Genomic DNA, 72,089 nt, shown 5'->3' with positions numbered 1-72,089 from the left:
CTAGATGACCTAAACACTACTCTAACAAATTAAAGACCAGTGTTTTAATTAAAAAAACAAAGAGTACTACTATGGATGGTGCTCGTCGATCTCCGTCGCCGCCTCCGTGTCCAGCTCGCGCCCGACGGTCTCCTGGGGAAGGGGCTCCATGGCATCCATCGCACTATACTCGGCAAGCATCTCGCCATCCGCATCCGCCATTTCTTTGGAATAGGCCGCCACGAGCTGGCATGGGCGGCCGTGATCTAGGCTTTGGCGGGCAACGTCGTGGCAAGGTATGCCACGCTAGAACGGACGGCTGCTCGAACTCTCTCGGCGATTGCCAACTCTTCGCCCATGGGTTGCCGACCGTTCTCAGAGAAGTTTCGTTCGATTTGTGCAGTGACCGCCACGAGCTGGGCGTGGGAGGCCTCGACATGATCGTGGGTGGCCTCGACATGGTCATGGGCGACCTCCATCAGAGCTAAGGCCGTCACTTCAGAACGTACAACTGTTGTGCCGCTCTCGCCAGTTGCTATCCCCGAGGCAGATGTTGATGCCGCCGCTTGAGAAGCAACAACGGTCGTCTGGGTTGCCTTGGCCACCGGGACGCAGATTGCAGTCGCCCTCAGAAAGCTTGTTAGCACGCGCCTAGCGGCTGCGGCCGTGCTTTCGCCGGAGTGGGTCGCCGACGTTGCCCTCACGACGCGGGTCCATGTCCCCATCTTTCACTGATGATGATTGAACAGTGAAATGATATTTGGGGAGTGAGCTAGTGTGCTTGACATGCCGGCTGTGGACTGTAGCCGTCGCACCTTGATACGTCGTCGTCGTATCTATAATTTTTGATTGTTTCATGCCAATATTATACAACTTTTGCATACTTTCAGCAACATTTTATATGATTTATTGGACTAACCTATTGATCCAGTGCACAATGCTAGTTCCTGTTTTCTGCATGTTTTTTGCATCGCATTGTATCCATATCAAATAAAGTCCAAATGCAATAAAATTTTACGGAGAATTATTTTGGAATATATGTGATTATTGTGAGTTGGAATCACCGCAAACGGAGGCCCACACAGTCCACAAGACACCATGGCGTGCCAGAGGCCCCTGGCGCGTGGTGGTGGGTTGTGCCCTCTTCGAACGTCAGTTGGAGCTCTACTTTGGGTGCAAGGAAGCTTATATCCGAAAAAAATCGTGTTAAAATCTCAGCACAATCGGAGTTACGGATCTCCCGGAATATAAGAAACAGTTTTCGGCCAGATCTGGGGAACGTGAAACAGAAGAGAATAGAAAGGGATATCCAATCTCGGAGGGGCTCCCGCCCCTCCGCCGCCATAGGATACCATGGACTAGACGGGGAATTATCCTCCCCATCTAGGGGGGAGGCCAAGGAAGAAGAAGAAGTAGGGGGGGCTCTCTCCCCCTCGCTCCCGGTGGCGCCGGAGTGCCGTCGGGGCAACGACCGAGACAACGATCTACATCAACAATCTTGCTACTGTCAACACCAACTCTCTCCTCCTCTATGCAGCGGTGTAACACCCCTTCTCCCTGCTGTAATCTCTACTTAAACATGGTGCTCAACTCCATATATTATTTCCCAATGATCTATGGTTATCCTATGATGTTTGAGTAGATCCCTTTTGTCTTGTGGGTTAATCGTAATCTTGGTTGGTATGATTGTATTTTTTATTTATGGTGCTGTCCTAAGGTGCCCTCCGTTCTCGCGCAAACGTGAGGGGCCCCGTTGTAGGGTGTTGCAATATGTTCGTGGTTTGCTTATGGTGGGTTGCAAGAGTGGCAGAAGCTTAAACCCGAGTAGGTGGGCTATGGTGTATGGGGGTAAAGAGGACTTGATACTTAATGCTATGGTTGGGTTTCACGACCTTAATGATCTTTAGTAGTTGCGGATGCTTGATAGAGTTCCAATCATAAGTGCATATGATCCAAGTAGAGAAAGTATGTTAGCTCATGCCTATCCCTCATATAGAATTGCAAGAATGATTACTAGTACTTGTTATCGATTGCCTAGGGACAAATAACTTTCTTGTTGACAAAAACCCTTTTAATAAACACCTAACTTTTATTATCTTGCAAAGTACTTCTAGTATTATTCTTGCAAAGTAGTTCTAGCATCACACCTACAAAATAGTTTCATACTTGTTTTCGATAAAGCAAACGTCAAGTGTGCGTAGAGTTGTATCGGTGGTCGATAGAACTTGAGGGAATATTTGTTCTACCTTTAGCTCCTCGTTGGGTTCGACACTCTTATTTATCGAAGAAGGCTACAAATTATCAAGACCATTTTCTGGCGCCATTGCCGGGGAGTTATAGCGTGGGGTGAATATTCTCATGTGTGCTTGTTTGCTTTATCACCAAGTAGTTTTTATTTCTTGTTCTAAGTTGTTCTCTATCTTTAGTTATGGATATGGAACATGAAATACCAAAAAAATCAGTTGTACCTGTTACTCATGGAGATGGGGAACCTCCTAAAAGCTTCGATGATCATTATGTGAAAGATATTATGCACTACTTTGATAATCCTGAGAAAACCCCATTCAACTATATAATGGGAGTAACATTGGATCAACGTGAATACTTTAGGGATTATTGCTTGACTCATAAAGGGAAATTGTTATGGGATCAAATTCATATGTTGAAATGGTATGCTTGGAATCTATGCTTGAGATATGATTATACTTGTTGCTCTAGGATGAATGGTCCACACCTTCCCTTTTCATGCAAATTGAATGATAATGAAACCTTAGATTCTTATGCTAATGGTATATATGATTACTATGATGTGGAACGAATAGAATACTTTGTTGCTTTTAAGGGTGCTTATGAAATTGAATCTCTTTTTTTAAAGTATGAAGATGATGATGATGCTGGCTATAGACCTGAAAATCTTGCTATTCTTAAATATTTCTATTATAATAATAAATACAATTGCGATATTGATTCATTTATTGAGAATATCTCCGCTGTCCAAGAAGAGACTAACATTTTGCAGGAGTCTACGGAAGAAGAAAATGATGAAACTGTGAGCTCATTGGATGAAAAGAATGAGGAGGAAAGCAAAGAACAAAAGGAGGAAGAGCGGATTAGCTACCCGTGCCCACCTTCTAATGCGAGTAACTCTTCAACTCATACATTATTTAATGCCCCTTTGTTCTTACCGAAGGATGAATGTTATGATGATTGTTATGATCCCGTTGATTCATTTGAAATATCCGTTTTTGATGAACTTGATGCTTGTTATGCTTGTGGCCAAGATGCCAATATGAATTATGCTTATGGAGATGAACTTTCTATAGTTCCTTATGTTAAGAATGACAGTGTTGCTATTGCACCCACACATGATAGTCCTATTATCTTTTTGAATTCTCCCAACTACACTATATCAGAGAAGTTTGCTCTTGTTAAGGATTATATTGATGGGTTGCCTTTTACCGTTGCACATGATAATTTTGATGAATATAATATGCATGTGCTTCTTCTCCTACTTGCAATTATTATGAGAGAGGAACTACATCTCCGCCTCTCTATGTTTCCAACAGGAAAGAATTGCAAGAAACTTCTTATGCTATGTATTGGCCTTTACTTGATGTGCATGAATTGTTCTTGTATGACATGCCGATGCATAGGAAGAGAGTTAGACTTCATCATTGGATGATTTATGTTGCTTTGTGCTCAGTACTAAATTACAAATCATTGTTGATTCAAATTTGCTTTGATATACCTTGGGATTCAGGTGGATTCAGTAATTGAGCACTTTATGCCTAGCTTAATGGCTTTAAAGAAAGCGTTGCCAGGGAGACAACCCGGAAGTTTTATAGAGTCATTTATTTTGGTTGAGTGGTTTTATAAAGTTTAAAAACAAAAACATATAGAGGGGAACACAAAACTTTCCAAAAAGGAAAGTGAAAGTGAGAGAGACAAGCATTGTTGAAGTGGGGGAGCTCCTTGAACTTTGTTCATGCTCACAGAAACTTTGTGAATCTTAATTACAGAAACTTTTCAACAAAAATAATTATCCCTTTGTACAATTCCATTGTATTATAAAAATAATGTGCCAAGATTTGCCTTTAGGATGTTTAAATTGCTTGTTGGTCTGTGCGGTGCAAAACAGAAACTTTGGTTGTAGTGCGTGATTTTACATTTTTTACTGGAATGTCAAACGTTTATGAAACTTTTTGCACTGTCTTGCTATACAAAATGTTTATTTTTCCTAAATTTGTTAGAATTTTTTGAGTTACAGAAGTATGGTGGATGTTCAAATCTTTACAGACTGTCATGTTTTCACAGATTGCTGTTATAGCTTCATTATTTGCATATGTTTGAATTCTTGTTGAAGCCTCCTTGACTTGAGGCCATATAATTGTGATAGCATACAGTGGGTAATGTTTGTTTATAATTATAAAATAATGTTACAACAGTACATGATGGGATTTCATTTCCATATTCACTAACCCCGCCACTAAAAGTTCGGTTAAGTTTTGTGTGAATGAAGTGTTCGAAGATCGAGGAGGTCTCGATGTGAGGAGAAGGAGGAGAAGCAAGAGCTCAAGCTTGGGGATCCCAGGAACCCCAAGTAAATATTCAAGGAGACTCAAGCATCTAAGCTTGGGGATGCCCCGGAAGGCATCCCATCTTTCTTAAACAAGTCTCAGTATGTTTTCAGATTTGTTTTGTTCACATGATATGTGCAATCTTGGAGCGTCTTTTGCATTTAGTTTTCACTTTTCTTTCATGCACCATGATGGTATGAGATAGTCCATGGTTGATTTATAGAATGCTCATTGCACTTCACTTATATCTTTTGAGTATGGCTTTATAGAATGCTTCATGTGCTTCACTTATATCATTTGAAGTTTGGATTGCCTGTTTCTCTTCACATAGAAAACCATTATTTGAAGAATGCTCTTTTGCTTCACTTATATTTATTAGAGCATGGTACTTTGTAGAAAGATTAAACTCTCATGTTTCACTTAGATCTATTTAGAGAGTCAAAAGGAATTGGTCAATTGCATGATTAGTCATAAAATCCTACATAAAACTTATGGATCACTGAATATGATATGTTTGATTCCTTGCAATAGTTTTGCATAATAGAGATGGAATATATGGGAGGTACTAGTAAACGGTTGTGGTTAGTAAGAATATGGGTGTTAAGGTTTGTGATTCTCGAAGCAGGAACATATAGTCTCTCGTTATGCTATGAAGTTGGAGCATGATTTATTATTGATTGTCTTCCTTATGAGTGGCAGTCGGGGACGAGCGATGGTCTTTTCCTACCAATCTATCCCCCTAGGGGCATGCGTAGTAGTACTTTGCTTTGAGGGCTAATAAAATTTTGCAATAAGTATATGAGTTCTTTATGACTAATGTGAGTCCATGGATTATACACACTCTTACCTTTCCGCAATTTGCTAGCCTCTACGGTACCGTGTATTGCCCTTTCTCACATAGAGACGTGGTGCAAACTTCGCAGGTGCATCCAAACCCCGTGATATGATACACTCTATCACACATAAGCCTTATTATATCTTCCTCAAAATAGCCACCATACCTACCTATTATGGCTTTTCCATGGCCATTCCGAGATATATTGCCATGTAACTTCCACCACTTCCGTTTGATGACTTTAGCATTCATTGTCATATTGCTTTGCATGATCATATAGCTGACATAGTAGTTGTGGCTCAACCACCGTTCATCATTTTTCATACATGTTATGCTACATCATTGCACATCTTGGTACATTGCCAGAGGCATTCATATAGAGTCATATTTTGTCATAGGTATCGAGTTGTAATTTTTATTTCTTTTGAGTTATAAATAAATAGAAGTGTGATGATCATCATTAATCATTTTTAGAGCATTGCCCCAGTGAGGAAAGGATGATGGAGACTATGATTTCCCCACAACTCGGGATGAGACTCCGGATAATGAGAGAGAAAGAAAAAGAAAAAGAAAGAAAAAAAGAAAAAAGAAAGGAAAAAAGAGAAAGAAAAAAAGAGAAAGAACAAAACAAATAAACAAAGAGAGAAGGGGCATTATTAGTATCCTTTACCACACTTGTGCTTCAAAGTAGCACCGTGTTTTTCATATGGAGAGTCTCCTATGTTGTCACTGATAACCCACAAGTATAGGGGGTTGCAAAAGTTTTCGAGGGTAGAGTATTCAACCCAAATTTATTGATTCGACACAAGGGGAGCCAAAGAATATTCTCAAGTATTAGTTGCTGAGTTGTCAATTCAACCACACCTGGAAACTTAATATCTGCAGCAAAGTGTTTAGTAGCAAAGTAATATGATAGTAGTGGTAACGGTGGCAAAAGGTAACGGTAGCAAAAGTAATATTTTTGGGTTTTGTAGTGATTGTAATAGTAGCAGTGGAAAAGTAAATAAGCGAAGAACAATATATGAAAAGCTCGTAGGCAATGGATCGGTGATGGAGAATTATGCTGGATGCGATCGATCATGTAACAGTCATAACCTAGGGTGACACAGAACTAGCTCCAGTTCATCAATGTAATGTAGGCATGTATTTTGAATATAGAGATACGTGCTTATTAAAAAGAACTTGCATGACATCTTTTGTCCTACCCTCCCGTGGCAGCGGGGTCCTATTGGAAACTAAGGGATATTAAGGCCTCCTTTTAATAGTGTATCGACCAAAGCATTAGCACATAGTGAATACATGAACTCCTAAAACTACGGTCATCACCGGTAAGTATCTCGATTATTGTCACTTCGGGGTTAACGGATCATAACACATAATAGGTGACTATAGACTTGCAAGATAGGATCAAGAACTCTCATATATTGATGAAAACATAATAGGTTCAGATCTGAAATCATGGCACTCGGGCCCTAGTGACAAGCATTAAGCATAGCAAAGTCATAGCAACATCAATCTCAGAACATAGTGGATACTAGGGATCAAACCCTAACAAAAACTAACTCGATTACATGATAAATCTCATCCAACCCATCACCTTCCAGCAAGCCTACGATGGAATTACTCATGCACGGCGGTGAGCATCATGAAATTGGTGGAGGAAGGTTGATGATGACGATGGCGATGGATTCCCCTCTTCGGAGCCCCGAACGGACTCCAGATCAGCCCTCCCAAGAGAGTTTAGGGCTTGGCGGCGGCTCCGTATCATAACACGCGATGAATCCTTCTCTCTGATTTTTCTCTCCCCAAACGTGAATATATAGAGTTGGAGTTGCGGTCGGTGGAGCTCCAAGGGGCCCACGAGGCAGGAGGGCGTGCCCCCACCCTCGTGGACAGGGTGTGGGCCCCCTGACGTGGATCTTTCTTCCAGTATTTTTTATATATTCCAAAAATAATCTCTGTTGATTTTCAGGTCATTCCGAGAACTTTTATTTTTGCACAAAAATAACAACATGGCAATTCTGCTGAAAACAACGTCAGTCCGGGTTAGTTCCATTCAAATCATGCAAGTTAGAGTCCAAAACAAGGGGAAAAGTGTTTGGAAAAGTAGATACGTCGGAGACGTATCAGTCACTTTCATAAACTAGTGGGAATTTTTCATTGTAGGATTAGATGCTCACCCACTTAGTTTTCATATTGACCTTTCATACACTTATAGCTCTTAGTGCATTCGTTGCATGGCAATCCCTACTCCTCGCATTGATATCGATAGATGGGCATCTCCATAGCCCGTTGGTTAGCCGCATCGATGTGAGACTTTCTTACCTTTTGTCTTCTTTATATTTACCCCTATCATTATACTCTATTCCACCCGTAGTGCTATATTCAGGGCTTGTGCTCATGTATTGCGTGAGGGTTGAAAAACCCGAAGCGCGTTAAAAAGTATGAACCAATTGATCGGCTTGTCATCGGGGTTGTGCATGATAAATACTTTGTGTTAAGAAGACAGAGCATGACAAGACTATATGATTTTGTAGGGATAACTTTCTTTAGCGTTGATATTTTGAAAGACATGATTGTTTGTTGGGATGCCTAAGTATTGATGTCTTTATGTCAAATTATAGACTATTGCTTTGAATCACTTATGTCTTAATATTCATGCCATGATTAGATATATGACCAAGTTTATGCTAGGTAGCATTCCACATCAAAAAATATTTTTTTATCATTTACCTACTCGAGGACGAGCAGGCATTAATCTTGGGGATGCTGTTACATCTCCATCGTATCTATAATTTTTTGACTGTTTCATGCCAATATTATACAACTTTTACATACTTTTGGCAACTTTTTATATGATTTATTGGACTAACCTATTGATCCACTGCCTAGTGCCAGTCCATGTTTTCTGCATGTTTTTTGTATCGCAGAGTATCCATATCAAACGATGTCCAAATGCAATAAAATTTTACGGAGAATTATTTTGGAATATATGTGATTTTTGGGAGTTGGAATCACCGCAAACGGAGGCTCACACAACCCACAAGACACCAGGGTGTGCCAGAGGCCCTTAACGCATGGTGGTGGGTTGTGCCCTCCTAGAACATCGGTTGGAGATCTACTTCGGGCGCAAGGAAGCTATATCCGAAAAAAAATCATGTTAAAATCTCAGCGCAATCGGAGTTATGGATCTCCCGGAATATAAGAAATGGTTTTCGGCCAAATCTGGGGAACGTGAAACAGAAGAGAACAGAGAGGGAGATCCAATCTCAGGGGGGGGGATCCCGCCCCTCCGCCGCCATAGGAGACCATGGACTAGACGGGGAATTATCCTCCCCATCTTGGGGGTAGGCCAAGGAAGAAGAAGAAGTAGGGGGCTCCCCCCTCGCTCCCGGTGGCGCCGGAGTGCCGCCGAGGCAACGATTGAGACGACGATCTACATCAACAATCTTGCTACCGTCAACACCAACTCTCTCCCCCTTTATGCAGCGGTGTAACATCCCTTCTCCCCACTGTAATCTCTACTTAAACATGGTGCTCAACTCCATGTATTATTTCCCAATGATCTATGGTTATCCTATGATGTTTGAGTAGATCCGTTTTGTCCTGTGGGTTAATCATGATGTTGGTTGGTATGATTGTATATTTTATTTATGGTGCTGTCCTACGGTGCCCTCTGTTCTCGCACAAACGTGAGTGGCCCCCACTGTAGGGTGTTGCAATATGTTCATGGTTTTCTTATGGTGGGTTGCGAGAGTGACAAAAGCTTAAACCCGAGTAGGTGGGCTATGGCGTATGGGATAAAGAGGACTTGATACTTAATGCTATGGTTGGGTTTCATGACCTTAATGATCTTTAGTAGCTGCGGATGCTTGCTAGAGTTCCAATTATAAGCGCATATGATCCAAGTAGAGAAAGTATGTTAGCTCATGCCTCTCCCTCATATAGAATTGCAAGAATGATTAACGGTACTTGTGATGGATTGCCTAGGGACAAATAACTTTCTTGTTGACAAAAACCCTTTTACTGAACACCTAACTTTTATTATCTTGCAAAGTACTTCTAGTTTTATTCTTGTAAAGCAGTTCTAGCATCACACCTACAAAATAGTTTCATACTTGTTTTTGGTAAAGCAAACGCCAAGTGTGCATAGAGTTGTATCGGTGGTCGATAGAACTTGAGGGAATATTTGTTCTACCTTTAGCTCCTCGTTGGGTTTGACACTCTTATTTATCGAAGAAGGCAACAAACGATCCCCTATACTTGTGGGTTATCGCACCTTCTCGCATAAGCCGTATGCGTACTACAGTACGACAGTGCTCCAAGATATTTTGTGCTGCATCTCACACGGTTGGTGATAATAAACTGTGTGCAATCTACTTGATTTTTCGTCTTGATTTGAATTACATAATGGGGTCACAGCTGGAAACGATGGTGTTTGAATTGCTAGAACTTTTTTCTGCAGTGAACATGCAACGATAGATGTGTCGTCTAAAAAATTGGAATTATTCAGGATTCGTTTGGACGTTTTTATACATTAACTTGGTTTTGTAGGCATTTTAGGTGCATAATTCAAATTTGAACTACACGCACATGCTCCAGTGCATATAAACGGGTTGAAAAATCAAATCTGCGTCCTTGGTTGCATGCTTAGGTCCCATGCAAGAAATGAGATTGAATGTCAAACACCCTGCCATCGTCACTCGGCCGCAAACATTGAGATACCTGGTTTTTAAATTCTAGTAAATCCAAAAATCGTCTGAAATTCATGAAACTTGGCATGCTATCATGGAGTGGCATCATCATGTCGTGGTAAAAATTTTGTCCCATTTGGGGCGGGTTTGGGTATAAGATTCTCACACACCAGAGCTTCTCACAACAAGCGTGATGGTTTCAGTAGGGAACGTGCCACCTTTGGGGATGAAACGACGATATCCGTTGCCTCTTATTGCTTTCAAAAAATTCTAGTGTCAACATAGAACAACATGAGTGTTCTGTTAAATTTTGGAATTTTTGGGGGTTCGTTTGGACATTTTTATACATTAACTGGGTTTTCTAGGCATTTTATGTGCATAATTCAAATTTGAACTAAATGCACAAGCTCCAGTGCAAGCAAATTGGTTGAAAAATCAAATATGTGTCCTTGGTTGCATGCTTAGGTCCCATGCAAGAAATGGGAATGAATTTCAAACACCCTGCCACCGTCACTCGGCCGCAAACATTGAGATACCCGGTTTTTAAATTCTAGTAAATCCAAAATTCGTCTGAAATTCATGAAACTTGGCATGCTATCATGGAGAGGCATCAACATGCCGTGGTAAAAAAATTGTCCCATTTGGGGCAGGTTTGGGTATAAGCTTCTCACAAACCAGAGCTTCTCACAACAAGCATGATGGTTTCGGTAGGGAACACGCCCCTTTGGGGATGAAACAATATCCGTTGCCTCTTATTGCTTTCAAAATTTTTTTAGTGTAAACATAGAACAACATGAGTGTTGTGTTAAATTTTGGAATTTGTCGGGGTTCGTTTGGACATGGGTTTTCTAGGCATTTATGTGCATAATTCAAATTTGAACTACATGCACATGCTCTGGTGCATATAAATTGGTTGAAAAATCAAATTTGTGTCCTTGGTTGCATGCTTAGGTCCCATGCAAGAAATGGGAATGAATGTCAAACACACTGCCACCGTCACTTGGCCGCAAACATTGAGATACCTAGTTTTAAAATTCTAGTAATCCAAAACTTGTCTGAAATTCATGAAACTTGGCAAGCTATTATGGAGCGACATCAACATCCCGTGGTAAAATTTTGTCCCTATTGGGGCAGGTTTGGGTATAAGCTTCTCACAACAAGCGTGATGGTTTCGGTAGGGAACGTGCCACCTTTGGGGACGAAACAATATCCATTGCCTCTTATTGCTTTCAAAATTTTTCTAGTGTCAACAGAGAACAACCGGAGTGTTGTGATAAATTTTGGAATTTTTTGGGGTTCATTTGGACATTTTTATACATTAACTGGGTTTTCTAGTCCTTTTATGTGCATAATTCAAATTTGAACTACATGCACATGCTCCGGTGCATATAAATTGGTTGAAAAATCAAATATATGTCCTTGGGTGCATGCTTAGGTCCCATGCAGGAAATGAGAATGAATTCCAAACACCAGGGTACTTTGCCGGCAAAACGTTGAGATACTTTGTTTTTAAATTCTAGTAAATCCAAAACTCGTCTGAAATTCATGAAACTTGGCATGCTATCATGGAATGGCACCCGACATGCTATGGTATTTTTCGTGTCCATTTTTAGAGAAGGCAGACTCGAATAACAGCCAACAAAGGCATTTTGAAACAAATAGCTACCACTGTAACATCTCAAACGTTTTGTATAATTTAAATTGTGTGCATTTTGTTAACCATTCACGTGACACCACGCCTCACTCTTTTAATGGCTAGGAGGTGCCGTGCGGATAGGTGCTTCAGTGCTTGCCTAAACGGGAGGTGTGCGAGCTATACTCCAATGTGGAGGCTCACCGGGAAGTGTGCGAGTTGTACGCCGTGTTGGCTCATCGGGAAGCGAGCCCTTTGACTTCCATGGCCGCCCGCCTTGCTCGCATCCTATCCATTAATGGAGCCCAAGCCGCAGTTTAGTATGATTTTTAAATATAAAACACTCATCACAAATGCTTTAGTTAGAACACCCGTATGCAAACCGACAACTTCCCAGGAAGCCAAGGGAAAACGTGCCGAGCAGGATTTGTGCAGCTCTTGATCATAAAAGTTTTAGTTAGAACACCCATATGCAAACCGACAGCTTCCCCAGGAAGCCAAGAGAAAATGTGCCGAGCAGGATTTCCGCAGCTCTTGATTGCAAACGTTTTAGACAGAACATCGGTATGCAAAGTGAGAACTATGGTCTTCCCCCTTAAGTCGAGGGAAAATTCGCAGCGCAGGATTTGTGCATCCCTTCAACGCAAACGGTTGTTTTGGATGACCTGTGTGCAACCACGTACAAACTATTTGGTAATATTTGCATCTATCGTATTGGGTATGTTGCCATTTGTCAAACTGGAAAGATTGACATTTGTTGATCTAGTAACATTGCCATTTTTCAATCCTTGTAACACTACGGTTTGTCAAAATATGCAGCTAAAAATCACTAGCACTATCTAAATTTTGCAACTAAAATTCAGTAATTAAGCACAGATTTCATTCATAGATTAAGCAGTCATTCTTAATTTATACAAACAGTTCAACTTGACAGCTGAACCGACCAAACTTTTCCCCAATTGTTGCCAACCATGTATTGAAATAGCTAGTTCAACTATATATAGTAGCTAATTTTAAGTACATTGTACATTTCCACCACATCTATAGTCAGATGAATTGAACAAAATAGTCCCTAAATACTACTACTAGTATGGAGGGGCTTTGTGCTACTTCCGGCAGCCTCTCCTCTGCCGAGCGCACTCAGTAAGAGGCAGAGGACGAGGAGCAGCCTACCGATGAGCTGGACAACTGGAATACGGTGCCATCCACTGCTGCATGTTCAACTACGCTTGCCAGCTCGAACGCCCGTTGCCGCTCCAGACGACCCCTCTCAAAGCTGCCGGACTGCTCATAGATCTCCTGATTCCTCGGCTCTGCGTCAGCGTGTGCTGCGGCCACAGCTGCGGTAAGGCTCTTTGCATGCTCGACGAGGCACTCCTACTCCTCCTGCAGGAACTTGATGTAGCGCGCAAGGTCGCTGAAGCACGTGCGGGTCTCCACCTCCGCCTTCCTCCTTAGGGCGGCGGTGGTGGAGCGGGTGATGATCCCGACGGTCCACGGTGGGTTGGTGGCCACGACGGCCGATGATGGGTGGTGGTCATGAGGCCACCTCCTGCCTTTGGGCCGTGGTGGAGGAACGGGTAATGGCCGGTAGTGGGGTGGCGGCCACGATGGCCACCTCTCGCCTTCGTGCCGTGGTGGCAGAGCAGGTGATGGACGACAGTGGGGTGGCGGCCACGACGGCCACCTCCCGCCTTCGTGCGGCGGTGGCGGAGTGGGTGATGGCCGGCAGTGGGGTGGCGGCCACAACGGCCACCTCCCGCCTTCAGGCCGCGGTGGTGGAGCGGGCGATGGCCCTGGCTTTCGAGGTGGTGTGGCGGCAACGACAACCGACAACAGCTGCCGATGGGCAGCGGTGGCGGAGCTTGTGGTGGGTGTTCCACGCACACCAACAGGGATGTCACACGCACTACACTACGCCAGGGACTGCGCCGCTGCCGCGGTGTAGCCTCCCGGCTGGAGCTGTCCTCTGATGACGGTGGGGTGGTTGAGCGATGACGACGGACCGGTGCCATTGACGATTGTGGGAGAACAGACGAGATAAACTATAGGGAGGGAGGGACAAATGCGATGCATGACTCGCTGGCCCTGATGGTTTATATAGCAGGCCGGTAAGCGTTGGGATTTTGGGGGATTTCACCGAGTCAGGTGGGAACCTGCAAGGTTGCGGGGGAACGGGCTCACCGACGATTCATTGGCGTCACCGTTTGGCCAAAAGAACGCCCCCACGCGCTGCGCAAGCTTGAGTTGTAAGCCGTCTGCGGTAGTGGGGTGACAAGACGTGCGAGAGGAGGACGAAAGGACACATACACATACGATTAATAAAAAAATGTTTTTGATTTAATTACCTACTATACGCTCATCCTGGTTTATAAGTAGGGTTTAACTAATAAAATACGAATGCATGTCGCCAAAGATTATATCGTTGGATTCGTATTTGAATATAGTTTTCAGCTATAAAATTTTTGTAACATGCATTAACACTTTTTTGGTTAAATTTAAGGTTATATACCAGTAAGCATTTTCCCACAACACACACGGCTTATTCCATCACAAATAGCTCGGATGGATCAAATGTATGCCACGTATCGCACACGCAACTCTAATCTGATTCGTTCTTGATGTCTTCGACATCGCTCACACAGTTTGTCTTATTTTCCACGTATCACTGTGCCGGCCTCTGCTCGCGTCCCTCGGCAAGCTCTGCTCGCCGTTAGGCACCACAGCGCGTTGTTCTCGCTGTTAGGCGCCGCGGCGCGCTCTGCTCGCGTCCTTAGGCACGCTCTACTTGCGTCCATCGGTGCGCTCGGGTTGTGGGCAGCTTTTCCTTGCGTGTTCAACTACTATATGCACATATATATGGTTGCTCGCCATTGAGGCGACCGCGGAGCGCTCTGCTCGCGTCCCTCCGCGCGCGCACTGCCAGCAGATGGGCGTGCGCACGATCACATCGGGGGCCCATATTCCTGGCCGTCCGGCTTCCCCTTTAATTCCCTCGGCCATTATAACCTTAGTCTCTTCAACCTTTCGATCGCGCCTGTCGGATTTCGGGTTTCGGAAAAACCCTTGAGGTTCGAACACTGGGGTGCGCACGAAGATCTCCCCCCCTCTAGCTCGCACACATCATGATCTCACGGCCTAGCTCAACGGACCCAAAGAACAGGAGACACAAGAGTTTATACTGGTTCAGGCCACTGATGTGGTGTAATACCCTACTCCAGTGTGGTGTGGTGGATTGCCTCTTGGGCTGAGGATGAACAGTTACAAGGGAAGAACAGCCTCCCGAGGAGAGGTGTTCTTGTGCTTGGTGAACTTGTGTGGTTGAGGATGAACTAAATCCTCTCTCTCTCTCTCTCGATCCGTCCCCCTCCTACTATGGTGGCTAGTCCTATTTATAGAGGCCTTGGTCCTTCTCCCTAAATACTGAGTGGGAAGGGATCCCACAACGGCCAAATTCAAAGGGACACAACTAGTACAAGTTATCCTGACAAAAGGTGGTCTTCGCCTGCCAAAGGCTCTCGTGGTGACGCCGCCTTGGGCTCCACGGTGACCTCCGTCCTGTCGTCCTACTGGTCTTGGTCTTATTGCATCAATATGGAAACCTTTGCCTGATTCCTCGGGACTCCTCGCCTGTGCTTGCCTCTTTAGCACCAAAGAGGAAACAAGGACACTGCATGCTGGCGCCCTCCTAGCGCCCGCCTGGCTCCAATCGTCATGGCTTGCATCACAGAAACCTCGCGAGGTGTCCCTTGTCTTGATCACTACGCCCCTTGCGAGCCAGCCTGGTGAGACCGCCCCTGAGGAGGTCTTGCGTCATCTGCCTCGCAAGGGTCTTGAGTGTTTGCTGGTGAATATGGGCCATACAGGGCCGCTAGTGGAGCCACGCTGCGGGCCGCAGGCAGGCAAGTCTGGGGACCGCTGTTCCCAGAACGCCGACGGTAGCCCTCGGGCCCAAGGCGCGCTCGGACTTGGCTTCGAGGTGAAGCCAAAGGGCAAGTGCGGAGTGCCGCGGGCCCCAACAGTCTATGGCCCCGCTCGGCGTGTGGTGATCGATTGGACGTGGGCGCCCTCGCTTCCTCACGCAGCCTTGATATCCGCCTGGCTAGGCGGCCACGGCGTCCTACACAGTTATTTCCCCATTGCTGGCAATGCACGCCCAGACTCCCCGCTTCTTTGAACCACAGCTTCCTCTCCCAATCTGACCTGGGCTCAGTCCTCTCCATCACCATGGCGCCGAACCGGACGGAGAAAGGGAAGAAGCCCCTGTCCTCAGCCAGCCCGCCTTTGGCCGTTGAGCCCACCGTCGGCCGATCGTGGGTGCTCAATCAGGAGGCCATGGACAAGGTCTGCCTTGCGCTCGCCACCAGCTTCAATGAATGGGGAGGGACGGTGGCCTTGCCTGCGTCCCAAGCTTCTGTCGATAGAACAACCACCAAGGTTCAATTCTTCATCGGCGCCCTGTGGGCTGGCCTGGTCCCTCCCTTCTCCGCCTTCTTCAACGCCATGCTTTCCCATCACCAGATTCATATGCTGCACCTAGATCCCCAATATGTTGCTCTTCTTTCCATCTTTGCCTTTGTCTGCGAGGCCATGGTGGGCATCGCCCCCTCCATGGCCCTTCTGCACCATTTCTTCTCGCTGCACCTGACCGACCCCTGGCAATGCTCGAGGTGCCTAAGCTTCTAGGCCGTGGCGGCGACGGCCGGCTCGGGAATTGAATTTGAACTCCCGGCGTCTTCGAGCGGGTTCCGAACACGGTGGGTGTATGTGGATGTTGGAGTGCTCAACCCTTTGCTCTTGCGTCCGTCGGCACCCGCCATCCCCAGCTCCGGCTGGGCTCATGAGAAGCTTACGAGCCCCCGCCTCACCTTCGTCTGGCTCCGGTTGAAGAGCTTGAAGGATCTTGGCTTGATTACGCCCATGGTGATGAAGGAGTTCCTCCGACGCCGCGTCGCCCCACTCCAGTGCCATTCCCAGCCGATGTGGGCCCTGTCTGTCGGCCAGGATCGCATGAGGCTTCAAGAGTCGGGGCTTCCACTTGAGGCACGAAGGACGGTGCTTGAGGTCCTGGCGGGCAACCCCTCACCAACCGATATGCCACTTGAGGGATGTCTCTTGTACCGTTGCTCAAACAGGGTAGAGTTTGCGGGGCAGATGCCCCGCTTTGATGAATGGGGGCTGCATCCGGTCGGCCTTGAGGGGTCCCGCGAGAACCCCTTCACCATGGTTCCCCTCCTTGTCACCGGTGCCGAACTTGCCCCAAGAGTGGACACAGGGGGGAAGCACCACCGGAGGCCAGAGGCACGGGTGCCGAGGTGTCGACGCCGCCCGTGGCTCCGGAGGCACCATCTCCGGGAGCTCGTAACTCTCGCTCTGGGGTGGCAGTCGAGGGGGCGACACAATCCGCTTCTCTTGAGGTAGAAGCTCCCGAGGCCTCAGGAGGTCATCACAAGGCGGAACCCGATGGCTCAACCCAGCTTGGCGCTCCTAAGGTCGCCTCCTCGGGCACTTCACCAGTCACGCCCTACACTGGTCGCCACGTCCAACGCTTCGGCTGGCTCCATGTGGACTTCGATGCACTCTGCAAAAGGAAGGGGTCGCCAAGCTGCAGCAGTGGCGCCTTCCGGCCGTTGATACAGAGGAAGTACATCACCATAGATGAGTAAGTACCTTATCTTTGTAATTCCTCGAGTGTTGCTTCCCTTCCTGATGGTGGCTCTTTAGGTTCCCATCTGCTAAGGCCGTGAAGCCTCCCGGGAAGCAACCTCCTCCTGCCTCGAATCCCCCGCTCGCCTTGAGCGTCCCAAGCCAGCATGCTGCCCCCGGCGCGAGGTCGACCGGAGAGGCAGACACGCTAGCTTGGCGCCTTGAGCCCGCGCTCCTGCTGTCTCTTCTTCATGGCCTCACCGGGGGTGCGCCGAGCATGCCAAGGGCTCCTCCTCTGGTTGTAGGCGGTGGCTGGACAGCTTCGGTCTTGGTTTCTTCTTCGAGTAGCGAGCCTCAACCCAACCGGGATCCCGCAGAAGCCCAGTCAGTGACCGGGGGGGGGGGGGGGCGCCAGCCCTCAGCCCCTTGCAGAAACGGAGCAAGCCGCTTCGGATCCTGTCAGCGACCCCCGCTATGGAGGATGGAATCGGCCGCGCTCAATTTTGCGCACGAACGGAGTGTCGTCCGCCGTGAGCTCTTTCGGGAGGCGATGGGCACGATGTGCCGGCTTGGCGGAGAACTTGTGGATGTAGACGCGTGCCTCGAGGCTGAGGGTCTTCGGCTGATGGAGGAGCGGCATAAACTGAAGGTGGCCATCAACCTCGGGCGCCACCAGCATGAGCTTGATAATGCGAAGGCTGAGCTGTCTCTTGCGACCTCGCGCGAGGCCTGCGCCCGAGCCTTGGAAGAAGCCTGGGAAGCTGATCGTCGCCGCGAGATCGCAGAAAAATGCACGTGAGAGCTCCAAGCCTGGAGTGCCTCCCTAGAGCAGCAGGTGGAGGCGCGCAAGGCCGCCCTAGCATCGATGAAGGGGACGCCTGCCGGGGAGGAAGAGATCCTGAGGCGCGAGGAAGTGCTAGTGCTGGAAGCCACGGAGCGCAGCCTTGAGCTTGAGTGGTTGGAGACGAGGGAGCGCCAACCCGCCCAAGCAGAGGATGCTGACGGCGCGCACGAGGCCAAGGCCCAGGAGGAGGTCGATCGCCGGGTGGCCGAGGCTCACACGGATCTTTTGGGCAGGTATGACTTGAAGCTGAAGCTCGTGGAAGCCAAAGCAGTGGGCAGGACTACTGCCCTTAAGTCGGGGTTGGCTAAGGCGGGACAGCGCGAGGAAGCCGCCGCAGCCGCCCTCATCTCAGTGCAAGCAGAGCTGGCTTCCTCGCACGCTGAGATGCTTTCTCTTCAGCAGCGGGTCGCCAGCACCGAGTCCTCCGTGCATCAGAGCAGGCAGGAAGCGCTCCGACGGCGGACGCTGGAGGGCGAGCACACCCCCATGCTCCAAAGCCTCAGGATCAGAGCCAACGCGGCGCTGGGCACCATCTACAACGAAGATGCCCCTCATCCCCACTCGAACGATTATGCCAATCATCTCCTCTTCTTCACCAATGTGGTGACATGCCTGGAGAATCGATCCGAGAGGGCTCGCGAGCTTGTTGAAGAGAGGAGCCGCGACCTGCTCAGGCGCGCGTTCTCCCGCGTCTTCAGCCACCCCCAGAACACCTACCCCAACTTAGATTTTGACGCCACCATTGCCCCTGTGCCTGAGGCCATCCGGGGTGACCTAGCGCGCTGGGTAGAAGACAATGTGGATGCTCTAGTCAGGGCCTTCACCTCCGAGGACGACGCGGTGGTGGTCGCAATGGATGAAGGTGATGTGGTCGACGATGGTGTGGGCGACGCCGACAATGGTGACGGTGATGTCGGCGATGGTGATGGTGATGCCAGCAATGGTGACGGCGACGCCAGCGACGCGTTTGAGGGCGGCCCGGAGGACGCGGTGAGCGATATGCCCGATTAAGCCCGTGCTTCCTTGTCATTGACCCTGCATGTGAAAGCTCGGGCACGGCCCTAAAAGTTGTAAGACCATTTTGGGAGGGGGAGCCCCTCATGTAAACAGATTACTGCCTCTATTCCTTAGGCCAAGCTGGAGATGTGTTTTTATGAGCCTGCGAGTCCCGCCGCGAGCTTACTGTTGCAGTTTACCTTAGTCAGGTCCAGTTCCCGACCGGCTCGTGAGGTCGTGAGCTTCTGAGGGGCCTGCCGATCCGTCTGAGAGGGCCTCGCGAGAAGAAAGCGCCAGCCATGGAAGTACGTGCGCGCAGCGCGCGTGCACCGCGCTCAGCCCCCGCTCGTGAGGAGCTCGCGATGGGGTAGGCAGCAGGTGCGAACTCCGAATCAGGGCAAGGAACCAGATTGCAAGAAATCGCACGAACGAGAAAAGACACTCCCCTTGCATACCAATGAAAATTCAACTTCAAATTTAAATCGAAAGCAAGAAAACCGGGCTACAGAAAAGAGATTAAAAGCAAATGGCCACGTCCGGCGCCTAGTCTAGTCTTCTTGTCTTCTCACCAGCGTGGAGCTAAGTGCTGCCACTAGGACGTGGGAGGGAGCCCCCGAGGCCCGAGGGCGGCACTCCTGAGACTCTGGGGCATGTACAGTCCCACTCATTATTACGTGAGAGTGTCACGAGCGGAGATCTTCAGAGGCGCGACCTTACTTCATATCGCTAGACGAAGGCCCCGCCTTGTGCCATCCTCGACCAGCATTGGTGCGTTCGGAAACCAGGACGAAGCCTAGGGGCAAATGGGACACCAACGGCGCCCTCGGCGACCACGGGTCCTTTGCCGAGGGAAGGCTCACTAGCACCTCCCCGACAGAGGGCCTACCTCTGGGGGACGCCCTGCTCCGCGCGATGCGGGGAGGGACCTTGCTCCCAAATCCTCCCCTGCAGCCCCTAGTGCGCTCCTCCTAGCGGAAGGGAGGCCGTGGAGCTGGGGGCGCTGTCCACCGTTCTGACCTGTGAAGGAAATATGCCCTAGAGGCAATAATAAAGTCATTATTTATTTCCTTATTTCATGATAATGTTTATTATTCATGCTAGAATTGTATTAACTGGAAACGTAATACATGTGTAAATACATAGACAAACAGAGTGTCACTAGTATGCCTCTACTTGACTAGCTCGTTTATCAAAGATGGTTATGTTTCCTAACCATAGACATGAGTTTTCATTTGATTAACGGGATCACATCATTGGGAGAATGATGTGATTGACTTGACCCATTCCGTTAGCTTAGCATTTGATCGTTTAGTATGTTGCTATTGCTTTCTCCATGACTTATACATGTTCCTATGACTATGAATTATGCAACTCCCGTTTACCGGAGGAACACTTTGTGTGCTACCAAACATCACACCGTAATTGGGTGATTATAAAGGTGCTCTATAGGTGTCTCCGAAGGTACTTGTTGAGTTGGCATATTTCAAGATTAGGATTTGTCACTCCGATTATCGGAGAGGTATCTCTGGGGCCACTCGGTATGCACATTACTATAAGCCTTGCAAGCATTGTAACTAATGAGTTAGTTGCGGGATCATGTATTACGAAACGAGTAAAGAGACTTGCCGGTAACGAGATTGAACTAGGTATTGAGATACCGACGATCGAATCTCGGGCAAGTAACATACCGATGACAAAGGGAACAACATATGTCGTTATGCGGTTCGACCGATAAAGATCTTCATAGAATATGTAGGAGCCAATATGGACATCCAGGTTCCGCTATTGGTTATTGACCAGAGAAGTGTCTCGGTCATGTCTACATAGTTCTCGAACCCATAGGGTCCGCACGCTTAACATTCGTTGACGATATAGTATTTATGAGTTATGTATGTTGGTAACTGAATGTTGTTTGGAGTTCTGGATAAGATCACGGACATGACGGGGAACTCCAGAATGGTCCAGAGATAAAGTTTGATATATGGGATAATAGTGTTTGGTCTCCGGAAGGGTTCTGGAATTCACCGGAAGGGGTTCCGGATGTTTCCCGAAATGTTTGGGTACGAGAACACTTTATTTTGGCCAAAGGGGAAATCCCACAAGGTTTTTGGAAAGCGCAAAAGGAAGTTTTGCGGAGTCCAGGGGCTAGACGACAGGGTCCCTGGCGGCTGGGTCCAGACGCCGGGAACCCTGGCGTCTGGCCCTGGAGTCCGAGAAGGACTCTTGCCTTTCGGGTGAAACCGACTTTGTGGAGGCTTTTACTCCAAGTTTTGACCCCAAGGCTCAACATATTAATAGAGGGGTAGGGCTAGCACCCAAGACACATCAAGAAACACCAAGCCGTGTGTTGGAAACCCCGTCCCCTCTAGTTTATCCTCCGTCATAGTTTTCGTAGTGCTTAGGAGAAGCCCTGCGAAGATTGTTCTTCACCAACACCGTCACCATGCCGTCGTGCTGCCGGAACTCATCTACTACTTCGCCCCTCTTGCTGGATCAAGAAGGCAAGGACATCATCGAGCTGAACGTGTGCTAAACGTAGAGGTGTCGTACGTTGGGTACTTGACCGGGACGGGTCGTGAAGGTGTACGACTACATCAACCGCATTGATAAACGCTTCCGCTTTCGGTCTACGAGGGTAGGTAGACATACTCTCCCCTCTCGTTGCTATGCATCACGATGATCTCGCGTGTGTGTAGGCATTTTTTTGAAATTACTACGTTCCCCAATAGTGGCATCCGAGCCAGGTTTTATGCATAGATGTTATATGCACGGGTAGAACACAAGTGAGTTGTGGGCGATACAAGTCATACTGCTTACCGGCATGTCATACTTTGGTTCGGCGGTATTGTTGGATGAAGCGGCCCGGACCGACATTATGCGTACACTTACGCGAGACTGGTTCTACCAACGTGCTTTGCACACAGGTGGCTGGCAGGTGTCAGTTTCTCCAACTTTAGTTGAACCAAGTGTGGCTACACCCGGTCCTTGCGAAGGTTAAAACAACACTAACTTGATGAACTATCATTGTGGTTTTGATGCATAGGTAAGGACGGTTCTTGCTCAGCCCGTAGCAGCTACGTAAAACTTGCAACAACAAAGTAGAGGACGTCTAACTTGTTTTTGCAGGGCATGTTGTGATGTGATATGGTCAAGACGTAATGCTATATTTTGTTGTATGAGATGATCATGTTTTGTAACCGAGTTATCGGCAACTGGCAAGAGCCATATGGTTGTCGCTTTATTGTATGCAATGCAATCGCCCTGTAACTGCTTTACTTTATCACTAAGCGGTAGCGATAGTCGTAGAAACAATAGTTGGCGAGACGACAACGATGCTACGATGGAGATCAAGGTGTCGTGCCGGTGACGATGGTGATCATGACAGTGCTTCGGAGATGGAGATCACAAGCACAAGATGATGATGGCCATATCATATCACTTATACTGATTGCATGTGATGCTTATCCTTTATGCATCTTATTCTGCTTTGTTTGACGGTAGCATTATACGATGATCTCTCACTAAATTTCAAGGTAAAAGTGTTCTCCCTGAGTATGCACCGTTGCCAAAGTTTGTCGTGCCGAGACACCACGTGATGATCGGGTGTGATAAGCTCTACGTTCATCTACAACGGGTGCAAGCCAGTTTTGCACACGCAGAGTACTTAGGTTAAACTTGACGAGCCTAGCATATGCAGATATGGCCTCGGAACTTTGAGACCGAAAGTTCGAGCGTGAATCATATAGTAGATATGATCAACATAGTGATGTTCACCATTGAAAACTACACCATCTCACGTGATGATCGGACATGGTTTAGTTGATTTGGATCACGTGATCACTTAGATGATTAGAGGGATCTCTATCTAAGTGGGAGTTCTTAAGTAATATGATTAATTGAACTTTAATTTATCATGAACTTAGTTGTGGTAGTATTAGCATATCTATGTTGTAGATCAATTGCTCGCGTTTAGCTCCCCTGTTTTATTTTTGATATGTTCCTAGAGAAAAATAAGTTGAAAGATGTTAGTAGCAAAGATGCGGACTAGCTCCGTGATCTGAGGATTATCCTCATTGCTGCACAGAAGTATTATGTCCTTGATGCACCGCTAGGTGACAGAACTATTGTAGGAGCAGATCCAGATGTTTTGAACGTTTTGACAAAAGCTCGGTATGATAACTACTTGATAATTTAGTGCACCATGCTTTACGGCTTAGAACCGGGACTTCAAAAATGTTTTGAACACCATGGAGCATATAATATGTTCCAAGAGTTGAAATTGGTATTTCATACTCATGCCCGTGTCGAGAGGTATGAGACCTCTGACATTACTTTGCCTACAAGATGGAGGAGAATAGCTCAACCAGTAAGCATGTGCTCAGATTGTCTGAGTACTACAATCACTTGAATCAAGTGGGAGTTAATCTTCCAGATAAGATAGTGATTGACAGAGTTCTCTAGTCACTATCACCAAGTTGCTAGAACTTCGTGATGAACTATAATATGCAAGGGATAACGGAAACGATTCCCAAGCTCTTTGTGATGCTGAAATCGATGAAGGTAGAAATCAAGGAAAGCATCAAGTGTTGATGGTTAACACGACCACTAGTTTCAAGAAAAGGGCAAAGGGAAGAAGGGGAACTTCAAGAAGAATGGCAAGCAAGTTGCTGCTCAAGTGAAGAAGCCCAATTCTGGACCTAAGCCTGAGACTAAGTGCTTTTACTGCAAAGGGACTAGTCACTGGAAGCGGAACTACCCCAAGTATTTGGCGGATAAGAAGGATGGCAAAGTGAACAAAGGTATATTGGATATACATGTCATTGATGTGTACTTTACTAGTGTTTATAGCAACCCCTTGGTATTTGATACTAGTTCAGTTGCTAAGAGTAGTAACTTGAAACATGAGTTGCAGAATGAACAGAGACTAGTTAAGGGTGAAGTTATGATGTGTGTTGGAAGTAGTTCCAAGAATGATATGATCATCATCGCACACTCCCTATACTTTCGGGATTAGTGTTGAACCTAAATAAGTGTTATTTGGTGTTTGCGTTGAGCATGAATATGATTTGATCATGTTTATTGCAATACGGTTATTCATTTAAGTTAGAGAATAATTGTTATTATGTTTACATGAATAAAACCTTCTATGGTTATACACCCAATGAAAATGGTTTGTTGAATCTCGATAGTAGTGATACACATATTCATAATATTGAAGCCAAAAGATGCAAAGTTAATAATGATAGTGCAACTTATTTGTGGCACTACCGTTTAGGTCATATTGGTCTAAAGCGCATGAAGAAAAACCATGCTGATGGGCTTTTGGAATCACTTGATTATGAATCAGTTGATGCTTGCGAACCATGCCTCATGGGCAAAGATGACTAAGACTCCGTTCTCCAGAACAATGGAACGAGCAACTGACTTATTGGATATAATACATACTGATGTATGAGGTCCGATGAGTGTTGAGGCTCACGGCGGGTATCGTTATTTTTTGACCTTCACAGATGATTTGAGCAGATACGGGTATATCTACTTGAAGAAACATAAGTCTGAAACATTTGAAAAGTTCAAAGAATTTCAGAGTGAAGTGGAAAATCATCGTAACAAGAAAATAAAGTTTCTATGATCTGATCGCAGAGGCGAATATTTGAGTTACGAGTTTGGTCTTCAATTAAAACAATGTGGAATAATTTCACAAACTCATGCCACCTGGAACACCACAGCGTAATGGTGTGTCCGAACGTCATAACCGTACTTTATTAGATATGGTACAATCTATGATGTCTCTTACCGATTTACCACTATCGTTTTGGTGTTATGCATTAGAGATAGCTGCATTCACATTAAATAGGGCGCCATTTAAATCCGTTGAGATGATGCCATATGAACTATGATTTGGCAAGAAACCAAAGTTGTCGTTTCTTAAAGTTTGGGTTTGCGATGCTTATGTGAAAAAGTTTCATCCTGATAAGCTCAAACCCAAATCGGACAAATGTGCCTTCATAGGATACGCAAAGGAGACAGTTGGGTACACCTTCTATCACAGATCCGAAGGCAAGACATTCGTTGCTGAGAATGGATCCTTTCTAGAGAAGGAGTTTCTCTCGAAAGAAGTGAGTGGGAGGAAAGTAGAACTTGATGACATAATTGTACCTGCTCCCTTATTGGAAAGTAGTTCATCATGGAAATATGTTTCTGTGACTCCTACACCAATTAGTGAGGAAGCTAATGATGATGATCATGTAACTTCAGATCAAGTTACTACCGAACCTCGTAGGTCAACTAGAGTGAGATCCGCACTAGAGTGGTACGGTAATCCTGTTCTGGAGGTCATGTTAATTGACCATGATGACCTACGAATTATGAGGAAGCGATGATGAGCCCAGATTCCGCGAAATGGCTTGAGGCCATGAAATATGAGATGGGATCCATGTATGAGAACAAAGTGTGGACTTTGGTTGACTTGCCCGATGATCGGCAAGCCATATAAAATAAATGGATCTTCAAGAGGAAGACAGACGCTGATAGTAGTGTTACCATCTACAAATCTAGACTTGTCGAAAAAGGTTTTGACAAAGTTCAAGGTGTTGACTACGATGAGATTTTCTCACTCATAGCGATGCTTAAGTCTGTCCGAATCATGTTAGCAAATTGCCACATTTTATGAAATCTGACAAATGGATGTCAAAACTACATTCCTTAATGGATTTCTTAAAGAAGAGTTGTATATGATGCAACCAGAAGGTTTTGTCGATCCTAAAGGTGCTAAAAAAATGTGCAAGCTCCAGCGATCCATCTATGGACTGGTGCAAGCATCTCAGATTTGGAATATACGCTTTGATGAGTTGATCAAAGCATATAGTTTTATACAAACTTGTGGTGAAGCCTGTATTTACAAGAAAATGAGTCGAAGCACTACAATATTTTTGATCAATATATGTGAATGGCATATTATTGATCGGAAATAATGTAGAATTTTCTGGAAAGCATAAAGGAGTATTTGAAAGGAGGTTTTCAAATAAAGACCTCGGTGAAGCTACTTACATATTGAACATCAAGATCTATAGAGATAGATCATGACGCTTGATAATTTTTTTCAATGAATACATACCTTGACAAGATTTTGAAGTTGTTCAAAATGGAACACTCAAAGAAAGAGTTCTTACGTGTGTTACAAGGTGTGAAATTGAGTAAGACTCAAAGCCCGAGCACGGCAGAAGATAGAAAGAGAATGAAAGTCATTCCCTATGCCTCAGCCATAGTTTCTATAAAGTATGCCATGCTGTACCAGATCTGTTGTATACCCTACACTGAGTTTAGCAAGGGAGTACAATAGTGATCTAGGAGTAGATCACTGGACAGTGGTTAAAATTATCCTTAGTGGAATAAGGATATGTTTCTCGATTATGGAGGTGACAAAAGGTTCATCGTAAAGAGTTACGTCGATGCAAATTTTGACACTGATCCAAATGACTCTAAGTCTCAATCTGGATACATTTTGAAAGTGGGAGCAATTTGCTAGAGTAGCTCTGTGCAGAGCATTGTTGACATAGAAATTTGCAAAATACATACGGATCTGAATGTGGCATTCCCATAGACTAAACTTCTCTCACAAGAAAAACATGATCACACCTTAGTACTCTTTGGGTGTTAATCACATAGCGATGTGAACTAGATCATTGACTCTGGTAAACCCTTTGGGTGTTGGTCACATGACGATGTGAACTATGGGTGTTAATCACATGGTGATGTGAACTGTTGGTGTTAAATCACATGGAGGTGTGAACTAGATTATTGACTCTAGTGCAAGTGGGAGACTGAAGGAAATATGCCCTAGAGGGAATAATAAAGATATTATTTATTTCCTTATTTCATGATAAATGTTTAGTATTCATGCTAGAGTTGTATTAACTGGAAACATAATACATGTGTGAATACATAGACAAACAGAGTGTCATTAGTATGGCTCTACTTGACTAGATCGTTTATCAAAGATGGTTATGTTTCCTAACCATAGACATGAGTTGTCATTTGATTAACGGGATCACATCATTAGGAGAATGATGTGATTGACTTGACCCATTCCGTTAGCTTAGCATTTGATCGTTTAGTATGTTGCTATTGCTTTCTTCATGACTTATACATGTTCCTATGAATATGAGATTATGCAACTCCCGTTTACCGGAGGAACACTTTGTGTGCTACCAAACGTCACAACGTAACTGGGTGATTATAAAGGTGCTCTACAGGTGTCTCCGAAGGTACTTCTTGAGTTGGCATATTTCGAGATTAGGATTTGTCACTCCAATTGTCGGAGAGGTATCTCTGGGCCCACTCGGTAATGCACATCACTATAAGCCTTGCAAGCATTGTAACTAATGAGTCAGTTGCGGGATGATGTATTACGGAACGAGTAAAGAGACTAGCCGGTAATGAGATTGAACTAGGTATTGAGATACCGACGACCGAATCTCGGGCAAGTAACATACCGATGACAAAGGGAACAACGTATGTTGTTATGCGGTTCGACCGATAAAGATCTTCGTAGAATATGTAGGAGCCAATATGGGCATCCAGGTTCCGCTATTGGTTATTGACCAAAGAAGTGTCTCGGTTATGTCTGCATAGTTCTCGAACCCGTAGGGTCTGCACGCTTAACGTTCGTTGACGATATAGTATTTATGAGTTATGTATGTTGGTAACCGAATGTTGTTCGGAGTTCTGGATAAGATCACGGACATGATGAGGAACTCCGGAATGGTCCGGAGATAAAGTTTGATATATGGGGTAATAGTGTTTGGTCTCCGGAAGGGTTGCGGAATTCACCGGAAGGGGTTCCGGATGTTTCCCGAAATGTTTGGGTACGAGAACACTTTATTTGGGCCAAAGGGGAAAGCTCACAAGGTTTGGGTACGAGAACTCTTGCCTTTCGGGTGAAACCGACTTTGTTGAGGCTTTTACTCCAAGTTTCGACCCCAAGGCTCAACATATAAATAGAGGGGTAGGGCTAGACACCAAGACACATCAAGAAACACCAAGTCGTGTGTTGGCAACCCCGTCCCCTCTAGTTTATCCTCTGTCATAGTTTTTGTGGTGCTTAGGAGAAGCCTTGCGAAGATTGTTCTTCACCAACACCGTCACCACGCCGTCGTGCTGTCGGAACTCATCTACTACTTTGCCCCTCTTGCTGGATCAAGAAGGTGAGGACGTCATCGAGCTAAACGTGTGCTGAATGCGGAGGTGCCGTTCGTTCGGTACTTGATCGGGACGAATCGTGAAGGTGTATGACTACATCAACCGCGTTGATAAACGCTTCTGCTTTCGGTCTATGAGGGTACGTAGACATACTCTCCCCTCTTGTTGCTATGGATCACCATGATCTTGGGTGTGTGTAGGATTTTTTTTGAAATTACTACGTTCCCCAACAACCTGATCCTCCTGCGACCCATGGTTAGCGTAAGCTTGCTCCTGAGAGATTAGTGGTACCCTATAGCTGTTATCGCCGACATGGTTGGCGAGGCTCCCGGGGGCTCTTGGAAGGCCTCAGCTTCTAGTGCCTCCTCCTCCCAGCCTGGCTCGAGGAACAAGCCAGGGTCGTCTTCCAGCGCATACTCCTGGTCCATCATGCGGGGCACACATGCCTCCGAGGCCATCGCCCCGAAGACCTCGCCGAAGTGCCCCACGCTCCATGTTGCCAGGCCCAGCGCGCCGCCCTGAGGATGGTAGGGCGGCACTCTGCTGGGGCCACGGGCGGCAACGCTCGTGCCCGCGCTCATCGGAGGTGGCGCGATGCGATTGGGCGTCCGGTGCTGCTGGTCGCGCCGGTGTCGATGAAGCCTCCTGGCGCACCTGGGGGCACACGGGCGTGGCGAGGCCCGCCATGCGATCCGGCCACAGCCTGAGGTGTAAGCAGGGACCAGAACGGGGGTGCTCCCGGGGCCGCGGCGTCCAGTAGCTCGGCGACGCGCTCCAACACTTATAAGGACATGGTTGCATAACCAAATTAAACATCCACTTACATAGGTGGCTACTACAACCATGGCATTTGCACACACCAAAGTAAACTATTACATGCATAATTACATAGGTGGCTACTACACACATGACATTTCCACACACCAATAAAGTTAACTGTATATTACATGCATGATTAACTATCATAAACGATCATCTGATCATCATCTACTTCTTGTGACGCTTGCTCTGCTTGTGGCTCGATCCAGGCTTGTCGATTTGGGTAACGAGGCACTTAATTATGTCAACAATCCGCATGTGCATCTCATAGCATGTGTACATGCTCTTGGCCGCGAACCTGAGGTGAGGTTCAGCTTGTTGCCGCATCCAGGCCCCGTGCGAGGATACGAGACTTGTTCTCTGGGCATCCTGATTCATCTTTTCCTAGTAGGGGTCGATGATGGCCGAGGCGAGTTCAACTAGGGAGTCCTTCTTCGTGCTGCCCCAGGCCCTGCAGTGGTCACGAATTTCGACAAGGTTCTTGTAGGCCAAGCCCGTATCACAGAGCGCGTTTACATCGTTAGTGGTTTCCACCGTGGCGAACTTGTAGTCGGAGCTATTGACAAACCTGTTGAGACGGTCGCAAGGCTCTGTGGCCATTCAGTAGTGGTAGATGAGGACATGATGGAGCATGCACAACTGGGCGACGGCAACCTTCTGATCTATGTCGGGACGACCAGTGGTGTACTGGAGGTCGATGCCGACCACCTTGTACTTGTCGATGGTGTATACCACCGAGAGATCCGACTCCCTCACGTGGGTCTTCACTCTATGCTCGCCGAACTCCATTAGAGAACTTCTTGACATCCCCTCTCTATGTGTCGTCGTGGGTATGCTTGTTGTGTTGTGGGGCACGATCGAAAGGTTGAAGAGACTAAGGTTATCATGGCCGCGGGAATTAAAGGGGAAGCCGGGTGGCCAGGAATATCTTCAGGCCCGGATGGCAGTTCTAATTTGCAGTGCGTAACTCCATCGTGCCGCACATAACTGCATCGCGTGGCAATGCATGCGGTGCAACCGCATGCATATGGGGCCCCCGACGTGATCGTGCGCACGCCTAACCGCTAGCAGAGCGCGCGCGGAGGAACGCGAGCAGAGTGCTCCATGGTCGCCTCAATGGCGATCAACCATCTCTATATCTACTCTTATAAAAGACCGAGTTGGTGATGATGGTGTGCCTATCATCGTGTAATATAGACCATCTGACCTATATTTGACGGTTAGAAAGCAAACTATGACAATTTTGCAAAAAGATACCTGCACATCTCTGCACACTTGTAGATAAGGACTTCTCTCGTTCATCCTTTTCTCTCCCAAGATAAACCACTCATACAAATGTATCTTGATGTTCCATGCAACGCACAGGCATCTTGCTAGTATATATATGCATATAGCAGTTGAACACGCAAGGAAAAGTTGTTCACAAGCCGAGTCCGCCAATGGACGCGACAGAGTGCGCCGCGGCGCCTAACGGCGAGCACAACGCACCGTAGCGCCTAACGGCGAGCAGAGCTTGCCAAGGGACGCAAGCAGAGGATGACACAGTGATACGTGACAAATAAGACGAACTGTGTGAGCGATGTTAGAGACATCAAGCACGAATTAGATTAGAGTTGCCTGTGCAATATGTGGCATACAGTTGATGTATCCGAGCTGTTTGTGATGGAATAATCCGTGTGTGTTGCGGGCAAACGCTTGCTGGTATATAACCTTAAATTTAACCAAAATAGTGTTAATGCATGTTACAAAAATTGTATAGCTGGAAACTATGTTCAAATACGACTCCAACGATATAATCTTTGGCGACATGCATCCGTATTTTATTAGCTAAATCCTACTTATAAACCAGGATGGGGGGTATAGTAGGTAATTAAATCACAAACGTTTTTTATTAAATGTGTCCTCTCGCACGTCTTGCCACCCCGTTGCCGCAAACGGCTTACATCGCAAGCTTGCGCAGCGCGCGGGGGCGTTCTTTTGGCCAAACGGTGGCGCCAAGGAATCGTCGGTGAGCCCGTTCCCACACAATCTCGCAGGTTCCCGCACAAGCTTCCCGCCCGACTCGGTGAAATCCCCCTAAATCACAATACTTACCGCCCTACTATAAAAACCCTCACGGTCGGCGAGTCCTGCGTCGCATTTTCCCCTCAAGCCCTGTAGTTTATCTCGTCTGCTTCTCCCACAATCGCCAATGGCACAGGTCCGTCGTCGTTGCTCGGTCACTCCACCGTCATTAGAGGACAGCTCCAACTGGGAGGCTACACCGCGGCGGCGGCGCAGTCCCCGGCGTAATGTAGTGCGCGTGGCGTACCTGTTGGGTGTGCGCGGAACACCCACCACACGCTCCGCCGCCGCTGCCCGTCGGCAGCTGTTGTCGGCCGCCGTTGCTGCCACACCACCGTCAAAAGCCAGGGCCATCTCCTGCTCCGCCGCCGCGGCCTGAAGGCGGGAGGTGGCCGTCATGGCCGCCACCCTACTGCCGGCCACCGCGGCCCGAAGGCGGGAGGTGGTGGTCGTGGCCGCCACCCCATCGTCGGCCACCGCGGCTGCCAGCCCACCGTCGATCACCGGGATTATCACCCGCTCCGCCACCGTGGCCCGAAGGCAGGAGGCGGAGGTGGAGGCCCGCACGTGCGTCGGCGACCTTACGCGATAAATCGAGTTCCTGCGGGAGGAGGAGGAGCGCCTCGTCGAGCATGCAAAGAGCCTTACCGCAGCCGTGGCCGCAGCACACGCCGACACAAAGGCGAGGAATCAGGAGATCTACGAGCAGTCCGGCCGCTTCGAGAGGGATCGTCTAGAGCAACAGTGGGCGTTCAAGCTGGTGAGCATCGCTGAACGTGTTGCACCGGCAAGCACCTTATTGCATTTGTCCAGCTCGTCAGTAGGCTCCTCCTCCTCCTCTGCCTTTTACTGAGGGGGTGAGCGCGCTCGGCAGAGGAGAGGCTACCGGAAGTAGCACAAAGCCCCTCCGTGGTAGTAGTAGTGTTTAGGGGCTATTTTGTTCAGTTCATCTGACTATAGATGTGTGGTCGAACTGTATAACATACTTAAAATTAGCTAGTATATATAGTTGAACTAGCTATTTCAGTATGCCGTTACCAACAATTGGGGAGAAGTTTGGTCAATTCAGCTATCGAGTTGAACTGTTTGTATAAATTAAGAATGACTGCTTAATCTATGAATGAAATCTATGCTTAATTACTGAATCTTAGTTGCAAAAATTAGATAGTGCTAATGATTTCTAGATGCATATTTTGACAAATCGCAGTGTTACAAGGATTGACAAAAGGCAACGTTAGTAGATCAACAAATGTAAATCTTTCTAGTTTGACAAATGGCAATATACCCAATAATTGTTTGTATGTGGTTGCACACGGCTCATCCAAAACAACCGTTTGCGTTGAAAGGATGCACAAATTTTGCGCTGCTCTCACTTTGCATACGGGTGTTCAATCTAAAATGTTTGCAATCAAGAGCTACACAAATCCTGCTTGGCACATTTTCACTTGGCTTCCTTGGGAAGTTGTCGGTTTGCATACGGGTGTTCTAATTAAAATGTTTTCCATGAGTGTTTTATATTTAAGAACCGAACTAAAGTGGGGAAACCGAATTAAACCTGGGGAAGCTGACAATTTTTTTACCATGGCATGTTGATGCCGCTACATGATAGCATGCCAAGTTTCATGAACTTCAGATGAGTTTTGGATTTATTAGAATTTAAAAACCAGTTATCTCAATGTTTGCGGCCGAGTGACAGCGGCAGGGTGTTTGAAATTCATTCCCATTTCTTGCATGGGACCTAAGCATGCACCCAAGGACACACATTTGATTTTTCAACTAGTTTATATGCACTGGAGAATGTGCATGTAGTTCAAATTTGAATTATGCACATAAAATGCTTGGAAAACCTAGTTAATGTATAAAAATGTCCAAACGAACCCCAAAAAATTCCAAAATTGAACACAACACTCTTGTTGTTCTATGTTGACACTCGAAATTTTTGAAAGCAATAAGAGGCAACAGATATCGTTTCGTCCCCAAATGTGGCACGTTCCCTACCGAAACCATCACGCTTGTTGTGAGAAGCGCTGGTTTGTGAGAAGCTTATACCCAAACCTGCCCCAAAAGGGACAAAAATTTTACCACGGCATGTTGATGCCGCTCCATGATAGCATGCCAAGTTTCATGAATTTCAGACGAGTTTTTGATTTACTAGAATTTAAAAACCAGGTATCTCAATGTTTGTGGCCGAGTGACGGTGGCAGGTTGTTTGAAATTCATTCCCATTTCTTGCATGGGACCTATGCATGCACCCAAGGACACATATTTGATTTTTCAACTAGTTTATATGCAGTGGAGAATGTGCATGTAGTTCAAATTTGAATTATGCACAAAAAATGCCTGGAAAACCCAGTTAATGTATAAAAATGTCCAAACGAACCCCAAAAAATTCCAAAATTGAACACAACACTCTGGTTGTTCTATGTTGACACTCGGAAAATTTTGAAAGCAATAAGAGGCAACGGATATCATTTCGTCCCCAAAGGTGGCACGTTCCCTACCGAAACCATCACGCTTGTTGTGAGAAGCGCTGGTTTGTGAGAAGCTTATACCCAAACCTGCCCCAAATGGGACAATTATTTTACCACGCCATGTTGATGCCGCTCCATGATAGTACCAAGTTTTATGAATTTCAGACGAGTTTTGGATTTATTAGAATTTAAAAACCAGGTATCTCAATATGTGTGGCCGACTAACGGTGGCAGGCTATTTGAAATACATTCCCATTTCTTGCATGGGACCTAAGCATGCAACCAAGGACACATATTTGATTTTTCAACCAGTTTATATGCACTGGAGCATGTGCATGTAGTTCAAATTTGAATTATGCACATAAAATGCCTAGAAACCCCAGTTAATGTATAAAAATGTCCAAACAAACCCTGAATAATTTCAATTTTTTTGACGACGCACCTATAGTTTCATGTTCACTGCAAATAAAAGTTCTAGCAATTGAAACACCGTCCATGGCCGCTGTGACCCTATTATGTAATTCAAATCAAGACAAAAAATCAAGTAGACCCCACATAGTTTATTATAACCAATCTTGTGAGATGCAGCACAAAATATCTTCAGACTGTGCCTGAATAAGGGACCGTATCTAATGACGATTTGCGCGCCAGTTTTTTGGCTGAAGCGATTCCAAATTTTCGGCTTCCGCGGAAATATCTACCTCCCCGCCCCCTCCCGCTTACCAAAAGCCACATTACCTGTGTTTCCGCCTTCTTTTCCAAGTTGAAACCTTCACTCCTTGCTTGCAGCGCCACCGCCTCCTTGCCGGCGACCCTCCTTCACGCTGCTCGGCCTCGCTTATCTAGGCATGTAATCCACACCCGACCCCCCATCCTCCTCCTCCTTCCACATCCCACATGCCCTGACCGCCGGCGCGAGCGCGACACCTTCCACCCAAATCACTGACCCCTCCACCAAATAAGTGCCGGCCTAAGCCATGGTGCACGTAGTATAGCCAGGACCTCAAGGAGCATTTGGCAGCGGAGAAGCAAATCGCGGCCAAATGCGCGGATGAGGTCGATGTCGGTGTCAAAACCGGCGGATCTCGGGTAGGGGGTCCCGAACTGTGCGTCTAAGGCGGATGGTAACAGGAGGCAGGGGACACAATGTTTACCCAGGTTTGGGCCCTCTTAATGGAAGTAATACCCTATGTCCTGCTTGATTGTTCTTGATGATATGAGTATTACAAGAGTTGATCTACCACGAGATCAGAGAGGCTAAACCCTAGAATCTAGCCTATGGTATGATTGTATGTTGTCCTACGGACTAAAACCCTCTGGTTTATATAGACACCAGAGGGGGCTAGGGTTACACAAGGTCGGTTACAAAGGAGGAGATATACATATTTGTATTGCCTAGCTTGCCTTCCATGCCAAGTAGAGTCCCATCCGGACACGTGACGAAGTATTCAATCTTGTATCTTCATAGTCCAACAATCTGGCTGTCCGGAGACCCCCTAATCCAGGACTCCCTCAGTAGCCCCTAAACCAGGCTTCAATGACGATGAGTCCGGCGTGCAGTGTTGTCCTCGGCATTGCAAGGCGGGTTCCTCCTCCGAATACCCCACGGAAGAGTTTGAATACAAGGATAATGTCCGACCCTGCAGAATAAGTTCCACATACCACCCTAGAGAGAATAATATTTCCACAAATCTAATCTGCTGACACGTTTTGATGGCATGACATCACGCCACGGCCCGGTCATTATTTGAACCATTTTTCTTTAACCAGCCCCGCACATAACGCGAGGCGGTTTCCTTGGCACATCTTGTCAAAGCAGAGATTGTGTTCCCCTTATCACGGGATTCTCATCAATACAAACGTGGGCAACCCAACCGTGCATGTTGGTATGACTCCTAGATCTTAGGTAAGTCTCAAACGGCCACGAGGAGGATGCCTGATATTCACCCTCTTTATAAAGGGGACAAGGCTCTTTTTTCCCTCCCGCGCTCAATCGAATCCTTGCCCCACCTCGAGTTCTAACACTCAAAGCTCAGGTCAGGTGCTTCAGACCTTCAACCATGTCTGGATCCAACCTTCAAGGTCGATGGATGCCTTCCTCTGTCACGGAGGAGGTCATCAAGAAGTTGAGGGAGGCCAGATATCTGACCGCCAAAATTTCGCATAGGCTGCCCGCCCGAGGGCAGGTCGCCCCTACTCCCGAACCCAACGAGAGTGTTGTGTTCGTCTCCCACTTCCTCCGAGGACTAGGCCTCGCTCTGGATCCCTTTGTTAGGGGTCTTATGTTCTATTACGGGCTGGATTTTCATGATCTGGCCCCGGATTCCCTTCTTCACATCTCGTCATTCATTGTCGTATGTGAGGCCTTCCTCCGCATTACCCCTCACTTCGGCCTATGGATCAAGACCTTCGATGTGAAGCCGAAGACGGTTGAGGGGTAGTACGTAGCGTGCGGAGGTGCTTTAATAAGCAAAATTGCTGACGCTCCATGGACAAAGGGTTCCTTTCCAGAGGTGTCCGGATTGTGGCAGCGGGAGTGGTTTTACATCACAGCTCCCTGAAGTGCCAAATGGGTAGCTGCCCCCACCTTTTGCTCGGGCCCCCACCACAACTGATGTCATGGATCAGCAGGGGGCCGAGCTGGGGTCCAGCCAAGGACGTGCTAATACTACAAAGCCGTATCCGAGATCTCTTCGAGGGAGATTTTAGTCTGGTTATGGTAATGCAAGTTATGCTGGTTAGTTGAGTCCAGCCTTGCAAACGCCGGACCCTCCGCATGTGGGAATTCAACCTAGAAGGACCGCGCACTATTCAACATTTCCTCGGCATGACGCACGAGGATATGTACAAATCGTTCTTCGGACCCCAAATAGAGTGTCCGGACACCACCGAGGACGTGGGCCTGAGCTGCAACCGCCCCGCTGCCCAAGTAAGTAATCCCATGGCCGAACACACTGTCCTTTTATTTATCATGACATCATTCTGAAGAATCGCTCTTTGACCGGGACTGGATAACAAAGGCGAAGATGATCCGGTGTTCGGCCCCCCTTCCTGAGGGCTTGGACAATCCGGTGCTGGAAAAGATGCTCGAGCCAACACCTTGTCTAGTGCCCTTAAAGGAAGATGAAGGGGGGAATAAAGAGGGCGAAAGCGGGCCTCCTTCGCTACCTATTCCAACCGAGGGAATGAGCGCCTCCACGAGGGAGGATAACATAGGGGAAGAATCTGACATTCTCTCTCCCCGGGGAAGGAAGAGGACTACCTCCGAAGATCCGGAAACTAAGGTTTCCAAACGGGAGAACAAATCTCCGCAAGTGGGTCCTGCCTCGGAGGGTATTCTTACCACACAATGTCCGCGCGGGGATCAGCCCTCTACCGAGCTGTAAGTAATCAAAAAGCACTTAATAGTGAAGATATCCTACCTTACTTCCAAAGACAATAACAGATGCTTATAAATTGTAGTCCGGATCGTAGCCCTTCTCGACAGAGTTCATCTTCGAGGGATCTTCTTCCGGAGATGATGGAGAGCGAAACGCCTCCCCTGGAATCCCCAGCTCAAGAAGCGGGTGACCTTGAAGTGTTGTCGCGAAGGTTATCTCTGAATCCACTAGGGCCAGAGGATAACCCTTTGGCTGCCCGAAATCCCCAGTATCCGGCTCTTGAGGAGAGCGACAGCAAGGGTCCGTACAGTATGCGGTCGGACGCGTTGAAGGATCTTCTGGGGCAAGCTGCCATCTCGAAAGCGCATCGTACGCTAATGGGTACGGTAGTTGAAAGGATTTCATCCACTGAAAGCGGTTTGCACGAAGCTTTTATGAGTCTGCTAAAAGGCTTCGAGGTACGTGAAAATAATGTATGCCTTTAACAGTACCGCATACGTTAGGTATGCCCATGCAGATAGTAGCCCCTGAGACTCTGGTTGTCGTCGAGAACGGCGACAAACAGAGGATCATAGTCCCAGGTAATAACCAGACCACCTTTATGTGCAGGTGGTTGAAGCTCCGGTTGCTAGCCGGACTGATGGGTTTGCCGAACTAAAGCGGTAAGTGGATGCGGCAGATGCCGACATCGTGCTTGTCAACAAGCGGCTTGACGAGGCACAGGGTGAGTGTTTTTTCTGGTGATCGTCACATAATAAGAGCAGTATGATGCCAGTATCTTTAATATGTTGTGACTACAGATGGAGCTGCCACCGTGGAGACCCTTCGGGCGGAGCTTGCCCGAGCCAAGGAGCAAGCAAGGAGTAGCAATGCGGCCGCTTTAAAGGCGGCCGAAGAGTTAAGGGTCGAACAGGCCGCGCATTGCGAGAGCAAGGAAAAAATAGCCAAGATGGATGTAGAGTTAAAAGATGCTGCTGACCGTCACCAGCTTCTTGAAGAAGAAAGCCGGGCGAAGGCGACGGACCTGGAGAAGGCCCGGGTGGCTGCCAAGGAAGCCCGCTCCAAAATTAGAGTGACGAAGGAGGAGCTGAATCAAGCTGCAGATATCATGTCTGGGAAGCCATTGTTGTTGCAGACTAAGTTCGGAGATCCGAAGTATGCTCCTTTGGACCGGCTATGGAGTTCTGCGAACGTGTACATGGATTTGGCTGCAAGTGCTGCTGATGCGGCCGAGTACTTCAAGGATCAGAAAGGTCCCGAAGTGGAAAAGCTGTTCTGGTCACAATTTCATGCTCCAGTCCGTCTGCTGCTGTTGAATGAGCGATTGGCCGGGTGGGCCGAGCTCCATAGGTTGTCCGGACTTGCCACGAGGTCCGTTGTGGATCACCTGTGGCCGGGAGGGCCAAGGACAAATAGCTACTTTAGCTTAGTGCAACAATTCCTTGGTGTTGTGCCACGCATCAAAGCTGTAAAGAGATCGGCGTGCATAGAAGGTGCGCAGATGGCCCTTGCCCGTGTCAAGACATACTGGGCGGAGATGGAGGCCACCACTGTTGTGGCACAGGGTTCGACCAAAGGCCGAGTGGCTGCCGATCACTACTTTGAAGAAGTCCTTGAAGGCCCTCGTTCGATAGAGGCTCAATGCTTGAAGAATATTATTTTCCAGTGACATGTAGTCCCATTGTACAAACAATGTTTTTCTGAATTAATCAAGGCTATATTTATACTTTTGCCCCAAAGTACTATGATGCCTCCTGTGCGGCTGTTTATGTATATATGTATATAACCTGAAAGTTTGCAGTCGTCGGCTTCCGCCCCCACGCATATAATGCGGGGGTGTTCGCAAAAGATGCATATCCACACTTGATCCAACGTCTTGGTCCGTTAAGGAGGTGATAGCGTAGCGAATGAGGCAATCAGACTATATTACTGTAACACTTTCACTTAGCCATAGGAGTTTGACAGTGGGGCTACTATATAGCCCCTGGTACTTCTGCGCTTGTCTGAATACGGGGCGCGTACGTACATGACCGGGAAACAGCCCTTCATTAATGCGGAGGAATCCCGAAGATTCTAATCAGTCATCGAGTGGTTGACCAGTCTCTCGCTATATCATGACAGTCAGTTTTCGGCTTTCTCTACTAAGGTGCTCATCCGGATGAACCAGGGCACAATCGTAGTAGTCCTCCGAGTGCTACCTTAGCCGATATAATGGAACGTAAGGTACCAAAACATGGGAGCCGAGGAAACCCAACATTTGACCAAAGACGTGATTCGGAGCTGATACATATAGGGCCAAACTCGCGATGCCGAACACTCCCTAAGGTGTTTGGTCTTTATAACATATACCGGGCTAAACAATGCCCTTGATAAGAAACCCCATGTGTCCAGGTACGTGCAAAATCCTGGCGTGGCCACATGCAAATAACGCCGGCATCCTTCTCGGTTGTGTGGAGTATCCGGAGGATGTGAGCAACAAGAGACAGTAAAAAAGGTTTACGCAGGGTCTTAATCTAAAGAGAAACCTTTGGGCGGGTCCCTGCTGCACGTCTGTGCCTGTGTCTCCGTTGTGCCGTGTTCTGGACGGGTGTAGCACGATTGTCATCTGCAAAAGGAAAGAACTTAGGTGAAAGTTGCCGTGCCAAAAAGAAGAATGAATTATCAAAATTCCAGAGAAGCCTAGTTGAGCCGGGCTGGCCCTGATTACACGCGGGAAGCCCCTGGTATCGTTTTATGAGAGTTTGGAAACCAATTTCATGCATGTATGATGGAATGCCGGACTCGTCTAACTGTCTCCGTGGTCTTGACGACTTGCCATTTTTTCTGGTTGGTGAGGCTGTCTAGTGTGCGGCTGTTAGAGCCGCCGCGTCCTCTTCCGTACGCAAAGAACGGTTGGTATTTCTGCTAACTGTGATGACGCCTCATGGACCGGGCATCTTGAGCGTGAGAAAAGCATAATGCGGTATTGCGTTAAAACGAGAGAAAGACGCCCTTCCGAGTAGTGCTTGAAAATCACTTTGGAATGGAGCGATGTGAAAAGTTAACGTTTCACTTCGGAAGTTATCGGGAGAACCGAATACCACCTCTAGTAGTAGAGAGCCCATGTAGTGGGCCTCTTGTCCTGGTATTACTCCCTTGAAGGTAGTATTACTGTGGCTTATTTGTGTCGGGTCTATCCCCATCTTGCAGACTGTGTCCTGATATATCAGATTTCGATCACTGCCGCCGTTCATAAGGACCCTTGTGAAATGGTACCCATTTATTATTGGGTCTAACACCAAGGCTGTCAGTCCTTCGCGTCGGATATGTGTATCGTGATCCCTACGATCAAAAGTGATCGGGCAGGCCAACCAGGGGTTGGACCTAGGGGTGACGGGCTCTATGGCGCGTGTGCATCGGAGTGCGTGATTGCTTCTCCTCTTTGTAACATGGATCACGTTTACTGTTTTAACCTCTGGTGGGAACTTTTCTGTCCTCCGGCGGTTTGCTGGCGAGGTTCATCCTCGTCTTCGCTTGGTGTCTCTTCCCATTTGTGTTCGGTGTTTAGCTTACCGGCCTGCCTAAAGACCCAACATTCTCTGTGAGTATGATTTGCAGGTTTCTCTGGGGTGTCGTGAATCTGACAGAGTTTGTCAAGAATTTCGTTTAGGCCAGATTGTCCTTCTCTGCTGCCTTTGAAAGGCTTTTTCCGCTGACCTAGTCGGGAGCCCCTGAATCCGGCGTTTACCGCCATGTTATCTGGGCTACCTTCTTTATTTCGACGCTTGTTTTTATTGTGTCGTGGTTTACCATTACCATCCCTTACTTCGGATGTGCTTGGGTCGCTGGTGCTGCTACGGGCCAACCAGTTGTCCTCACCCGCACAAAAGCGGGTCATGAGGCTTGTTAGGACTGCCATTGTTCTCGATTTTTTTTGAACGAGGTGTCTGGCGAGCCATACATCTCGGACGCTGTGTTTAAAAGCTTCTTAGGCTTCGACGTCCGGACAGTCGACAATTTGGTTCTTCTTGGTCAGGAACCTATTCCAAAGCTTTTGGGCAGACTCTCCGGACTGTTGGATTATATGACTTAAATCGTCTGCATCCGGAGGTCGGACATAAGTCCCTTGAAAATTGGCCCGGAAAGCGTCCTCAAGCTCCTCCCAACTTCCAATTGAGTTTTCGGGGAGGCTTTTCAGCCAGTGCCTAGCTGGCCCTTTAAGCTTGAGGGGCAAGTATTTAATGGCATGGAGATCGTCTCCACGAGCCATATGAATATGGAGGATGAAGTCCTCTATCCAGACTCCAGGGTCTGTGGTTTCGTCGTACGCTTCTATGTTCACTGGTTTGAATCCCTTTGGGAATTCATGATCCAGCACCTCATCAGTGAAATATAAGGGGTGTGCGGCACCCCTGTATTGGGATGCACCATGGTGTTCGGACGGTTGTAGTATTCTTGGTTGTGTACCGTAGCATGCTTCCTAGATCCGTAGATAGATCTGGTCGCGCCGGATTTTTGATGCAAGTTCTCACGTAGATCGTGTGTTGACTTATGTGTGACTTTGTTAGCTGCTCTATCGTGTTCACAGGGTGGTGGATCCGGCCGGTTGGCCGTATCACTTTTTGGCTATATGGTCTCTAAGGCCTCATCGTCAAATTCCGGTAATAGCTTGCGCTTTGGGTAGCTATTTGGATGGTAACTTCCACCATACGTTGTTACTTTGTTCCACTTGTTGTTGAGTGTATCTTGTGCGACCTTGAGCCTTTGCTTCTGTTTCTTCAGGCTTCTCGCTGTGGCAATAAGCCTTCTGCGGAGGTTCTCTTGCTCCAAGTGTGTTTCCGGGATGATGCGTGCACCTTCGTCCGGACTGTTTTCTTCCCTAGACGGGGATTGATGAGGATTATCTTTGGCGTCATCGTGTTTGGACGTCGGATCCGTACTATGTTTGTATTTTGCATCTTGATCGTGTTCTGCCACCGGGGTGGTGCAGTTGTCGTCTCTTCCAGAGTCGCGTGGACTGTTATTATCGTTGTTTTTGCTATGGCGGGACTTAGAGCGTCGCCGCTGACGTCGGTGCTTGGGTTGCTTCTTGGAGGGGTCATCCTCCGCTGTCTCATCGCCATTGGCTTCTTTGGGGGTGTCCCCATGTATATATCATATGATGAGGTGGCGGTCCAGTGCCCCGAGGGCAGTGGTTATTGTTCGTCTCCGGCTTCATCGTCCATGCCGTCGGAGTCTTCGGAGTCGAAGTCGAGCATGTCGGTTAAGTCGTCGACAGTGGCTATTAAGTGGGTGGTGGGTGGGCAGTGAATTTCTTCGTCGTCCGCATCCCATTCTAGCCGGACATAGTTCAGCCAAGGTTCTCCTGACAGGAAGAGAGACCTTATTGAATTTAGCACACCTCTGAAAGGTGAGTGCTGAAAGATATCTGCGGAGGTGAACTCCATGATCGGCGCCCCATCAGATTCGACAGGCACGGACGTGGGTGGCTCGGAGTCCGTGGCCGGGGATAAATCCAGTGGTTCGGCAACGCGGCTCTCGTAAGGGGTGAATTCAGTATCCGGCTCTATCGCCACTGAGAGTGTGGCCTCCATGGCGGGGGCCATCCCTCCGCTCTCGGATGGCACAACTTGCTCCGGATTGAAGGACGGAGTAGTTGCGGATGCGATCTCCCAAACACTGTCCGACGGCAGAATTACGTCATGCTCGTCACGACAGTACGGTGCATCCGACATGGGCCCGAATCCGTCGAAGATCAAGTCTCCACGGATGTCGGCCGTGTAGTTCAAGTTTCCAAATCTGACCTGATAGCCAGGGGCGTAGCTTTCGATCTGCTCCAGATGGCCAAGCGAATTGGCCTGCAGTGCGAAGCCACCGAATACGAAGATCCGTCCGGGGAGTAAAGCCTCACCCTGGACCATATCGCTAGCGATGATCGAAGGAGCCATCAAGCCTTATGGTGACGACACACTGGAACTCTCAATGAAAGCACCAATGTCGGTGTGAAAACTGGCAGATCTCGGGTACGGGGTCTCGAACTGTGCGTCTAAGGCGAATGGTAACAGGAGGCAGGGGACACGATGTTTACCCAGGTTCGGGCCCTCTTGATGGAGGTAATACCCTACGTCCTGCTTGATTGTTCTTGATGATATGAGTATTACAAGAGTTGATCTACCACGAGATCAGAGAGGCTAAACCCTAGAAGCTAGCCTATGGTATGATTGTATGTTGTCCTACGGACTAAAACCCTCCGGTTTATATAGACACCGGAGAGGGCTAGGGTTACACAAGGTCGGTTACAAAGGAGGAGATATACATATCCGTATTGCCTAGCTTGCCTTCCACGCCAAGTAGAGTCCCATCCGGACACGGGACGAAGTCTTCAATCTTGTATCTTCATAGCCCAACAGTCCGGCCAAAGGATATAGTCCGGCTGTCCGGAGACCCCCCTAATCCAGGACTCCCTCAGTCGAGATGGCTGCTATTTGTGCTGACCCCCAGATCTTGAAGGAGCACCTTGCCATTTGCTAGCTCGCCAGTTAAGCATGCTCGGTTTGTTGGGGAGGTAGTATTTCAAAAAAATTCCTACGTTGACGCAAGATCTATCTAGGAGATGCATAGCAATGAGAGGGGAGAGTGTGTCTACATACCCTCGTAGACCAAAAGCGGAAGCGTTTAGTAACGCGGTTGATGTAGTCGAACGTCTTCGCGATCCAACCGATTAAGTACCAAACTCACGGCACCTCCGCGATCTGCACACGTTCAGCTCGGTGATGTCCCTCGTACTCTTGATCCAGTTGAGGCCGAGGGTGAGTTGTCTCAGCACGACGACATTTTGACGGTGATGATGAAGTTACCGACGTAGGGCTTCGCCTAAGCACTACGACAATATGACCGAGGTGGAAAACTGTGGAGGGGGGGGGGGGCACCGCACACAGCAAAATATCAACTTGTGTGTCGATGGGGTGCCCCTCCCCCGTATATAAAGGAGGGGAGGAGGAGGGCCGGCCTCAAGGGGCATGCCCCAAGGGGGGGTTCCTACTCCTAGTAGGAGTAGGTTTCCCCCTTTCCTAGTCCTAGTAGGAGAAGAAGGAAGGAGAGGGAAAGGAAGAAGGAAAGAGGGGGGCGTCGCCCCCTCCTAGTCCAATTCGGACCAGCCCATGGGGGGCACGCTGCCTCCCTTTGTGGCCCATTTCTCCTTTCCACTAAAGCCCAATAAGGCCCAATACTCCCCCCGGTGAATTCCCGTAACTCCTCGGTTCTCCAAAAAATACCCGAATCACTCGGAACATTTCCGATGTCCGAATATAGCCTTCCAATATATGAATCTTTACCTTCCGACCATTTCGAGACTCCTCATCATGTCCGTGGTCTCATCCAGGACTCCGGACAAAGTTTGGTCATCAAATCACATAACTCATAATACAAATCGTCATCGAACATTAAGCGTGCGGACCCTACGGGTTCGAGAACTATGTAGACATGACCGAGACACATCTCCGGTCAATAACCAATAGCGGAACCTGGATGCTCATATTGGCCCCTACATATTCTACGAAGATCTTTACCGGTCAAACCGCATAACAACATACGTTGTTCCCTTTGTCATCGGTATGTTACTTGCCTGAGATTCGATCATTGGTATCATCATACCTAGTTCAATCTTGTCACCGGAAAGTCTCTTTACTCATTCCTTAATGCATCATCCCGTGACTAACTCATTAGTCACATTTCTTGCAAGGCTCATAGTGATGTGCATTACCGAGAGGGCCCAGAGATACCTCTCCGATACACGGAGTGACAAATCATAATCTCTATCTATGCCAACTCAACAAAAACATCGGAGACAAATGTAGAGCATCTTTATAATCACCCGGTAACGTTGTGATGTTTGATAGCACACTAAGTGTTCCACCGGTATTCGGGAGTTGCATAATGTCATATTTATAGGAACATGTATAAGTCATGAAGAAAGCAATAGCAATAAAGTAAATGATCATAGTGCTAAGCTAACCGATGGGTCTTGTCCATCACATCATTCTCTAATGATATGATCTCATTCATCAAATGACAACACATGTCTATGGTCAGGAAACATAACCATCTTTGATTAACGAGCTAGTCAAGTAGAGCCATACTAGGGACACTTTGTTTGTCTATATATTCACACATGTACTAAGTCTCCAGTTAATACAATTCTAGCATGAATAATAAACATTTATCATGATATAAGGAAATATAAATAAAAACTTTATTATTGCCTCTAGGGCATATTCCCTTCACGGTTTACCCATTGCATGTGCTGCTCCTGCCTTTCCTTCACAAATTCTAGTGAATTGTGCTATCTAATTTTACCATGCAATCTATTGCTCTAGTGTATATGTTCTATATGTCGTGCAATGTGGTGCTCACTTATTAACTGTTTTGTTAATTAGTTGTCATCTTCAGTTAATTGTTTGGTTCAATTCTGCAAATGTGATCTTCAATTCCTCAAGCTGCAATTTTGTATTGTCTTCCATGTGAGAAATAAATTGAATTTTTCTTTACAAAATACATGAGAAACGAATACAATTGCTATATTTCCAAGTTGTCAAGCATGCTTGGTTTGGTTATGCATTGTGCAATGTGGTGCTTAGTTAACGCTTGGTTCATTTGTATTGTGGTGTTTAGTTAACTGTTTGGTTCAATTCTGCAATGCGATATTCAATAGTTGTGGGTGCATTTTGTTATTGTATACCATGTGAGGAATAAATTGAATTTGGCTGTAGTAAATACATGAGAAACAAATACAATTGCTACAATTGGCTGTAGTTAACTGTTTGGTTTGGTTAACTGCCTGGTCTTCTATTAGGAGTATGTTATATTGTGCAATGTGGTGCTCAGTTAATGTTGGTTCATTTGTTGTGGTGTTTAGTTAACTGCTTGGTTCAATTCTGCAATGCGATGTCCAATTGTCGTCGGTAGAATTTTATATTGTTGTGCATGTCAGGAATAAATCGAATTTGGCTGCACCTAATACATGAGAAACATATACAAGTGCTATATTTCCTAGTTCTTAATCATGCTTGGTTTGGATAAATGGGTTTTCTGTGTGGCTTGAATTAATCTGATGAATCTGCAATATGCTTATTTTTCAACAACATATTTTACTGATAGCATGTGAACCTTACTTAACCTGATTACTACTACCTTATATGTGTTGCAGGGACAGGGAAACAATGGGAAGCACTGACGTTTACAATCGAGGTTACCACGTGCATGGTCCGTTGTCTAATAGAAAATTATTGTGCAATTGGAGGAACCATTCTAATATTTAGGTTTTTAACAATTTGGTCTTGCACATGTAGGTCCTGCTGTCAGAGGTTTTGACCCACTGTTCGACCCTTTTGCATATGGGGAAATTATTTGTCCATGAATATCAGTCAAGTCAAGAAACTCATAAAGATTGTTAGGTTAAAGAAATTAGTGACAAAAAACAACAGGGTCTTTGTCTGCACAATGAAGAAGACATCAGTTCACTACAGGATGGTACTAACTATTATACCTGACCTTTTTTATTCCTTTGCCCCATTTCCAATATAGAGAAGTTATTTATGCACATCCTTGTTTTCAGGCCTTTCCAAAGCAGTTAACTGATGATTACCTCTCAAACCACCTGTATGGTCAAGAGGCGAGGAAGGTATTCATACAACACACACGGTTCAATATTGAAGTGTTCCTGAAGAGGACGAAGGATGGATGGTCAATCATCCACAGGCACTGGCCTAAAGTTACAAAGACCTTCAACGTCAATGAAGGCTCAATATTCGCCTTCTGCTTCAGCAGTTTTCCAGATGAGATACACCTGTCTATGTACCGTCTATGATGCTAATTTCGAAAGGTTATAGATGTTGCATGTGGAACTTGGTCCTGGTGTAGTTGTGTAATGGGGTAGGTGAGTGCTGAAGCTATATGATGTTGTACTCTGATGTATTTTAATTATGAAAATGAAATATATTGTGTGCTTAATATGAAATGTCAATTAGATTAATAAATGGATTATGAATAATCGGATAATTAGCCTACTAATGATGAATTAGCCTGCTAATTGGGTTTTGCTATTGCAAACGGTTGTTGAAAAAATACCGTGGGCGATGACCTCAGGCAACACACACAGTTTCTAGGAATAAGCCGTGTTGGATCAACGAAGAATCACACACGACTTTCTCTTGAAAACTGTTTGCGTTAGGCCACCTTGCGCAAATGCTTACCACATAAAAACTGTGTGTGCTGGATAGACTTTGCCACACGGTTTCTTCTATGTACCGTGTGTGATACATTCAATAACGCAAACGATTTAACGGCAAAAAATGTTTGTGATGTACCCTATGAACGGAAACGTTTTCCTTGGAGCGACTGTGTGGGATGTACATACGAACGGAAACGTTTGGCGGGGACTGAGTGTGTGGGGTGTACTTGCGACCGGAAACAATTTCACCGTATAATTGTATTTTCTAGCTCTACAGTACGTATTTCCGTATTTGAGTGCTCGCCGGTCGCACACGATCTCATTTTGCCGAGCGTGCATGCCAGTAGGGAATATCCTCGACGGTTTCTGGGTCGTGTGGGAAGGGCCCCCCTATCGCCCACACTCACTTGACGACGGTTCCAAATGCCGTCACGGAAAGGGGTTAATAACCATTTGTTTAGGAGCTCGATGTACTAGTGGGCCCCATGCAGCTTCGTTTGACCTAATTCCACTTCTATAAATTCCCAAATATTCCCAAACCAACAGAGATCCACCCGAAACACTTTTTCTCTGCCACAAGCTTCTGTTCTTCCGCGATCCCATCTGGAGGCCTTTTTTGGTACTCTGCGAGGAGAGGAATCGATCAAGGAGGGATTCTACATCATCCTTGTTTCCTTTCGATGATGCGTGAGTAGTTCACCACAGACCTTGGTCTATAGCTAGTAGCTAGATGGATTCTTCTCTCTCTTTGATCTTCACTACAATGTTCTCAGTGTTCTTGGAGTTCTATATGATGTAATCTTCTTTTGCGGTGTGTTTGTTGGGATCTGACGAAATACGGGTGTATGATCTAAATATTCATGACAAGTAATTGAGTCTTTTCTGAACTTTATTATGCAGGATAGTTATTGCTTTGTATTTCTCTCTGATCTATCCGTTTGGTTTTGCCAACTAGATCGATTTATGTTCAGTTGGAGAGGGTGCTTTGTGATGGGTTCAATGTTGTAATGCTCTATATCCCAGTGACAGAAGGGGATAAGACACGTATTTGTATTGTTGCCATTGTAAAACAATTGGGTTTATTCATATTGATTGGGTTTACTTTGTCTACATCATGTCATCTTGCTTAAGGCGTTACTCCATTTTTCATGAACTCCATACCATAGATGCATGCTGGATAGCGGTCGATTGGTGGAGTAATAGTAGTAGATGCAGGCAGGAATCGGTCTACTTGTCTCAGATGTGATGCCTATATACATGATCGTTGCCTTGGATATCGTCATAACTATGCGCTTTTCTATCAATTGCCCAACAATAATTTTTTCACAACCATTTGCTATATGTTCGAGAGAGAAGCCTCTAGTGAAAACTACGCCCCCTGGTCTACCTTAATCATATTATAAAACCAAAGTTTCTTTGCTGCAATTTTATTTCATTTATTTTGTTTTGCAATTATCCATCTACCTATACAAGATTTGATCCTTGCAAATAAGGACCTCAAGGGGATTGACAACCCTATTGCCTGCGTTGGGTGCAAGTATTTGCTTTTGTGTGTGCAGGTGCTGTTCACGAGGCTTTGCGTGATTCTCCTATTGGTTCAATAAACCTTGCTTTTCACCGAGGAAATACTTATCTCTACTATGCTGCATCTCCCCTCCTCTTCGGGTAAAATCCCAACACAACTCACAAGTAGTAGGAAGAATTTCCGGCGTCGTTCCCAGGGAGACGTCATGAAAACCTATCAAGTACCTATACACAAACTATCATCTACTAGCTCTACTTTTTATTAGCCTTTGCCTTTCGTTTTCATCTCCTCAACTTCTCATAAAAATACAAAAACACAAAAATATTTTTGTTTGCTTGTTTGCTTGCTTTACCATTATGGCTAGCCATGTCGCTTGAAGCTACGTCGGTATTTCCCTAAGGAGGAAGGGATGATACAGCACATCGACTGTAGGTATTTCCCTCAGATATGAAACCAAGGTTATCGAACTAGTAGGAGAACCAAGCAAAACAATGTTAATAGCCCCTGCACACAGATAACAAATCCTCCCAACCCGACGTGTTAAAGGTGTTGTCAATCCCTTTCGGGTAACGGTGCCAGAAATTGGTGCGTGACGGTAAAAAGGTTGTAATAGATTGGATAAATAGATCGCAAATAAAATAAAGAGCAGCAAAGTATTTTTGGGTTTTTGGATTAATAGATCTAAAAAATAAAAGAAAATAAAAATAGATCGCAAAGGCAAATATATGAGAAAGAAGACCCGGGGGCTGTAGGTTTCACTAGTGGCTTCTCTCGAGAAAAATAGCAAACAGTGGGTAAACAAATTACTGTTGGGAAATTGATAGAACTTCAAATAATCATGACGATATCCAGGCAATGATCATTATATAGGCATCATGTCCAAGATTAGTAGACCGACTCCTGCCTGCATCTACTACTATTACTCCACACATCGACCGCTATCCATCATGCATCTAGTGTATTAAGTTCATGAAAAAATGGAGTAATGCAATAAGAACGATGACATGATGTAGACAAGATCTATCTACGTAGAGATAGACCCCATCGTTTTATCCTTAGTAGCAATGATACATACGTGTCGTTTCCCTTTCTGTCACTGGGATCAAGCACCGTAAGATCAAACCCACTACAAAGCACCTCTTCTTATTGCAAGATAAATAGATCAAGTTGGCCAAACAAAACCCAAATAACGGAGAAGAAATACGAGGCTATAACTAATCATGCATAAAAGAGATCAAAGAAACTCAAATACTTTCATGGATATAAAAGGATAGATCTGATCATAAACTCAAAGTTCATCGATCCCAACAAACACATCGCAAAAGAGTTACATCATACGGATCTCCAAGAGACCATTGTATTGAGAATCAAGAGAGAGAGAGAGAGAGAGAGATGAATCCATCTAGGTACTAACTACGGAACCAAAGGTCTACAAAGAACTACTCACGCATCATCGGAGAGGCACCAATGGAGGTGGTGAATCCCATCCGAGATGGTGTCTAGATTGGATCTGGTGGTTCTGGACTCTGCAGCGGCTGGATCAATATTTCGTCGACTCTCCTAGGGTTTTGGGAATATTTGGGTATTTATAGATAAAATAGGCGGTCCGGGGGTACCCGAGGTGGGCACAACCCACCAGCGCGCGCCTGGGCCTCCTGGCGCGCCCTGGTGGGTTGTGCCCCCCTCGGGACACCCCCCCCCAGGCGCAGCCAGGGCCCGTTGTGTTCCTTCTAGCCCATAAAAATTCTCCGTAAAGTTTCATGGCATTTGGACTCTGTCTGATATTGATTTTCTGGCACTTGGCACTATGTCAATAGGTTAGTACCACAAAATGATATAAAATGGCTATAAAATGATTATAAAACATCCAAGATTGATAATATAATAGCATGGAACAACCAAAAATTATAGATACGTTGGAGACGTATCAGCATCCCCAAGCTTAACTCCTACTCGTCCTCGAGTATGGAAGTGATAAAAACAGAATTTTTGATGTGGAATGTTGCCTATCATGTCATATCATATTCTTTTCTTTATAGCGGAAAATTGGACATTTATGTGATTCAAAGCAATAGTCTAGTTTTGACATAATAATTTAGATACTCAAGCATATCAACAAGCAACCATGTCTTTCAAAATATCAACACTAAAATAAGTTATCCCTAGCCCATCATGCTCAACCATTGATCCATTCATGAAACACATTCGAATACTTAAGTACGATCATATTGCCTCCTAGTTGGTGCTTTTATAAGAGAAGATGGAGACTCAAATTCAAAAATAAAAATTTCATAAAGGAAAAGAAAGGCCCTTCGTAGAGGGAAGTAGGGATTTGTAGAGGTGCCAGAGCTCAAAGCAAAAAAAGTTAGAGATAAAAACATTTTGGGAGGTGTATCCATCCCACCAATGAAAACGACTTAGAGTTCCCAATACTTTCCATGCATAGATATATCATAGGTGGTTGCCAAACAGAAAATAAAGTTTATTCCTTTTTCCACCATACTTTCACTTTCCATGGCTAACTGTATCCACGGGTGCCCTCCATACCAACACTTTCCAAAGAATTTATTATTTGACAACATAAAGTAAATTCATTTTTTTGCATTTAGGGACTGGGCATCCCTAATACCTTTGCCTTAATCTCGTGCAATGACAAGTGAATAAACACTCATCTTGAGAACAACACATCTAGCATGAAAAATATTAGCCACCCCTCACTGCTCCACGAGCGAAACGAACACACAAAAGAGAAGTTTATTTTTGAAAATTAGAGATGGCACGGGAAAATTTGCTTAGAACGGCAAAAGAATACCGCATATAGGTAGGTATAGTGGACTTATGTGGCAACACTGGTTTAAAGGTTTTTGGATGCACAAGTATTGATCATACTTGGTGCAAAATGAAGGCTAGCAAAAGATCGAGAAGCGACCAACCAAGAAACGGGTAATCTCATAAGCAAGCATTAAGCATAAATAACACGGAATAATGCACCACAAGTAGGATATAATTTCATTGCATGACTATTGACTTTCGTACTTGCATAGCGAATCACAAACCTTAACACCAATATTCTCACTAAAGCATAATTACTAATCAAGATGACTCACATATCACATCATCATATCTCAAAACTATTACAAAGAATCAAGTTTATTTTGTCCAATGATCTTCTTGAAAGTTTTTATTATATCCTTCTTGGATATCTATCACTTTGGGACTAATTTTCATGTGTTGCTTTTCATAAGCTCAAACAAATATAAGTGAAGATCATGAGCATAATTTTTCTTTCTCTCAAATTAATTTAAGTGAAGCAGGAGAGAATTTCTTGAAAATTTTACTAACTCTAAAATAAATCTAAGTGAAGCAAGAGAGCATTTCTTCAAAAATACTAAGCACACCATGCTAAAAAAGATATAAGCGAACCACTAGAGCAAGTCCATAGCTCATAAAAATTTAAGTGAAGCATAGAGAGTAATTCTCACAAGTCATGACATAATTTTGGCTCTCCCAAATAAGTGTGTCCAGCAAGGATTGGTGACTTAAAACACAAAATAAAACAAGCAAAGACTCATATCATACAAGATGCTCCAAGCAAAACACATATCATGTGATGAATAAAAATATAGCTTCAAGTAAAATACCGATAGTCGTTGGAAGAAAGCAGGGATGCCACTCAGGGGCATCCCCAAGCTTAGTTGGTTGCTCATTTTTGGATAATATCTTGGGATTCTATCCTTCCTTCATCCATCGTAAGATAACCCAAACCTTGAAAACATCAATCACAAAAAACTCAACAAAACCTTCGTGAGATCCGTTAGTGTAAGAAAAATAGATCACTACTAGAAGTGTTGTATCAAACCTATTCATATTTTTTGCATTGTATCTACTGTATTCCAACTTTTCTATGGCAAAAACTCATCAAAGAAAACCATAGAGCCATCAAAATAAGCACACAACACAAAGAAAACAGAATCTGTCAAAACAAAACAGTTTGTAGTAATCTGACTATTTCAAATACTTATGTAACTCGAAAAATTCTGAAAAATTAGGACCGCCTGAAAATTTTGTATATTGCTCTACTGTAATTGGAATGGATATTTTATCGCTCTCTGGTAAAAAATGATAATTGTTTTTGTGAGCGCAAAACTTTCTGTTTTTTCAGCAAAATCAAACAACTATCACCCAAGAAGGTCCTAAAGGCTTTACTTCGCACAAACACTAATTAAAACACAAAAAACACAATCATGACAGTAGCATAATTGTGCTAACACTCAAGAATAGAAAAACAAAAAAGCAAAAATAAAATTTATTCAATGAGTTGCCTCCCAACAAGCGCTATAGTTTTACGCCCTTAGCTAGGCATAAAGCAAGGATCTATGTTTTGTCATCTTGATCCAACTCTTCAATCAAACACTTAGAATCCTTTAGAGATTTAGCATAAATACTTTCAATAGCAATACTCCTAGGAGTAAATTTGAAGATTTCATTCTTGCAAAAGGGATCTCTTATCACTTCAACAAAATCCGGGTGAATACTAATCATCTTAAGATCTCCTTTATTACTATTACTATTAGTTGCACCCTTGTTCTTGGATCTACCACTCTTTATGGGAGTTTTCTCGATAGTTTTGCGGAAGCAAAAGCCGTGCTTAGATTACTAAAGATTTCTTCTAATTTATCAATCCAAGACGTAGTTTCTTCTATTCTTTCATGGATTATGGTACCCTTATCTTTTAACAACTTAAAAATATCTCCCGGTTTTGACCAATATTAGTGGCAAAATTATGCATCTTTTTATCTATAATTTCCATATTATCTTCGGTGAGCATTTTCTTCTCAATAGCATCTAGTCTTTCCATAACATACTCAAGAGTCAAAGTTGTTTCATTAATCATGAGAGGTGGTGATCCCACTAAATTTCCCATAGCATTAAAAGCATCAAGAGAGGGACACATCAAGAAATTTCCATCGGTAATCGTATACCAAGCATCGAAGAAGAACAACAGTGGATTGCTTACGGGTAGATCTATTATGAGCATTGCAAATCCTATACCGAGCATCTTTTAAATTTCCTCATCCCCTTTGTTTAAAGTTGAGAACTTCGTTCTTAGGAGTGCAGGCAATAGAGGAAGAACTATCCATAATGATAATAATGGCAAACAAGGTTGCACACAAAGACAGATCCGGCAAGAAAACGGCAAACAGAAAAAGAGAGGCGAATAAAACGACAATTTTTTGTGAAGTGGGGGAGAGGAAAACAAGAGGCAAATGGCAAATAATGTAAATTGCAAGGAGATGAGATTTGTGATTAGGAACCTGGTATATGTTGAAGATCCTCCCCGGCAACGGCGCCAGAAATTCCATTTGATGCCACTTGAAGCTACGTCGTCATCCATAGCATTAGCAGGAGAGCATTGCAAGCATGCAGTAGGAAAGAAAATCCTTCTTGGCACTTCTTAGAGGACGATCCTCTCAATCATAAAGATTCAACCAGATAAATAACAATCAATCAATTTCAACAAAAATGTGGAACCGTGAGCCATAGTTCTACAATTATAATGCAAACTACACATAAATATCCTTCATAATTAATTTGCACTAGTGATTAAACTTAACTAATACATAAATGCGCTCCCACTCAAATCAATATCCCTCATAATTGATAGTGAGTGATTCAAGATCCTAATGTAGTTCGCAGTCATTGATGTGGACGTCACCAAGGTTGTCGGAATCACGATTCTGTTATACGATTCTACGACTTTACGATCCAAACTAACCCCTCTAATTCTACGATTTTAGTTCATATAATCTACATTTTTACGATCCTAATAGTGAAGATTCTACTATTTGCGATACTACCATCAGAGCGCCGATTCGATTCAAAATCGTGATTCTGACAACCTTGGACATCAGTGATGACGGGAATTTTGACCGCTAGGCAAACTATTGTCGATCATATCTCCATATGACTCTTGTTCATCTTTCGATGTTTTGTGCTCCGAGCTCAGAACGATTCTGCAAGAACTTCAAGACAACCGAGTGTTATTTGCTTGCTCGGTCTGACCTCGCTTGTCTTACACCTCATGCCCCGTTTGTACTCATGTGGACATGACGCACTCCGTAACGCTACATGTTATAGACGGTTGCAACACTAGGAAGAGCACCTTTTAACTTGATACTTACTATGAGAGATCACCCTTATAATTGAATACGGCACAATCAATGGGTGCAAAAAACAAAGGGATAAACATCTCAAGCAATTCATAAAGCATGATATGGTATAGCCCCGGGCCTCGGGAATCCTCCATGATCACCTTCAACCTTCTGCTGAAGCATCGTGACGGCTAATATTTCGTTTCCATGGCAATGGTTTGAAAAACGTTGCAGTGGCGGCAATTTCAGAAAATGTTGTCGTGTCGACCATTTCAACACTGTCATGGCACCAAATTCATAAATTCTGCCATGGCATGAAATTATAGCTCCTCATCCCGCACCAAATACACATTCTCCTCTTCGGGGTCCTCTGTGTACGGTTGCCATCGTTACCTATAACATGTAGGCTATATCTATGAATTTTACATTAATCTGGCATTCTCGTGTCTCCAGCCATCATGTCATGACGCGCAGGCCACTTAACATTACAACATATAATCATATCATACATAAACTCATTATCATGACGAAGGCTATACCACATGATATACATAAACTCATTAGCAGATCGTCGACGGCCAGAGCCGATCTATTATCAGAACCTTGTAACATAGCGACACCATGCTGTCGATGAATTAAACCAAAGCAACACTCGAGGGAAGCATAGCAATAAGATCAACCCTCACAATCACATGTGATCTAGATCGTAACCTGCATCTACACATAAAACTGCTCATGATGCAACTGTTGGGAAATGTAGGAGAAAACAAAATTTCCGCACCTACGATCACCCAAGATCAATATGAAGATGCATAATGGGTTGAGATCACGGTCGTTACCATCACCAAGTTGCAGTGAAAGAAGAACATGTCATTGTAAATCGTACTTGGAGTCCCTCAAACCATCGATGAACAATCCCTTGTACCGCCCACAAACAGTCCCTTGAACCGGAGACCGAAAGCACGTCCTCTCTACTTGGTTGCAAGCGTGCAGTCTTCACAATCCGGCAGCGCTTCGCCATCCAGAGTTAATCATTGTCGGAGAATTAAAGGGAGGAGACTTGTTGGGGATATAGCTACCAGCTATGACCCGCCCAGGAGGGGCCGGGTCAACCCCAATGACGGGTTACAAAAGAAGCCCAATAATATTCAAGGTGATGGTTTATTAAGACTTGTAGAAGGCCTAAGCCTAGAGGTGGCTTAAAGACCAATATTGTAAACCGCCATATGTAAATAAAGACTTGTAAAGAAAGGAGAATAAAGAAGTCACCGAGCCGGACACGTTTTATGAGTTGGCCGGGACTCTGTAGGCCGCCAGGCGTCAACCCGTGTATATAAGGGGACGACCCGACGGCGGCTTAGGGCAAGAAAACAACAACTTGAAGCCAGGCAAAGCGGATTCGCTCCCTGGTCATCGAAATCCCAGCAATTCCAACACAACTAGACGTAGGCTTCTACCTTCATCGTAAGGGGCCGAACTAGTATAAACCTCTCGTGTCCTTTTTCCCGATTAACCCCTTTAAGCTTCCTAGTTGCGATGGCCCTATGACTAAGTCCTTTTGCAAGGAAATCTGTCGTGACAATTCCACGACAGTTGGCGCCCACCGTGGGGCCAGCGCACGGTGGATTTGAGTTCTTGAAGGGCAACTTCGAAGGGCTCAAGGGATACTCTGTGGGCCGGATGACCAAGAGTCGTCGCGGCAAGCTCTACATCGACGACAAAGGCTGGGGCCCCGAGGCCGGCTCAATTGAGTACGGGTACCAGGTCCCCTTTGGCGGAATCCATGTCTTCATCGGCCGGATCGGTGAGTCGGGCCCGGAGCCGGACGTCTGCACCAACCTCATCGAGACGGCTCAGCGCGCGAGATCCGCCCGGGCTCAACCTGCCGTAAGACATGCCTTCGTGGGTTGCATCCATGGAGGTGAGTTCTCTGAAGAATCAGTGGATGGCGGTGAGACAACCATCTGTTCTGACGGTGAGTCATCCTCAGACGAGACAGATTGTTTGCATCAGCTACAAGATGGCGTGCTTGGGGGCTATTCCGATGGCAGCAGTATTCGGACGTCTCTGAGCCGCCGAATCGAGCCGGAGTTTTCATGGCTGGCACTCAACCCGGGCAGAACTCTACGGCTGCGGCAGCAATAACCACCGGGTCAACAGCAGCCGGGTCAGGAGACCCCGCGCGCCCCCCGGCTCAACTGCTAATGGACCTCATGGATAAGTTGACGGCTCTGTTGACCGCTGTAGTGGAGCCGGCGGATAAGGCTTAGCATGACGCAGAGGTAGAACGACTACGCGAAGAGATGGCACAGGCCAAGGCAAATTTAGTAGCAGAAGAGGTCAGGATGGCTGTCGAGCGGGCGGTTTTGGATGCTCATGCTCAGCAGCTTCAAGCGGAGACTTTCCAGCTCTCGGTGGATATGAACGCGTCAAACGAGGTCATGGGAGAAGGCATCAGAAAACTTAGTCACGTCTGGCTCTGACTTACGACCCTAGGAATCTCTTCCACACCCCCGGGGCCGATCCAAGTAACCCGCCAGAGGCAAACCGGACCACGACACCCAGGGCTGGGGCGCCGGTTCAACCACGGGCCATGGAGCCACCCCGACTGAATACTGCTCCGCCTCATTACACACCAATACCACCGGGTTACTTTCCTAACCCTTTGGAGAATCTCATCGCCGGGTCGGCTCGTTTGGCGGCTCTCCCGATGGAAGGCGACTCTCCGACAGCGATTGAAACACAAAGGGTGAGAGAACTTCTTCAGACGGCTCTGGCACAGTAGGATGCGTACTCTTACAGTCGGGACAGAATCCATTCAACCCCTCGCCTAAGCCGAAGCCCGAGCTATAGCAGGCTTATGGACTCAACCGCTATGTCGAGCAATGCCCAACGCCGTAATGAACTGCACAGGCATGAGCCGGCACACTGTGGAGCCCTTAACTTGGCGGATCAGGAGAGAATACGTCAAGAGGCTGAGCGGGCGGTTCAACTGGAAGCTGAGCAGGCGGCTCATCAGGCTTTTCCGGTTTATCCGGCAACCTCTGTTGAGGCAGGAGTGGCCACAAGAACAGCAGGTGTCCCTTGCTTGGTGCCAGCTCTACGTAATGAGCGCTTGCCCAAGGACTTTAAAGGGCCTCGTAAGGTGCCTAATTTCACGACTGACTTGCAGCCTGGGGCATGGATTGAAAGTTATGAGATGGCGATGGAGGTATTGGAGGTCAGCGATGCAGCGATGGCTAAGTATTTCACTATGATGTTGGATGGAACAACTCGCACTTGGGTGAAAGGGTTGCCACCCAATTCCATCAGCTCATGGGCGGAGTTAAAATCCTAGTTATTTCAGAACTTCAAGGACACATGTAAACAACCTATGTCAATCGTGGACCTGACTAATTGTAAGCAAGAAGAAGGTGAGTCCACAACCCATTGGGTGCGCCGAGTCAAGGAGATAATACATTCATCTGATAAGATGGATGCCGTCTCTGCGGTCTTAATGTTGGAGAAAAAATGTCATTTTGAACCTCTAAAACAGAAGCTGGGGAGGCTCAAGCGTTATTGTAATGACATGGGCCAGTTGATGGTGGCCCTGGTCAAATATGCTGATTCTGACAGTACCAAGGATCCCGCGTCGGATGAAGAGAAGACAGGGAAGGGAAAAAAGAACGGCAACGACAAAGGTCATCAGCATAACCCGGCGAATCAAGGAGGTATTAAACGTAAGGCTGACGAGTTTGTGGGTAACACCAATGCATAGGGCAACAACCAATGGCACAAGGTTAGGCCACCTCCTCGGTCAGGCGGGTCAGGTCCCAGCCTCAAGCAACTACTGAATGAACCTTGTCCAAGACACAACACCCGGGAGAAGCCAACTACCCATCTGTGGAAGGACTGTATGATCATGAAGGCATTTAAAAATTCCAACATGTTTTATGCTAGCCACGGACCTGGCGGCGGTTCAGGCGGAGGCGGCTTTCCTGGCCCGGGCGCCGGTTCAGGCGGAGGCAGTTTTCACGGTCAGGGCCGTCCGGGTAACCAGGGTGGTTATAATCAGCAACCCGGCCAAAGTAATCAGCAACAACAGCAGTAACAGTCCGGGTATCAGAGTAAGCCAAAATAGTTGAATAGTGGGCAGTACCATGTATTTACCACTAGTTTATGCAAGAAGGACCAAAAGCTTCATAAGAGGGCTGTCAATGCCGTTGAGCCGGCGATTCCACGTTATTTGAGGTGGTCAGAACAACCTATTGTGTGGAGTAGGGAAGATCACCCTCCCCGGGTTGATAATCCGGGTCACTTGGCCTTGGTGGTGGCACCTGAGGTTGGTGGATATAAATTCACTAAGATGCTCATGGACGGAGGCAGTAGCATCAACATCCTCTATTATGAGATGTTTCGTTGGATGGGGTTGACTGATAAGAGTCTTAAACAATCCAACATTGTTTTTCATGGCGTTGTGCCTGGTAAGTCGGCATACCCAGTTGGTAAGATTGAACTGGAAGTAGCATTTGGGGATGAGTATGATTCCAGGGCTGAGAAGTTAACTTTTGAGGTGGTTAAGATCAAAAGCCCATATCATGCTCTGTTTGGACGGCCGGCTTATGCCAAGTTCATGGCTCGGCCGTGTTATGTGTATCTGCAGCTCAAGATGTCGGGTAATAAAGGTACCATCATAGTACATGGAAGCCGGAAAATAGCCCTGGAATGTGAAGAAGGTGATGCCGCTTATGCTGAGTCTGTTTGTGCGACAGAGGAGTTAAAGTTTTATAAAGATAATGTTGACCCGGCAGACATGACGTCTTTGAAGAAGCCAACTACGGAGCATGAACCGATGTTGAAATTCAAGTCAGCGGATGACACCAAGATGGTTGACTTTGTGCCTGGCGACTCATCCAAACAGTTCATCATCAGTGCCAACTTGGATCCAAAATAGGAAAGTGCGCTCATCGAGTTCATTCGTGAGAACCGGGACATCTTTGCATGGAAACCTTCTGACATGCTGGGTGTCCCGAGAGAACTCGCTGAGCACACTCTTAACATTGATCCGAAGTTTAAGCCGGTCAGGCAGTTTCTTCGACGGTTTAACGAGGAAAGGCGCAAGGCCATTGGAGAAAAGGTGGCCCGGCTCTTGGCGCCCGGGTTCATTGTTGAAGTTTTTCACCCAGAGTGGTTGGCTAACCTGGTGCTTGTACTCAAGAAGAATGTCACCTGGCGTATGTGTGTGGATTACACCGATTTGAACAAGGCTTGTCCGGCCGATCCTTTTGCTCTCCCTCGTATTGATCAGATCATTGATGCTACGGCGGGTTGTGAGCGTTTGAGTTTTTTGGAAGCATATTCAGGTTATCATCAGATCAAGATGGCAGTTAAAGACCAGGAGAAGATGGCTTTCATCACTCCGTTTGGAGCCTTAGCTATGTGTCTATGCCTTTTGGACTGAAAAGTGCCCAGGCGACTTATCAACGATGTGTACAGAATTGTCTTCACAATCAGATTGGGCGTAACGTTCATGCTTATTTGGATGACATAGTAGTAAAATCCAGAGAGAAGGAAACCTTGGTAACTGATCTGAAGGAAACCTATGATAACCTCCGGGTCTATAAGATGAAGCTTAACCTGTCCAAATGTGTTTTTGGAGTCCCAGCTGGCAAACTTTTCGGTTTTTTGGTGTCTAACAGAGGTATTGAGGCTAATCCGGAGAAAATTAAGGCGATTACATCTTTGGCCAAACCGGTGTGCATCAATGACGTTCAGCGTTTGGCGGGTCGCGTCGCTGCCTTAAGCTGGTTCATAAACCGGTTAGGGGAGAAGGCGATGCCTTTGTATCAAATGATGAAAAAGGCGGATGACTTTGTCTGGAGTGATGCTGCTAACTCTGCTTTTGAGGATCTGAAGAAACAGCTCGCTGAGCCACCAGTTCTTGCTGCTCCAGTTGAGAAAGAGCCGTTGTTGTTATATGTAGCTGCTAACTCACGTGCGGTCAGCGTGGCCATTGTCGTGGAGTGCAAGGAGGTTGGCAGGGAACATCTGGTCCAACGGCCGGTTTACTACATCAGTGAGGTGCTCATTGAATCTAAACAAAGATATCCACACTGGCAGAAGCTCGTTTATGGGGTGTTCATGGCAAGCCGGAAGCTCAAACATTACTTTCAGGGTCACCCAATCACTGTGGTTAGCTCTGCTCCTCTAGGAGACATCATTCAAAATAGAGAAGCCACAAGACGAGTCGCCAAGTGGGCTATTGAACTTGGGTCTCATGGTTTGAAGTATGTTCCACATACTGCGATCAAATCGCAAGCGCTTGTTGACTTCATTAATGACTGGACAGAGTTGCAGATGCCAGAGGAGAAACCAGACAACACATATTGGACGATTCATTTTGATGGGTCCAGACAGTTGGAAGGCTCGGGGCTGGAGTTGTTTTAACTTCTCCTCGAGGGGACAAGTTTTGTTATGTGTTGCGATTGATGTTTCCTTGTACTAACAACGTAGCAGAATATGAAGCCTTGCTCCATGGTCTTCGAATGGCTAAAGATATGAGTCTGAGCCGGGTCCGGTGCCTTGGCGATTCAGATTTGGTGGCTCAACAGGTGTCAGGCAAGTGGGATTCCTAGGATCCTCTCATGGCGGCTTATCGCCGCGAGGTCGACGCTGTTGCTGGGCATTTTAAGGGTTATCAAGTGGAACACATTGACCGCAGAAAGAACGAAGCGGCCGATGCCTTAAGCCGGTTGGGATCTCAGCGTAAGACGGTACCACCTAACACCTTTTTGGATGTTTTACATAACCCGTATGTTAAGTTGCCTACAGAGGAAGATTTGGCCATTCCTGACCCGGAGGCACAGTTAGTGGCGGCTATTCATGTTATTCCAGATTGGACAGTACCGTTCCTAGCTTACATGACCCGGGGCGAGTTACCAGAGGACGGAACTCTGGCCCAACAGATAACCCGGCAGTCCAAGTCAATGACGATTTCTGACGGAGAGTTGTACAATCGCAGCGTCACTGGAGCATTTCAGTGTTGTGTTTCTCCTGAAGAAGGGCAAGAAATACTTCGTGAGATCCATGAAGGGGATTGTGGTCATCACGCCGGGTCAAAGTCTCTTGTGGCCAAAGCTTTTCGTCATGGTTTTTACTGGTTAACGGCTCACGCTGATGCAGAGGATCTGGTCAGTAGGTGTGATGGATGTCAAAAATTTGCACGACGAGCGCATGTACCGGCTCAAGAGTTGCGGATGATTCCAATCACTTGGCCATTTGCAGTTTGGGGGCTTGACATGGTTCGACCTTTCAAAAGGTCCAAGGATAAAAAGACACATCTTTTAGTGGCAGTTGACAAATTTACAAAATGGGTTGAAGCAGAGCCAGTGAGTAAATGTGATGCATCCACGGCGGTTCAGTTCATGAAAAAGGTGATTTTTCGCTTTGGTTTTCCACACAGGATTATCACTGACAATGGCACTAATTTGCCCCAAGGTGCTATGGAGGAGTTTTGTCAACGTGAGCATATCCGGCTTGATGTTTCTTCCGTAGCTCACCCTCAATCTAATGGTCAGGCTGAGAGAGCAAATCAGGAAATCTTAAAAGGTCTCAAGCCCCAGCTTATGGTTCCCTTATAACGGACGCCGGGTTGTTGGGTAGAGGAATTACCCTCAGTGCTGTGGAGTATAAACACCACTCCTAACAGGTCTATAGGTTATACACATTTCTTTATGGTTTATGGAGCGGAAGCGGTGCTTCCTAGTGACATCTGTCATGATTCGCCTCGCATGGCGGCTTACGTTGAAGCTAATAATGAACAAGCCCGACAGGATGCACTTGACTTGTTAGATGAGGAGAGAGACTTGGCGGCGGCTCGATCAGCAATTTATCAACAGGACATGCGCCGTTATCACAGCCGTCGGGTTAAGTCCAGGACCTTTCAAGAAGGTGACCTGGTGCTCTGGCTCATCCAGGATCTGTCGGATGCACACAAACTATCCCCGCCTTGGGAAGGGCCCTTTGTGGTCAGCAAGAATTTAAACAACGGGTCATATTACCTCATTGATGTTCGAGAGCACAAACATTCATGTAAGTCGGAGGAGGAGACCCGCCGGCCTTGGAACATTGCTCAGCTTCGGCCATACTACACCTGAGCTACCGGCTCTCGTCATGTACATACTTTGACGTTGTATATATTATGATAAGTAATAAAGCAGGACCTCTGCCTTTTTCCTCTTCAAAAATCATATATCTTTACTTTTTTCGTTATTTACATGACTATTAAGGGGCTGATCATATCTGAATCTAGCTTAACCTTTTTGGTCTAGCTTATGATCGTATTCGAATCTAGCTATAAACCTCATGGTCACTTGGGGGCTTCCTATTCAAACATAGGTCGTATTCGAACCAAAGAGAACATAGCTGCCGTAACCCTCTTGATCGACTCAAAGCCAAACTCACTAGGGGGCTTCTTGATCGTATCCGAATCATAGCTTAACTCCTTTTGAGGTCCGACTTGGATCGTATTCGAATCAGGGTCGTTAAAAACCTCTCAAGGTCATTTGGGGGCTTCCTGTTCAAACATAGGTCGTATTCGAACCAAAGAGAACATAGTTGTCGGTACCCTCTTGATCGTATTCGAATCTTAGCTTAACCCCTTTGGTCTGGTTTACTGATCGTATTCGAATTAGAAACCCCCAAATTTATGTTGTTGGAAATCTGCTATTTTGTCTTACTGGTTTTTTATTGTCTCAAATTTAAACTATCAGTATAATTTTTATTTAAGCCGGCTTGATTATTTGACAATAAGCCGCCAAAGGCATGATAGTTATCAGGTATATGGAAGCATTGACTTCTCAAAAAGATTGGGTCATCAACCTCATCATCCGGATCATGAAAACCGGCAGTCCAGAAACACATGTATGACAGTGTTGTTCACGAACAGGTTTTTTTAGCCTTATTTATCTTTTCAAATAAAGACATATACCGGGTGTTTTTACCCGTCCGGTGTTAAGCCGTCGGGCCAACTCTTTCATTTTTAGGAGCAAAGTTAAAACATTGTAGATATAATCAAAGATGTGCTGGCAAAGAGTAATATGCAACATTCTGTGTGCGATGGCATAAGCAACACATGCAGTTTTTTAAGCTAAATCTATTATAAGGCTTTGAGAGCCCACAAGATGGTTATGACTCTCCCCTCGCCGGTTCGTCTCCTTCTACTGATTGGAAGCTGGGCTTGGACCAGTCAAAGCTGTTCAAAGCAATGAACTCTGCCTCATCATCAATCAGGCCGGCCGGGTCAACTTCCGGAGCAAAAGTGTGTTGACGAACCGACGGGATAAGATCTATCACCTTATAAGAGGGAGTCGCCATCTTCTTATTCTCCATATCAAAACCCGACTGATATTAATTGATGCTGGCCTCATCTCCAAGAACGGTAGCTTGAGGTCGAACTCCCCTCACACAGGCAATGAAGTCATCTTGATCAAATGGAGTCCCGTCTTATTTCACAGTAGGGTACCCCTTAGCCACATCCACTAGGTCTAGATCTGGCACCCAGGCTTTGGAGCGGCTCAGGGCAGTCAGGGCTCCGGCTCTGGCACAGGATCGTTTGACTTCTTGAAACCTGGCGGGTAAGATTGATAACTTCTTCAAGACATCACTCAACCGGTTGGGTCCTTGGTTGGCAGGGGAGATGGTGGCAAGTGCTCGTTGAGCGCCAGTATATAATTGCTCTACTAAGGTATACACTGCCTTCAATTTGGCCACACTATCTTGGCTCGGATTTTTGCTTCGTGGACCTGCGAGTGTTTTTTAAATAAAGGCTCAGTAGACGGCTTATATTCCGGGTCAAAAGAAGGTATAAGTGATTAATACAGATGACTTACGAAAGATGGCGGAGACCATTTGAGACACCCGGTTCTTTAAGCCGGTGAGCTCTGTAGTAACCTCCTCAAGAGCCGCCTCAGTTGTTTCAGCATGTTGTATCAGGAGCGTCTTTTCTTCGGCCCATGATTTCTTTTTTGCAATCAAGCTGGTTTTCAATTTTTCGTCTCAGAAAGACTCAATTGGAGTTTAGAGTCAGCAGTCTTGATTTCTGCCTCCTGATCCGCCAGCCGGGTCTTTACCTTAGTCAATTGGGAGCCCAATTTAGATAGGGTGTTCTACAAAACATACACAGGTGTGTCAAGGCTTAAACTAAAAGTTATAAGGGTTCAAGGCTCAAGTACTTTGCACTGCAATACCACTTGACACTTGGAGGCTAATGTCTGCCAAAGCAATTTTTTATGACTCTTATATGTTTCAAGTCCCAAGTGTTTTACAAAGTAACAACACTTGGTACTTGGGGGCTAACGCATGATATTCAGAAAGTTTTTCAAGATTGAGCCGGGTTGCAATACTTATTGGACTAGTAAAGGACAGTTATGAAGTTAAGTACCGGTTCATTTATGATAAATTGAGCCGGCCCTTGGGGACTACAGGTGAAGTTTACGCTACTTTGTGGGACTTAGAGACAACGTATCAACCTATATCATAAAGTCTATAGATCATTCAGGTTCATCATCTGAAGACTTGGGGCTGGCAGAGTATAAGTGAACCGGAGAACATACCTCATATTTTAGCTGCAATTGCTTGACCATCTCAATTTCCGACTCGTGGCTGGAATGAACATGACTGAGATAGCCGGACAGTATGTCACTAGCATTCAGATGAGTGTAGTGAGAGATATCAAAACGCACTTTTTGCTTCTCCAAGGCTTCTTGCTTAGCAGTGTGCCGGGCTAACACAGTGGGGGTCCCCGGTTCAACAAATCGGCTACCAGTAATCAACACGTCAGTATCAGAAGTTGTTGGCGGGTTAGCTGAACTAGATGGTTCAGTTATAGTCGGATTAAGGGTGATCTAATCGGCTGACAACTCAGGAGGATCCAATTGAGTATGAACAGTCGGGTCTTCAGGTGCTTCAGTTTCAGAGGGAGGAGTTGGCATGGCCGGCTCAGGTGCAGGAACCTTCGGGTCTTCTGACGGCTTAATCACCTTGGCCTTCTTGGATTTGGCTTGGCCTCTAAGAAAAGTTTTATGAGACAGTTAGTGTAAGGATGCAGTTTTTAAAGATACAGAGGAAAGCTGATTTTTCCTTAGCAGGAGCAGTTTTGAAAGCCGGAAACTGAGTCTGAGATGAGTTGCCAGAAGAGCGAGAAACCTCCTGCAAAAGGTAAAATAAAGTCAATGAGGCAAGGGAATAGATTCATTAATGAAAGCAAAAGATGAAGATGAAAGAACCTCATTCTGGCATTTTCGAGGAGTTTGCTGTAAAAAGGAAGGCGGTTCACCGTCGTCATTATTCCGGGCCTGACGGCGGCTCTCATGTTGTTGTTTTTTCAAAAGAAAATGAGGGTCCAAATAAGCCAAAGGGTGCGAAAACCTTACCTTCCGGGTTACCAGTTGAAGTTTTTGTCTTGGAAAATGGGCTGGGTCGGAGGAAATAGTTACCTCTTCTTCTATGGCTTGGCTGGCCCCCATGTCGTCCTGGTAATAGTCAGTGTCAATAAGGTTATTAAAAAACTAGCCAAGGGAGTCAAGGGCTACCTCCGACTCAGTATCATCATCAAGCTTCAACTGGTCCGAAGCAGTGCTCCTTTTCTTCTTGGACCTCCGGGTCGTCTTCCTGGCGGCTATGGCGGCGGCTCTAGCCTTCTTGGCAGCTTCATGGTCATACTTGGCCTTCCAGAGGTCGGATTTGGCCTGTAAACAAATAAACAGGATAAAAGGCCATGCAAGTATTTAAAACTACTGAGGAAAACACAAAAAGAGAAAGAGGTCAGGGTTTTTTACCTCTGGTGCCGGGTTAAGTTTGCAGAAGGGGTTTAGCCCAACCTTACTGCAGTCCTCATATTTACCGTTCACAAGGATGGTTGACATTGCAACAATGTCTTCTTCAGTTAGTTGTGCAGAGTTGTGACGCAGAGAGTCATTTGGGCCTCCGCCATACTCATACATCAATTTGGATCGGCGGCTTAGAGGGATGACCCGCCACGAGATCCAGCAACGGATCAAGTCAACTCCGGTTAAGCCATTCCCCAATAAGGAATTAATCCTTTTAATAGATGGAATAAGCTTCTTGCATTCAGCAGCAGTAAGTTTGTCAAGGAGCACAAACTTGGAATCCAGACGCTCCGCGTGATAACCTGGCAGTGTTTTTTCATTGGCTGGAGACATATCTTGGCAATAGAACCAGGTCTGATTCCAATCTTTGGGATGACTCAGTAAGACTATTAAGGGAAAAACGGCGCCCTGTCGGCACTGAATTGAGATTCGACCGAGTTCCAAGCTAGGGCCATTGGTACACTCATTCGGGCGGTTCAGATAAAAGTACTCTCTGAAGAGTTCCACAGTCGGCTCTTCTTGAAGATACACCTCACAGAGAACTTGAAAATTGCAGATGTTGGATATGGAATTGGGTCCAAGATCGTGAGGGTGAAGTTTGAAAAAATGAAGAACGTCTCTGAAGAACTTTGAGCCGGGTGGTGAAAAACCCTATTCATGTGATCAGTGAAGACAATAACTTCATTGTCTTTGGGATTAGGATGTTCCTCGTCTGGGTCAGGAGCACGATAAGACATAAGGTTTTCCTTTGGAAAAAATCCAATGGTGACAAACTCTTTTAAGTTATCCTCAGTTACTGTGGAGGGGACCCAGTTGCAGACTGTCGGTGCTTTTGACGGCATGATGAAAGAGGGGAAGCTGAAAAGAAAGTAATTTGCCGGTTCAATTTATTTGATGAAGTTATAGGTTCATGATCATGATATAGATGAATCATAGCGGCTTAAAGAATGGCTAATGACATATAAAGAAAAGCCGGAGTCATAAGCCGCCATGACTAAAGATATTCAAAGGATGCTAGAAACAAAAAAATGGTTAAGTGTTGGCGCAAACAAGTTTACCAGGATGTCATTATTATTTTGGATCAAATGGCCGTTCTAAAGCGAAAATATTCTAGACCTAAAAATCTAGTACATATGAGTTCGTGAGTTATAATGAGGCATCGGTACAGGAAAAAGGGATCTACTGGTATAAAAAGTGGACACAAAACAACTACCGCACGAGTTAGGTGTTCCTTTTTGATCAGAAGAGGCTATGGAGGAAGAACTACAAGAAGATCCGTGATGAACAGCGAAGAACACCAATGAACTCGCAAACCCTAATGCAGATCTAAAGGTGTGAGAAGGCAAGAACTTACGGACGCGGATCTGTTGCGGAGGGTCGTCGCCGTTTCTCTGGACAGCTCAGGGTGATGCAGCGGCCGAGCTTGAGGACGACGATGAGCGCTGCGGCGGCGGCGGAGCTCGAGCGACAGAAGGGTTGCGAGAGAGGAAGAAGACGATGGAGAAGGGGGAGAATGAAGAAAGGCCAGTTGTGCCTATTTATAAGGAGAAAGACTGATAAGTGGGCGCGAAAAACGAGGAGACAAAAACATGGTTATCCAGCTACCCAGGCGCCTCGATTTTCAGGAAGGCATTAAAGATAAAGATCCGCTAAAAGATGACGTGGTGGCGGGTTTCCGAAAAATCCGGAGATGATGTCATTGCGAGTTACAAGGCTTTTGCAAAACAGTAATAGATGGATTTTTTTCTAAGTATTGAAGATTGACAAGAACAAAGTTCAAATCAACCTGGGGCCTAATGTTGGGGATATAGCTACCATGTATGACCCGCACAGGAGGGGCTGGGTCAACCCCAATGGCGGGTTACAAAAGAAGCCCAGTAATATTCAAGGTGATGGTTTATTAAGACTTGTAGAAGGCCTAAGCCCAGAGGCGGCTTAAAGCCCAATATTGTAAACCGCCGTATGTAAAGAAAGACTTGTAAAGAAAGGCATACAAAGAATTCACCGAGCTGGACACGTTTTATGAGCCGGCCGAGACTCTGTAGGCTGCCAGGCGTCCACCCGTGTATATAAGGGGATGACCCGGCGGCGGCTTAGGGCAAGAAAACAACAACTCGAAACTAGGCAAAGCGGATTTGCTCCCTGGTCATCGAAATCCCAGCAATTCCAACACAACTAGACATAGGCTTTTACCTTCATCGTAAGGGGCCAAACTAGTATAAACCGCTCGTGTCCTTTGTCCCGATTAACCCCTTTAAGCTTCCTAGTTGCGATGTCCCTACGACTAATTCCTTTTGCTAGGACATCTGCCGTGACAATTCCACGATAAGACTAGAACCATACTAGGCTTCTACTTATGAGGACAAGAGGATTAGCCTAGCTCTAATTAGTGAACTAGGACCAACAAAAACTAGAACTAGAAGAACTAGAGGAGGCTCCAAAACTTATGTGTCCTAAGGGTGGAAATCCTCTAGTATATATAGGTTGGAGGGGAGAGGAGGGGTGCCACAAGGGGAGGGAAAGTTCGTCCCCCCTTTGTTCGGCTCCCTTCCTTAGGGAAGGGAGGCACTTTCCCACTTGGGCCTCTTTGGCCCAAGTTGCCTTCCACCTCTCTGCCTTTTTAGGCCCGTTGTTATTTAAATTAAATATAAAATGTTCTAAATACTTCTAGACCAATATATATACTTTTTAACATCTCCAGAAACTTTTTCCACCTATATATATAATATATCTGTAATACCCAATATTACCCGATACTCACCGAAACCCTTCCGGTGATCCCAAAATGCTTCCGTATCCTCTCAGAACTATTCCAAATATTCATGAAATAATTCCACAAATATATTCTCATGAGTCCCATCCTACTAATAGTCAGCACATTGTGATTGCCTTAAGCTTGTGACCCCGTAGGTTCGGTAACTCACAGACATGGACAAAACTGTTCCTGCAATGACCGACAGCGCTACCGTGGACGTCCATAGGTCCCTGTGAGTACACAAATAATATTCTAGTGAACCTTTGGTTATCATGTGATGTTACCTTTTCTTTGCGATATTTCACAAAACCTGGGATGCATTAGTATCCTCCTGAGTCATCACCATACTCACTATACCGAAATCCTCATTACCGGTTTTGTTCTTCTTTCTCGTTATTGTGTTCCGGCATCCCCGTGACGAACTCACATGTGTCTGGCCAGACGATGATTGGTGCCATCACACCGAGAGGGCACTAAGAATATCTCTCCATTGTCGGAGGAGCAAATCCCACTCTCGAGCTATCTGATCACTTGTCAAACTTTGTGATGAACCTGTAAGTTGTCGTTATGATGAACATGTTACATGTGACATTTGAGAAACCCCAAAGCCCATCGTATGGTAAGAAGTCACCATGATACTCTCATGGTGTAAGGAGCAATATCACACGCTAATACTCCATGTTATTACAATTGAATGCAGACGATATTAACTCAACTCATAACAAACAAGATTGGGTCGATTCAATATGATCGTTCTTCCAACGTCATAATCTCGATGTTGTTTTAGGACTATCATTACACTTAACGATATTCTAAGATACATAAAACGTGATCACCAAGAACACTTGAGCTAGTCTTAGAGGCCAGACTAGGAACCTTTTATTTACCGTTTATCATTCCACACGTGCATATGAGTTTTCCACTGAATTGCATATTCCATGATCATAGTAGTTATAGCATATAATATAAACTCTTAATTATGAATATGCAAATATAATAACACAAATATTATTGCCTCTAGGGCATATTTCTAACACCGGGCGTCGGCACGCTCCACCTGGGCATAGCGCCAAATGCCACAGAGGCAAGACTCAATCCTAGACCTAATATATGCATAACTCCTCCATGCTCCTCTCCTTTCGGATCTCCGTACCCTAACTCCCGATGACGGAGATCGGCTATGGCAACGCGAAGAGAAAGATTACCAAGTCAACGGTGACAAAATGTGGCGACATTCTACCGGAGTTGCATGACAGAGTTGCTCATCGGATCTGCTTCAAGCTTGGGCTCGGGGGTTTGAGGTGGAGCGAAAACGATGGAATGATTGAAGTGTAGAACCGCCCGAGGAAGATGACAAGGGTATTTATAGGGAAAATACACAACTGCCCGAGGATATTGGCGGCTCGCATGAACTGGACTCTCAGCATTCAACACACCTGATCGAGTAGTGGAAATCATGGTCAGGCGGCAACCGAACACTACGGTTTCTCTAGGCTTGAGCGGGAGGCCCAACCTTTCGAGGGCTTTCACCAAAATAGATTAATTTTGAGACATATTTCTTGTGACCAAGGACGTCAGTGAGAAATGCATTTTTGACAAATTGCGTACTCACAACTAGAAGCGTAGATTTGGGCGAGAATGACTAGAGGGGGGAAAGGGTACGAAACAGAATCACTCGGCAAGATAAACAATCAAAATAAAGCAGATAGCTATGAATGATAAGTTCATTGGATGAAACACCAAATCCAAAACAGAAGAACATCCTAAGAAACAAAGCAAAAGAGGGAAAACACAGAGACAAAAAAGCAAACCTAATGACTCAGACAAATAACTAAAGATGAGCAGAAGATAGACAGGGGTAGGAATGAATTCCTTTTAGAAAAGAGAGTAATTCCCCTCCACCCGAAAATTATATCTCGTGGCATAAGATACAAAATGTGATGCCCTGAGGCATTTTTCCTACAAGAAAGATTAGTTAGTCTTCACCACTTACATGTTCAAACACCATATTTTCGGTTGACCAGGTATCATTCTGTTTCGAGAAACTCTGGAATTTTTCATGTGTGAAGTGTGAGCATAATCATAAGAATAGGAATTGAATCTATTTCCAGAGACATGCACAATGATTTGAAGAAGTACGCATGTACTCCTTCTGAAGATTATTTAATCCATTCCTCTTCAAGGAGTAAGCAACACCATACTGCGTAGAATTTTTATTTCCTCAAAGATAAGCTCCCTACATGGTTAGATTGGCAGTAACATGAAGTTTTTCAAATGATGAATGTCTCAACCCATATTTTCTTCTTGGTGAACCTATCTTGCAGTTAGTGCCAATATACCGAGCAAAAACATTTCTCTTCAAGGAGTAAGCAAAACCATACTACAAAGAATTTTCATTTCCTTGAAGATAATTTCCCTACATGGTAAGATTGGCAGTAACATGA

The sequence above is a fragment of the Triticum aestivum genome, chromosome 7A (genome assembly GCF_018294505.1).
Source record: "Triticum aestivum cultivar Chinese Spring chromosome 7A, IWGSC CS RefSeq v2.1, whole genome shotgun sequence".
In the NCBI taxonomy this organism is placed as follows: Eukaryota; Viridiplantae; Streptophyta; class Magnoliopsida; order Poales; family Poaceae; genus Triticum; species Triticum aestivum.
The sequence above is the reverse complement of the archived record's forward strand: the minus strand, read 5'-3'. Positions refer to the sequence as shown.